Here is a 72,089-nt window from a genome sequence, read left to right as displayed (position 1 = left end):
CCTGTTTGTGCCAAATAGTTTGCTTTGGAGTAGTCATGTTTATTTTAGAAGAAAATATTTACTACCATGCCAGCTGTATTCTTGGTAAAGACAGGACGTTGTTTCCTAAGAATTGCACCTGAGGTACACTCTTTTAAAGACAAATATCTTGGGAACACATGATAATACTAGCAAAGGTACTGGAGGATTCAGGACAGCCCTCTCCCACTTTGACCAAGGGAGCAAATCTTTTGAGTTGAAACTGATCAAATAGGTAAGGAATGTGGAGCATCTTCCAAATAGCTTATTGGGGGAGAGCAGTATGTTCCACCATAACCCTGGAATGCACAATTTCAACCAAACTTGTTACACAGATGACTTACTCTCTGTAGTCAATACTGTGGGGGTAAAATACACCTAACACCCCTCAGTGTGTGTGTTCTGTTAAGATGCAGCCTGTTGTGCCTTTAAATGGCTTCTACTGTACTGCCGTAAAATGGCTTCTACTGTACAACGCAGTGCAGTTGCCATGGTAATGATTTCACAGTACTCCACAAGGAGGCTCCCTCTGGTAAGGATAAAATCCAACATTAGAAATAACGTTTAGTCCGGACATATTTCCCCTATAAATAAATACCCAGGGAACACTGGGTTATCAGCTAGTCAATGATAAATGTAATTTATGACATAGAATTCTGCATAGATATCACTTTGAACTAGTGTTGATGTCTGGCAACTGCCGGAACATTTGAAGTTTTAGCAATAGCAATAGCAATAGCAGTTAGACTTATATACCGCTTCATAGGGCTTTCAGCCCTCTCTAAGCGGTTTACAGAGTCAGCATATTGCCCCCACAGTCTGGGTCCTCATTTCACCCATTCGGAAGGATGGAAGACTGAGTCAACCTTGAGCCGGTGAGATTTGAACCGCTGAACTGCAGATAGCAGTCAGCTGAAGTGGCCTGCAGTACTGCACCCTAACCACTGCGCCACCTCGGCTCAGTTTTCTTGTGAATCTTTTCAGAAGTGGTTTGCCACTGCCTCCTTCCTAGGTCTGAGAGAAAGTGGCTGACTGAAAGTCACCCAGCTGGCTTTGTACCTAAGGCGGGGCTACAAATCATGGTCTCCTGATTTCTACTGTGGCACCTTAGCCACTACATTAAAATCCTCTAAACATACCCTTGGATGACCCCCCCTCTCTCTGTGTTTGTCTCTCTGATCCATAAATTATCGTATGTCTCGAACCATTAGAACCATGAATTGTTGTATAACATGCTTGCATGGTGCTTTTTTAAAATCTTATCTGTGATCCTGCCAATACATATACAAACATAATGTGGAGTATTATGTGCCTAAAACTGCAGTGCATGCCTTCTTTTAAAACAAACAAACCAAAGTAGAAAGACAGTCAGCATCCATGTGATGTTCAGCTAGAGATATGGGCTTAAACTACATGTCACAGCTCTGTTGTACATAATGGAAGGAATGGGTGCGTAGAACCCATCAATCCCTATAGAGAAAGGATTGTGGTCCACAAGTATTTGCTTTTCCAAAGTACTGGGACCAAAACTCGCCAAATATCCAATTATCACCATACTATGGCATATGGAAATGATAGTCTCAGCACAGTTGGAGAGCCTCCTTGGAAATGACAAGAGAAACAAACAGATCCCTAAGACCATCAGATCCTCCAAGTAGTCCTTGTTTGAAAAGTTCTAAAATATTCCATGTGAGCCATAATATAACCTGCAGTAACACTCAGTCTTTTATTTACTTTATTTATTTGAATTTATTAGCCTCCCAACTCTAATAAACTCTTTTTCTCTTATCTGGTGGCCTCCAGCTGTAATAAAGCTACAACTTTCATCATTCCCAGGATGGAAATAGCTCAATATTTGGACAATTGTAGTCTCAATACATTGGGAAAGCATTAGGTCAGAGAAGCTATTTTAAGTCAACAATTCATTAAAAATGTATAGAAGAACATTAAACACACACACACACACACACACACACATTTTTGCTCCTTATTAAGTGATTGTGATGTCAGATAGTGAAATGACTTCAGGTAATACCTCTGCATGTTTTCTTAATAAATAATATTCTTCCATAAATAAATATTACTGAATTGAATAAGCAATGTATGATAGAACAAAGTTGTTTTGCTATCTTGGAACTTATAAATGCATCTTTTTAGGCATGCCAGAGTTACAATTTCTAATTTAGTCTGTTCTTTTCATGAAATTATGTATCCCAATTCATTAATTGGGATCTTTCATAATGATAGACATTATAGCTTTTTCTAGCTTAGCATTCTCCAGATGTGTATTGTAACTCTCTGAAAGTCTAGGCAATTATTAGAGTTGTGGTACAATATATTTTGAAGATATTGGATTAGGAATACCTAGGTTTGAGGCTCTCTTCCTAAGACTGAAAAAGGAGAGCTTACCCCCAGTTGGTTCTCTTATAAACCTAACCATGAAATGACTATTTGACACAAGAAGATTTATTATCTCTCTAGAGAATTAAGACATTCTTTATGGATCTCCTGCAACTGGGAAGCCCTGCAAAGCCTTTCTTTGATGGAGGTCTCTGTGGTATTGATGTTAATGAGCAACAAGTAACAGAGAAGCTCTGGATCCCCAGGTAGGAACTACCAAAGCGATAATCTAATTACTCTCCAAAACAAATTACTTCCAACCAAAACAAATTACTTTCAATCACTCTGCAGCAGATAAGATCAGCCCAATGAGCTGAAAGCTAATGACAGCTGGAGACTTGGAAGGCTTCAAGAGTTCATGTGCTGATATTTTTTTTTCTCTTTAGTGCCACTGGGTGAATGACAAAGGAATGACAGATGAGTAGAATCATGAAGTGTGCTTCCCTTTCATTTCATTTTAGTAAATGCAAGAGATCTCTCCCACCCAGTGCTGTTGGCAACACATGGCATCATTGATAAAAGACAATACGGAGGCTGTATCGAAGTGCTTCATATAGGCAACACATTACAGAAGAAAAGGGTAATCTGAGTTATTTAAATTCTTTAAGATGCATCTCCAGCATGGACTGAGAAAGACAGCAACTGTCCCATTACTGAAAATTTGGCTTAAAAAGGAAGACATCCTCCTTCAATATTTATGGCCCCCATTTGTTCCATAACATCACTTCTTTGAATTTTATTAGGGTTCTCTTACAAAAGCAAAGTGCAATTATTATTTGGTGGTGCTCTCTGAAAATATGCAGCCTGTTTTCACAGATCTATTTAAACAACATCAATTAAGTGTCTGGATTCATTCCTATAGTATGAGTGACAAAGGAATATAAGCAGAAATGCATGGAGGTTTGTCTCGGTAATACCAAACCTCTTCTTTCTTAATTCAATTTATTTATAAACTTTTTTTTCTAAAAACCATGGTGAGAATCTTAATGTAAAGAAATGACAAGTGTCTAAAAATGAAAGAACAGAAACATATGGGCGAAATCATTAAGCTTGCACACCATGTAATGCGAAAACATATTAGCTCAGCAGAATGTTTAGTTCTTGATTCCAAATACACTACTGCCTGTTTATTTAACCTGGTCTATTGAACAAAATCTGAATGTGCCTGGTTCATTTTCTTTCAAGTGTGCAATCCGAGCAAACAGATTAACCTTTGAAGCACTTGATTCATGAGTTTCCACGTCTTTTTTGTTATTACTTCTGCTCATCTTATTTTCAAATAGTTTTCTAATTAACCATTTTTGGTTAGAAAATTAAGGCTGATTAGGATCAATCCAAATGCAATGCTTAGATGCAGGGTTCAGATGGCTATTTGAATACTATTCTTTCAGATCCCTGGTTAGTTCTGCTTTGTCAAATAAAGGTCAATTCTAGCTGCCATTGGCAGGATGCTTCAGATGACCTTTGGCCTTCAATTCTTGACCTCGACTGTCCCTAAGCCATGACTCATGGTGACAAATACTGCAACAAGATTAGTTAAGAAACTGTTACGGGGATGAGTGGGGACTGAAGTCATCATAGCCAATTCCTTATCAAATCTATGGAAAAATATTTCATTATTCATCAATAAAGTTGAAGTACACCCTTTTGGATAACAACAATTTCAAAAGTTTTGTAATAAGATTTTTTGGACCTTTAGTCCACTTTGGCCTAAGCCAAGTGTTATAAATGTTAGTAGTAAGAGTTAATATACAGGGTTCAATACTTCTGTGGAATTAAAAGATTCTCATCTGTTAGCTTTGGTTTCTGGTTAGTACGGGGATTTACAAAATGGCACAAAACATAACATTTGAAATACCCCAGGAGATTTTCAAAGAAAGGGATTAGAGATTAGTAGTTACAATGTTAGCAATATCAACAATGATGTCTGCTTCTATGGACAGATTATGTCCAAAAATATTAGTGAAGTAAAACAAAAGTAAGACAGATGTAAACCAAATTTTGTCTGGATGCGGAAATATTAGAACAAAAAATTCTGGATAATAAAAAAAACTGTGGATTAGAAGAGAAGGGAACTAAAATGGAAAACAAATGACAAGCCAAGAGAATGACTCGAATAAGGAGTTTCTACTGAAAATTGGTTGCTGATTAACAATTTTGGAAATTAACGTGGAAGTACAAATGATAAACCAAGAGAATAACCTGCATAATACCTTTTACTGGATTCCCAGTAAACAGTCTTGTTAAAGCGGTCAAAGAACCCTTGGCAATGGAAAAAAGAAAAACAGAAGAGAGATCAAATCCTACCACATCATGTGAATGAAACATACTGGTATACAGGTAGTCCTTGACTTATGACCACAATTGGGCCCAAAGTTCCTGTTGCTAAGTGAAACTTTTGTTAAGTGAGTTTTGCCCCATTTTGTGACATTTCTTGCCACAGTTGTGAAGCGAATTACTGCAGTTGATAAGTTAGTGACCTAGCTGTTAAGAGAATCTGGCTTCCCCATTGATTTTGCCTGTCGAAAGGTCACAAAAAGTAAATTACAGGACCCTGGGACACAGCAATGGTCCTAAATATGAACCAGTTGCCAAGCATCTGGATTTTGATCACATGATCCCGGGGATGCTGCAAATGTCGTAACTGTGAAAAATGACAATAAGTCACATTTTTCAGTGCCGTTGAACTGTGCCAAATGAACTGTTGTAAGTCAAAAGCTACCTGTACAATGAACCCTAACTCTGCTGATCTCTGCTTTTCCACCAGGCATTTTCCAAATATTGAGCAGAGTCCTATATTTATTGTATTAAATTATCCTGTTCACGTCCTCATATTATATGTATATTGAACTACTTTTGAAAGATGTATGTTTGATTCCTCCTAGTGTTTATTTTTATTGTACAAGGTTCAGAATCACATTTGGGGCAGTAATAAATGCTCAAAACAAATAGGTAAATATAGCAAGAGTGGATCTTTTACCACTGTTTCCAAATATTCCGTTGTACCTGAATTCATGCCTTTTGTTCCATCACACAGTGTGAATGCCTTTGACCTAGAAAGTAATAACCGAGATTAACCTTTCAGGAAAGCTAAAATAAGTCACTTGCTCTTTTTTTCTTCTTCCCCTGACCAGAATCAAGTTATGTAAACTCAATCTGGGGTCACTAATCTCTAGTTCAACATAAAACAGCACATATAAGCCAAAGCTTACAGCCAAGTAAACTTACAAACAGAAATCAATTTTCAGACTTTTAGAACAAACAATCTGGCAATGAATAGAACACAGAAGAGAACAGAACAGCTATTTCTCTTAGAACAAGAGGTCAAGTTCCATATGACACGGAGTCATTCTTAATGATCAAGATTTACCTGCAGAATTCATAGGATAAATCCTAGAAAAAGTTGTAAGATCTGATAAAGAAGACATTTAAGATATAATGCACACTTGATATGTGAACACTGGGATTTCGAACATGGTTAGAATAAGTTGAGAACTTCAAAACCAACTAATAAGAATCAGAGCTATCATTAGCAATTAATCATTATTATAGGTAATGGTTAGGAAGTACTAGTAGCATCTTGGTTCATTCAAGTTTTGTATTTGCAAGTCCTTGCCAAACAAGTTCACAATGTAATCCCTCTAGAGCAGAACACACACAATCACACACATATGCATCAGATTAATGAATACCAATAGCAAAAAAGAAAAAGAAAAAAAAAGAACTCAAGAAATTCAAGGAATTGTTTAGATTCATTCAAAGGATTGTTTTAATTCATTGAACAGCAGAATTTATGCAGGATTTTTTTTAAAGAAAAAAATGTTTCATTTCAAATATAATAATGAAAAGGCAGGGCTATTTGTGCAAGTGAAAGAAGTATAACTGCTAAATGGATTCTTTAGGATCATGGAAATATATGCATTGAAGTTTAATTATGAGTGTTTTTGTATTGTTGCAAACTAGCACTATAGAATGAATTCATGGTCATTTTTAAAAGCACAAAGATACGGTACAGAATGCAACTATACCTTCTGTTGTATTTTTACTTCAACAAGTGGATTTTCACATTAAAATGGTGTGGATTTTCACATTAAAATGGTGTGCTTAAAATATATGCATTGTATGAATTTATATCTTATTTAAGTGGAAGTGAAACTCAAAATAATTAGAAAAAATGTAAAAACTCTTTAAATTATTTTCAATTGTATTTCTTGCAAATTTTATTATTTTGCACAGTTTTTCAATGTTATATTTGTCTATCTAGCTGCATAACCCTTTCTTCAATATGTATTATATTGATAGTAGTAATGAAATATCTTCACCATAAAACCATGCAAAAGAACATGCCAGATAAAACAGAAATTATTAAAGTCAATGACTTGAGAAGAAAAGTTGTTACTAACCCACAGGAACTTCTATCTGATCCAAGAATGATAAGTTATTTGGAAATCTTTGCACTGCTTGAAGTAATTAAGAATCCATTATTTAAATGATCTGTCAGTGTGGTTTTATCACATTGGTGGTTTAAATTTATTTTCTATCTTATTTACAAAGAAATTTGCAATTAGGCACAGAAATTCAAACCCAGTCTAGGGTTACATTGCTTTTAACATTACTAGGATCTAAAAGAATCTTCATTTAGAAAAGAGCTAGCATAATAAAATGTTGGAGAAGGAACGAGGGGATTCGTATTTTAGCTCATCCTCAGCCATCACCCCTTCTCAACCTAACCCAACCCAACCCAACCCAATCCACAATTATAGCTATAGGAAAAACAGAAGAAGAGAGGAAATGCTATGTGCAATTCCTTGTGTTCTTGAAGAAAAGGTGGGAGAGAAACCCTATTAGCTTCACTAAGTAAATAAATAAGCAAAGAAATAAATGTAACAGGTTCATATTATAAGTAAGGAATCAAGATTGATCAGTGGAAAAGGATTGGCAGTCTAATGAGTAATGAGAGTAAAAAAGCCAACACTATGAAATAACAAAAGTTCTTGAATATGAGCTTCATAGACTGTTAAAACTGCTGTTGAAGAAGCTTTTGTTGTTCGCATAGCTTCACATCATTCAGCTAAATCTGCCTTATTAGAGCATATGCAGAACTTCTCTTTAATGTCCCTTTCTCTCAATGGGACTCTAACTGAAACTCTCATTAATCACTGAGAAACTATATGAGCAGGCTATTCAACCAAGCAATCCTTTGTTCAGTGGCTGCATTTTCTATCAGGGGGTCAATTCCCACTATTGGGTTTTTGTTTGTTCGGGGGGGGGGGTGTTTCTTCTTTCCTATTCAGTTTTAAAATATTTCTCTTTCCGATATGCTCTTTGCTAAGATGAAAGAATGACTATAATTCCCAGCTGGCATTGGGATAAAGCACGTATACAGTGATAGACTCATAAATGAAACTAATTTAATACTATGTGTTTTAAGTTAGGCACTCTTAATATCAGGGAGGAAAAAAAATATAAATTTTGCACTAGCTTTGTCTCCAGATAAGGTTAGTTGAACTACCTGAAGAGATGAAGAATTGAGTATAGGTACTACAAAATCTGGGACAAATGGTACTGATGGTTAGAATCGAAGGAAAAAGGTCAGGACAAAAAAACATGGATAAATTAAGAATTGGAAAATATGGTATTAATATTGTGCAATAGGAAGGAATTGAATGTGTATATGTACTGATAGTAACTATATAATGAAAGGGATTAATGGGTAGGTAATTTGACTAACTACACATGCCTATGTAACAGATATAAACTGTTACTGTTGTAGGATCAAAAAACTTTATGGAAATGACTATGCCAGAAATGTCGCACTATGTCCAACATTTTTAATGTTTATCTAATAAAAACCTTTTTAAAAAGAATTGAATATAGGTAGGGTTTTCTGCATCCAAATCATCGGCTTTCCAATCTATAGTTCTTTCTAGGCATCAGCAGGGCAGGAAAATATTTTCATTTGCATGTTAATGACATAGCTCATTACTGAAACTGCCTTAAGAATGCCTTAAAATAATATTTTTAATTAAAAGGAACTTCTCTGTAAAATGATGTTGAGCTATAGAGTAGAATAAGATGAATCTTTAAAAAACACTCTAGACATATCTAGTCTGTAGCAAATGACCTGAATAGTACTTTCCAGAAATTTACATGGATGCATCTCAGAAAGCAAGAAGAATAAAGCTTGACTTAAGGAACTTGACTTAATGATGATGACAACAACAACAACAGCATGATCCATTCAAAAACATTTATTCCATTAGGATGTTTATTGGTCATATACTTAACTTTCTCACTATACACATATAAAAGTATTTATGATGGATGTCCTCAATCCTATAAAAACATTTCTCTGAATTTCATTGATCACAGATGTGCTTATTTCAATCTGTTGTGTGCCTTTGCCTGCCTATCTGTCTGCCTACCCATCTTTTTCTATCCTTCTATTCTTCATTCTATGAAGGAAGAGTGATTTTGGTGTCCCCTTCTGTTATGGGTAGTTTGCATTGATGTCCTGTTTTCCCAGTCATTTGTAGATTTTTTCCCCATTACTTTTTTATGGATAAGATATCAAAGAGTTGAGTGGTCTCAAAATGTTATTAAACAAACAAATAAATAATGTCTACTTATTCATCCATCCCTCCTAGCATGCTGTGTCTTCCTCCTGTAGTTTCCCTTAAGCAAATACAGTTCACTTTGTCATCCTGTTTCTGTGGATTCACCACATTTGTTTCTCCTTCTTGCTTTCTTTTAATTGAACATTTATTGATTATAGTTCAGTGGTTCGAATCCCTAGCGCTGCGTAATAGAGTGAGCTCCTGTTACTTGTCCCAGCTTCTGCCAACTTAGCAGTTTGAAAGCATGTAAAAATGCAAATAGACAAAATAGGAGCCACCTTTGGTGGGAAGATAACAGCGTTCCATGTGCCTTTGGCGTTTAGTCATGCCAGCCACATGATCACAGAGACATCTTCAGACAGAACTGGCTCTTTGGCTTTGAAATGGAGATGAGCAGTGCCCCCTAGAGGCGGGAATGACTAGCACATACTGGTATGTGTGAGGGGGAACCTTTACCTTATTGATTACATTTTGGAGTGAAATAAATCCCTACGGCAGAACACTGTGAACAAATTAGCTATATCATGATTAGCAAATAGAATTGATCAGTTGTGCATTCAATGAGATATATCTGGAACTTTGAGGAATCCAGAACAGGTTCATTTAAAGACAATTGAAACAACCCAGCAGCACTTTTGAACTGTCACAGCAGAATTAGAGATTGTGGGAGAGATTTAAGGTTTAAAGCTCTATCTAGTGGTCAAACAAAGAATTAGCAAGCTGAAAAATTTGAGTATTATTCTGGATAAATTCTTGAATATTATTCTTCATCTTGATACAAAATGAACTTTCTTTCATAGATGTGTTGAAAGTATTTATCACAAATAATCAATGCATTGTTTTATTTGACCAATATAAGGAAATAATCAGCGTATCTATGTAAAACAGGGGACGCACTCAGTTTTAAAGTTCAGTTTTTAACTTGCAACAAATTTGCTAATTTTGCCATTTCAATATTTATAACTGGAAATAAGCATTCTGTATATTGCATATGAAGATTCACAGGCAAATTATTATTTTTTCCATATACTAAAATTATTCAATCTATTACTTGGATATCTTTAATTTTAATGATATGATATAGATAAACAGATAGATAAAAATTACCTTCAAGTAAATATGCAGTTTTGAGAATATATTGCTAATTTTCAGATTTTACTAACCATTTTCTAAAATTACATTTTTAAATTTAATAAAAGATGAACAAAACTGAATCAAAATGATGTATTCCAATTTCAAGATGCAGTATTACCATATTATGTGAGGTTTGCTAACATACTAATCCAGGAACAAGTAACGTTAACATTGGTAGAATTTTAGTTAATCAACTGATTTAACATTGACTTTCTTCGACTCTATTAAGTAGCAGGATTATTTTTAAATCAAAGTTTGCTCACCAAACCTTAATGATCATGTTTTCATCTATAGTTACATTAAATCACACTGAGGATTTTTACACGGCACTGCAAGTCAAACGAAGCATTCACTTTATGTTTTAACATGATGTCCAGTAATTGAGCAACAGAAAAGCATGGGAAATTTTCTTTTTTTAATCACACAGTTCAAAGAAGTCCTCCTCTGTCTCCTAAGGGAGTAACAGCTTTCCTGAACCTGGCCCTCTCCCACTCTGATAGAACAACTTCTGGCATTCTGAGTCAACCCTAGGCATTCTTCCTTCTGAACCATTTAGAATTTTAGGCTGGAATTCACTTCATCATAATACTTTGCTTTGCTAATTAAAGCAATCTTCATCTTCCCAAGTTGTTTTGCAAGCTAAATTTGGCTACTCTGAAAAGTTAAGAAGGATAGGCAGTCCTATTTGCCCTGGAGTGCCACCCAGAGGTTCAGGATGTAATTTCTGTCCTCAGATGTTTACAGTGATGGGCAAGCTTGTATTAGGTTGTAGGTACCTCTGTGTGTGTGTGTGTGTGTGTGTGTATAGATAGATAGATAGATAGATAGATAGATAGATAGATAGATAGATAGATAGATAGATAGATACGGACGGACAGACAGACAGACAGACAAACAGACAGACAGACAGACAGACAGACAGACACCATAGGTGGGATTCACTTATCTTCCCTACAGCTTCACAAATGTGAGCGTGCTCCTGCATGCACTTGCTTCACTCGCACATGCCTCGTCTACACATGTGTACCGCCTTCTGCACATGTGCAGTGCTTGTGTACTAATGTCAGGGCAGGTGGGCTAAGCCTGCGCTACCGGTTTGCCCGAACTGGAGAGAACCGACTGAATACCACCTCTGATATATACGTATACATATACATATACATATACATATACATATACATATACATATACATATACATATACATATACATATACATATACATATACATATACATATACATATACATATACATATACATATACATATACATATACATAAACATATACATATACATATACATACACATACACATACACATACATATACATATACATACACAAGCTCTTATTTTTGGAGAAGGGAAATCATTAGGGCCTTTATTTTCATTACATTTGTGGTATTTCTGTAAATGTTGGGATGCTGTCCTTTCAGCCACACAAGAGCGAATGTAGCCTGAAAACTCTCCATAGAAAGAATGATTGTGATGGAATGTAGTGAGGAGGTAGATCCCCAGGAGGGAGGGGGTGCTTTCACGAGTAGGTAAGAGGCACCTCAGCACAGGTAGCATGTGTGAGAGAAAGACAGACCCTCCCTAATTGTTCACAGAGTACATACATATAAAAGCTATGAGAGATGCAAAGACCCATGGAAAGATACATGCTCGGCATTACAAGACAAGATAGAAAGACCTGCACATGGATTAGAGAACAAACAAAAATATACAATTTCATCAGGAGAGCAAAAGAATTGAAATGGAAATGGGCTGGTCACATAGCAAAAGGAACTGATGGCAGATGGATCAAGGCAGTCATAAAATGGACCCCACTTGATAAAAAGCGTTCACAAAAGTGTTGCAGACCCAGTTGGCAAAAGAAAGCTCAGGACTGTATTGGTTGAAAACATGCGGAAGACGCCTTCATCCTGCAGTGGATAGACAATGTCTAGAATGATGATGATATGTACATATTTATACATATTGGGTTTATCAGCTCCAAAATGTTATACATGATTATATACAGAGAATATATACAGATTCTCATATATTCATTCTGTCTGTCTGTCTGTCTGTCTGCCTGCCTGCCTGCCTGCCTGCCTGCCTGCCTATCTATCTATCTATCTATCTATCTATCTATCTATCTATCTATCTATCTATCTATCTCCCACACATCATCATCATCACCATAATATTAGCCATTGTTCATCGACTATTGTCCATTTCAGCCACTGTTTATCCGCTTCAGGATTGTCCATCCTCTTCCACATGTTTTCAACCAATTATGGTCCTGAGCTTTCTTTTGCAAATATATATATAAGATTTGATCTTCAAGAACAATACAGCTAAGAACAGAGATAGCTAATTTACAGTTGGTATGTATGGATTTTTTTTAAAGCACCTTTATATCGACTGTAAAACTCAAAAAGTAGCCTAAAAGCAGCCCCTTCCCCTCTCCCGGGCTGCCTGCAGATGTTGCTCTTCGTTTTCCAGCTTTCCTCAATTCAAAGCGCTGTTGCATCAGCCGACGCGCTTGGGCACCTTGGGGAACAAAGACGGCTGGAGGTGGGTTGTGGGGGAGGCGATTTTCCGGGTCATTTGGCAATTGCATTCAGATTTAAACTTCCTTTAATCGCCCCGCAGTTCTTCTCTCCCTCCTCCTCCTCCTCCCCCGAAATGTGTGGTCTCTAAACGTGCAACCCGTCCTTGCCTCGCTCCTATATTCTTTCTACAGATGCCCACGCGGAAAGAAAGCTCTAGTTTTGTGCGGGTTGAACGCAACAGTGTATAGGTGTGAAAAAAAACAAAACAAAACACGAATACAATCCCTTCCCGGACAAACAGGCTTTTTGAGGAGGGAAGGATGAGTGAGATCTTGTAGGGAGGGGTCCGATTTCGTAAAAAGCCCCCTTTTCTCTCTCTCTCTCTCTCTCTCTCTCTCTCCTCTCTTTCTCTCAGCTCCCTTTCTCTCTCCCCCCTCTCTTTTCTCTCTCTCTCTCTCTCTCTCTCTCTCCCTCTCTCTCTCTCACTCGTCTCTCTCTTCTCTCTTTCTCTCTCTTCTCTCTTTCTCTTTCTCTCTCTCTCTCTCTCTCTCCAGAGGTTCCCGCACTTTTGCTTTGCACGCCGATCTCGCGGCTGTGGCTATTCTTTACCCCTCGGGACGTCAACGGATCGGGTAGGGGAAGGAAGAGAGGCCTGGGAAAGAGAATCCCACCGGCGACCGATCCAAGGCAGGAAGGCGAGGCGAGTTAGGGAAGAGTGCTGGCGATCTGGAAAGCCATCCCGGCTCCCTTGTAATGCGAGCTCCTCGTCCCAGAGCAGGTCAGAAGCTGAAACCTGAAGGGTGTCCCCCAGGGCAGTGATGTCATCCAGATCAATACGACGGGGCGGGAATTGGCCGGAGCACTTGCTCGGGAGCGGGGGTCTGTATTGGAATCGGTATTCGCCTTATCGATTGGGCTGATCAGCGAGAGCTATAAAAGGAAGGGGCTCGCCCGCGGCTTCCGACACTCGCTCCCGAAGCCCCTCCATTCCCCCGGCTGGCATCTCTTCGTCCACCCTAGCGTAGGAACCTCGCGGCGCGGTGCTTACGGTCTTTCGGCTTGGAGGGAAGCGCCCCCCCCTCATCCCCGTTCCCCACACCACCCCCAGCCGCACGTTCTGCTAGGATGGGGATGGAGGTCTGCAAAACCCGCGCCGCGCCCCTGGTTCTGCTGGGCCTTTGCTTGGCTACGGCCGTCAAGTCGGTGCCTCTGGCAGATGCTGGACCGCACGTCTACTACGGCTGGGGGGACCCTATCCGGTTCAGGCATCTCTACACGCCCAGCCGGAACGGACTCTTCAGCTATTTCCTGAGGATCCACGAGGACGGCCGAGTGGACGGCGCCGCTACTCAGAGCCGATACAGTAAGTAGCATCAACGCTCCGACGTGGCTCCTTCCTCCCGCTTTCAAGCAGGTCATCCCGTCCCTCCCCCACTTTTGGAAGCGGGGAGGCTTCCCTCAACTAGCTGCGTCTTAACCCAAGCCATTTCCCCTTCTTCCTTTTTCGTGGCCCCTTTGAATCTGCGCTCTAGGAGACGCCAGGACAACCCAGATCCTGAAATAACCCTGGGCATTGGGACTTTGGAAGGGGCACCCTCCACCCAATTGCTTCCTTCTCTTTACAAAGATCCCTGCTTTTGTCCATGGGCTCGCTCCAGGGATGATGCTTAGGGCACCAAGCCCAAAGTGGGCACCACAAAGATGAGAAAGAAAGAAAAAAACCAATGAAAATTTGTACAGTATGTACAAAGGGGCACCAAGATTTATAAGTGCTTAAGGCACCAGTGAGTCTTAATCCGCCACTGGCTCGCTCTGTCCCATCTGGGGTGGGGAGAGAGAGGGGGGGGGGAGAGATCCTTTCCTTTCCCCGAAGGCAATTTTCCCTCCCACGGAGTACATTAATCGTACAACGGTTTGTTTGTCCCGCCCGGGCAGGTTTGCTGGAGATCCGAGCAGTAGCGCTTCGCACTGTGGCCATCAAGGGCGTGCACAGCTCTCGCTACCTGTGTATGGACGAGGAAGGCAAGCTGCACGGGCGGGTGAGTGACTAAGCTGGTAAAAGAAAAGAAAAAAAAAACACGACGGGGCCAGGCTAAGCCTTTTCTTACGTCTCCTTTCCTCCCGGTCGGGAAGGGCTTTGTCTCCGCTCCCAACCAGGCGAGACCCACGCGGGGACTTGGGTCAAGTTGCGCCAAGAAGGGCGCGCTTTTAAGCAAAGGGGCTCTTTAAAGCAAAAGTTGCAGCGCGAAAGGAGGAGTTTATTTGGGCTCGCCAGAAGAAGAGGGGGAGAGGGGGGCTTCACACAGGACCGCCAAGTGTTGCAGGATACTGATAACTTACATGGGGTTTTTAGAAGGAATAGTGGAGATGAAAGAGAAGCAACGGTCTTGAGCGCTACTTCTGCAGCCACTGCCGGCAGCCTAGAGGCGGGCTCAACCACATTCCACAACTTACACGGCTACAGAGTTACTATTTGTTTACGTTTCTTTGGGGACCTGTTTTCGGGGCTCCAGGCAAGAAGATAGATCCTTATCGCGCCCTGTCCTCACGGCAACCTTTGAGGGAGGGGAGGCGGAGAAATAAGCGCGTAAATCTCTGGAGAGGCCACCCACTAAGCTTGCTGGCTGGATAGCGATTTCTGTGTGGGTTCCCCCCCGCATCCAGATACAGCTCTCCATCCCTGGCATGGAGAAAAGAATCCGGACCTCGCGTTCTTTATTGAATCGTGTCATCTCCCTCTGCTCGTGGTTTCCTTCTATTTCAGAAGGAAATACTGTTACCTTCCCACCAAAGGGGGTTCCTAATTTTTCTACTTGCATTTTTTATATATTACATTACTCGTGCTCAAAGGTTGAGGTAGTCAGAGGCAAAAAGCATTCTGGAAAATTCGCAAACACCCTGCCAGCTTCTGTTCCTTATTTATCCTGCTTGCTAGACTGCAATGCTCCCCTTTCTCCAAGCTTTTTTAAAAATCGGATTTCCTAGTGCCACACCTTGCTGCAAAGTTCCAGATGACCAGCAGATGGTAGTCAATAGTTAGCTTTCCGCCCTTTGGATTCTGCTGTAATACCAACTCTTATCTAGCTCCTATACAACTCTGCTTGCTACTAACACAATGCAAAGGGAACACAGTGTAAAGGGACTCATTAATTGATCAGAAATAGCACCTAACTTTTATTATTTTCTACCTGGCCCCCTCTTCAAGGACATAATCCACCCCTTCCATAATATTAAAGGAGGATAACCAACAGAAAAGCTTTGTGAACCTATTCTGTGTGCCTTTGGTGTTTAGTCATGCCGGCCACATGACCATGGAGACGTCTTCATACAGCCCTGGCTCTTTGGCTTTGAAACGGAGATGAGCTTCTCCCACTAGAGTCAGGAACAACTAGCACATATGTGCAAGGGGAACCTTTACCTTTAATGTGCTATATAGTGGCTTGAGCAGCAGAACAGTAGACTAGATGTAGCTGTGGAACTCCTTTTATTTAGATTTTTAAAAGTCCAAATGGCCAGTGTTGTAGATTTAAATTCTTTTTTATAACTGCTAATGAATGAAGCACTTAAACATTAACTTAAATAGTTTGGGTCCTTTCCCCTGTTTTCTCCACACCAGGTATAGATATTAGGTATAAGATTTAATAATAAATAAGTATAAATAAAGATATAAATACCCTAGGAAATACTGATAGGTAGCAATGGTCATCAGTGTTACATAGCTCCCTCAATCACCCAAATGTAGCTTCTCAATAGAACCCAAACATAGCATTATTCTGTCCTATTGAAATCAATATTCCTAATGCAATTTCAAATTGGAAAATAAAAATACAGTAACTTGCAGTACATTAAACTGGAGCCTTCATTCAACTAACCTGAACAGGGCAAGAAAAATTCCTATTTTCAGTTATTTTTTAATCCTGTTGCTTTTCCAAGGACTGAATGCTTATGACACAGCAATATTTTTTCTTATTTTTGGCTGGGAAGGGCATTCTTACATTATACATATAACGCTTCTTACGTGCTTTTAAAGGTATAACTTTAGATAATTACTATCACTGCTTCCATTCATAATGCACTGCCTGTTACATTAAAATTCACTTCCTTTCAAAAATGAAAATACGTAGTGTACTAAAAGTTAACTTTTCAATAGTAACTCGAGATTTAAACAGTGGGCTTCAAATCTGACATACTTTCTGCTTGTAAAATAACAATAATATTGTTCAAAGCTGTCTCATTAAAATAAGGATTAGCATGTATCCTCCCAAAGTATTGCTTATCTATGTAATTTTGTGCAATTATATCTATTTAGAACTCAATCTTGCTAAGCATACCACTAAATACACTCAATCAAACTCTGAATTGTGAGCTTGTTTTTATTTTAATGAATCAATGAATCAATACAATAAAACAGGCTATAGCCCTATACACCAAAACAATAATTGGGACAATTTATTTATTGCTTATATTTCTCCTTTCTTTCAAGTGCTTAAAAGCAGTGTATGCAGCACCCACTTGTCCAGTTTTCTTTACAAGCCTGCAATGTAGTTTTGCCTGAAAGATAATGAACGGCCCCAAATATTCAGTGATCTTCCATAACTGAAGGATTTTAAATCAGATTTTCCCTTGTCTTCATCTAACATTTTGGAGCATGGTTTTCTTTCTTCCCCTGCGTTTATGGTGTGTTGGTGGGAGGAATTTTGGGTGTACTTCTTTTTTTAAACTGTTCAGCTTATTGTAGGGCATGCACTAGTATTTATGCATACTTCCTCCTCAATTCCTACCATAATCACAATGGTGGCAAAGCACGGTACTGATTTTCAAAGTTGTGCTATTAAGTGAATTGTCATGACGGCAACTTCACATTTCAAGCCGTTGCTAATCTTGACAAAAGAGTAAAAACATGTTTTCCAAATGACTGACCACCCAATCTATTGGTGAAGAAGCAAGAACCTATATTTGAAGCCTATGTGACTCTCTGAAGGAATTCTACTATAAAATACTCAGCAATAAGTGATGGGATTTTCAGTCTGTTTTGTATGCCAGATAAACGTATGGCATAGATGCTTGACTGAGAAAGCTTGTGCAAGAACACCCTTTCTCTTATCATTGAAGCAGTCTGCGTAATCAGCAATACTTTTTTTAATTGACCAAGAGTTCAGTTACCTCTAAAGACTGAACCAGAGTAACACCAGAGTTTTAGGAAAAACAACAGTGGCACAAAGAGACTAAAACTTTCTGAAATGATAGTCACATTCTTCATAGTGTTAACATTTCTGAATTAAGAATGGACACCTTTGTTTCTGTTGCTCTGAATATAAAATATATTTGTTCCATTTACATCACCAAAGGATTTTTATTGCAGCTTTCCCCAGTTTGGTGTTCTACAGATGTCCAGGGTCTTAGTTTCTAGCAGAATGTCCAGTAATTTGGAGGACTGAAGTTCAGTTAGGGCTATCAGATATGGGTTGGAAAAGCAAGAATGAGCATGCAAGGGCAGGAAAAAGAGTTTTCTAAAGATCTTTCCGACTTTCCAGTGATTGTCCAGATTTTTGAAGTTTGTTACGTGACAAAGTCTGTGGGAATTTCCTCATGGGAAGGCATTGTGGTTCCCACCAAATGAAAATACGTACATAAAACGTATATTTCTTAAAAGGCAAACCCTCTCGCCCAACAACTTACACAGGTAGCCCTTGACTTCCCATCATAACTGAACCTAAAATTTCTGTTGTGAGATGGTTAATTAAGTTTTGCCTCATTTTATGGCCACAGGTGTTAACTGAATCTCTGCAGGTGTTAAGACCTGGTTGCTAAGTGAATCTGGCTTCCCGTTTAGCTTTTGCCTGTCAGAAGGTCACAAAGCATGATCACATGATCCTGGGACACTGCAACCGTCATAAATATGAGTCAGTTCCCAAGCATTTGAATTTTGATCATCAGCAGTCATAAGTGTGGAAAACGGGCATGTCACTTTTTCTATGCCATTATAACTTTGAACTGTCACTAAACAAACTGTTGTAAATTGAGGACTATTGTATTTCTGTTAGGTTGTCCAGGAGTATGTATTGAGAAATAGACCCATTACAACTGTAAAAATGGCTGGATGGCACTGTCCTTAAGCAACTATTGTGCAAAGGTTACTTTGGCATCATTGAATACAATTGGCAATTTTAGTGGCCAAAGTTTGCAGCTAATCTGAATACGCCAAAAGTATTTATATTATTTTATTTATAGCTAATACAAATAAAATGTAATTGATACAACTAATTCCAATCATTGTATTTAACAGTTTTCTATTTCTGTTACATTACAAAATAATTTTGGTAATGGCTTTTGTTGACTTTGAAGGCTGCAGCTAAGATTTCCAGGTTTAATTCCACACTAGAGTGTTATGCTAATAAGCCCGGAATAGCCTTTATAACAATCTTCATTCCATTATTCGCATAATTCAAATATTTGCGTCTGTGTTTTTATCAAATATAGAAATCCTCCTTATAATCTAGGGCAAGGGTTGACAAACTAGTATGCACCAGATTGTTTTGGCTACAATTCTAACAATTGTTTACCATTAGCCATGCTGCTAAAACTATTGAGAACTGAAGCTCAAAATATCTCAAAGTTACCTGATCTAAGCAGATGCCAAACTGAGATACTGAAGGGACACAAGTAAGTCAGATTGACACTGCTTATTTGTCCCATTAGGTGGTTAAAAAAAGAAACTCATTCAGTTCTTTAACCCATAATTAAGTCTTGCATGACAACATTTTTATCATGCCCCAGCCTCATTTACTATGAAACTTTCTTTGTTGTTTTCCACAGCAGATATTAGTACCCACAAAAGCATTCAGTTTGAACTATGATAATTCCTTTATTTTTTATGCATAGTGAAAACAACACGTGAGCAATAAATTGCTTGATGAGCAATCAGGAATTAAAAATATTTCTTTCCTTCCAATCAAATAAGTTGGAGAAATCAAAATGAACCTTGTTGTAAAATTGATCACCATTCCTTAGTAACTTGTTACAGACTATAAGGAAAGGTAAAGGTAAAGGTTCCCCTCGCACATATGTGCTAGTTGTTCCCAACTCTAAGGGACGGTGCTCATCTCTGTTTCAAAGCCGAACACCCAATGCTGACTGAAGATGTCTCCATAGTCATGTGGCCAGCATGACCAAATGCTGAAGGTGCACGGAACGCTGTTATTTTCCCACCAAAGGTGGTCCCTATTTTTCTCCTTGCATGTTTACATGCTTTCGAACTGCTAGGTTGACAGACGTTGGGACAAGTAATGGGAGCTCATTCCATTACGTGGCACTAGGGATTTGAACCGCCGAACTGCTGTCCTTTCTGATTGACAAGCTCAGCGTCTTAGCCACTGAACCACCCTACGTTACAAACTATAATTAGTTATAAATGTTTCTTATTACCTAATTTATAAATACTTCCTCTGTTTCTTCTTGAGATTCCTTGAAGATCATTTTAGTCCTGTAAAATAAGGACTTCAATTTAATCTTTCTAAGGAATATCATATTTAATTATCATGTAGCGAAATAGATAATTCCATTGATTATTTGGACAATGTTGCTTCATCTGCCATTTAAGAGACTTATAAACGCATGCAATATGTAGTAATGTTTACTTTTTCTTTTCTTTTCAGCTTATATATACCACAGAGAATTGCTCATTTGAAGAGGAGATACGTCCAGATGGCTACAACATCTACAAGTCAAAGAAATATGGAATCTTGGTGTCTTTAAGTAACGCCAGGCAAAGACAACAATACAAAGGAAAAGACTTTCTTCCCTTGTCTCATTTCTTGCCTATGATGAACAATATGCCAGTGGAAACTACAGATTTTGGAGAATATAGTGATACCAGGCAAAATTTGGAATCTGGTATTTTTCACAAACCAGTTGAAACTGACAGCATGGATCCCTTTGGTATCACTTCTGAAGTATCCTTAGTACAAAGTCCTAGTTTTGGTTAGTAATTTCTGTTTTGTTAATTACCGGTAGATTTTATAGAGATGTTATCAAGAAGTTAGGATTTGTTGAAGTGATAACTTAAAACATGACAAACATATACATATGATTACCACCTTCATAAAGTAATACTAATTCCAAAAAAGCTATACTCATTCACCCTCTTTTTCTCTCATCTATAAAATAGTTAGAAAAGTTCTCTCTAAATGTTTTATTTAGGAATGGGAAACATTCAAAGCCTGCAGATTTTATTTTGCTTTGGAAGATCTTTGGAAAGATAAACCCATAAAAACTTTACTGCTTCATTACTTCCAATTACCTCTGAGTCCCCGCTGTTCACTCAAAGAATGGGTAATTCCTGTTCAATGTATTTAAACAGAATAGTGTTAGAAATAAATTAGCCACAACTAAGTAAACAAAAGGGATTTGTACATTTTTTACACATGCTAGATCACACTATGTTTTGCAGACACTGTGTTTTTTAGGAAATTGGCTATTAGAAGGTAATTATCATAATTAAGGTAATATAAACCACAACTAATAGGAGAAATTAAATAATATCGCTGTCATGTTTTATTAGCAAGACAATGTTTGTTGCTAAATGGTATAAAGACTTTCCAGGGATGTGAGTTTGTTCATGAACAATTGCAACTGTGTGAAGAGCTAAATTTTTGAAAAAACAAAATTGGTTAGGCTGCTATCTGGGAAATCAAGGAAAAAATGATGCAGCTAAATCATTCTGATTTCTCTATAGATTGACAACAAATGCCTATTTTGCTTACTGAATAATGTTCTAAAACTAAAATGAAATACCAAAAAGTAAAATTCTATATTCAGTTTTAATCATTCACTTACAGATTGGATAACTTTGTCCAGACTTTCTACTACATAATTGTTCTTTTTTCAATGAAAGTAACATTAATTGTCAACAAATATACATGAGTACATTTTTCCCCAACAAGTTACTTTCTTGATGTGCTGTGACTGAAATTCCCAGAGTTGTCAGACATTGCCTGATTCACCTCAATAGCTCCAGGTTGATGAAGGCAGGCCGAATGGATAAAAGCTGCCATTTCATATAGGAGATGCTTTGGATGTAATCCAGGCTCTTTTAAATTCTTAATGAAAGTGATGCAATATAATCCACATTAAAGTTAGAAGTAGTTCCCAAAATGTTTGTTGTAGAAATTGGCTTTCTTGAGTCCCCCCGCCTTGAAAATGTTTTGCTTCTCATCCAAAAGTTTATTCAGAACTTTTCAAGAAGCTTCAATGAGAAGCAAAATGTTTTCAAGGAAAAAACCAAGAAAAGTAGAATTGCCTTTCAGTGCCTTTTAAACAACAACTTTGGGACAACCATGGTCCTGTAAGACTGGGAACCTCCATAGCAGGAGTGAAATCCAGCAGGTTCTGACAGATTCTGGAGAACCAGTAGCAGAAATTTTGAGTAGTTTGGAGAACCAGCAAATGTCACCTCTGGCTGGCCCTAGAGTAGGATATTTTGCAGTATCCTTCCCCTGCCACGCCCACCAAGCCACACACCCCAAGCCATACCATGCCCAACAAGCCACACCCACAGAACCGGTAGTAAAAAAATTGAATTTCACCACTGCTCCATAGACATTTAGCAGGACTTTATATATATATATTTCTGTATGACATTTTACAAGTTAAGATTTCAATAATTATATTTTGGAAATTTGAAATAAAGTTTGGGACATTATTCTTTTTAAAAAGTTCTTGTATATAATAAGGTTGTACAGAAATCAGAAGAAAACATTTTCTTCAACTAGCACTTCATTGTCAATGCTCTATTTATGATTAATTTATTAAACACTACATCCGTTTATTTTCTTACTGTATTTATACTTAAATGTATATTTATGTATTCCAATTTTGCCTTTTAAAACACTGGATAAATATGTAGTAGATTTTTGTAATCCTAAAATGGTAAAAACAAAACAAACTTTTAAGAATTACATGGTAAAATTTTAGCTGTAGTGTACAACATTTTAATAGAAATAAAATATAAAATGAGTCACCTGGCTTCCTTCGACCGATAATACATGATTTAACTCTTTAAAAACATTTCACCAGTAAAAGTTAGATTTTGTGATGGGAACATATTTTGCAAATCAATCAAACATGCTTATAATTTTGTATTTATTTTGATTTATGCATTTGTAGGTCAGGTTTTGGAGAACTATCCAGCACATTGAGATCTTTTCTGCAAATGATGTACCTGTAATATAATGATTGTACCTTGCCTCTCCTGTCTCTGGGGTCTCAGATGTTTTATCTTTTATGGATAATTTCAAGCACAATTGTTGCAACCTTCAATACTCTTATATTTGCCTCTTTACAATAACTTTTTGTTTTTGAAAGACGACGATTCCATTAAGAGTTCTTTCTAGGGCAGGTTTGTGTGGAAGATTGCCGCCACAGATTAACATGGCGTTTATTTATTTATCCAATTTATATAGTTGTCCATCCACCAAACCAATTACTCTTCTAGTCTTTTAACCTACCTTTCCTGTGCAGGGGTTAAAGTGTGGTATTACAGGCAAACTCTGCCCACAGTCTGGATTTTGATCCTGGCAGGGCTCAAGATAGACTCCGCCTTCCATCCTTCTGAGGTCGGTAAAATGAGGGCCCAGATTGTTGGGGGCAGAGAATGCTGTAAAGCACTATGAGATGGTATCTAAGTCTAAATGCTATTGCTGCTGCTTGACCTCACAATTCAAAGGGAGCCTGGAATATCCACAATGGATTACACAGTCAATGATGGAGTTGAGTAACATGTAGAAAATGTCTTAAAAATTCTGTTCTAGAAGGAAGGTTTTCCGGTCCTGCAGCAATGCCGATGAGGTAACATTCAATTTCCTTTGATGTATTCAGTAAAGTCTACAAGATAAGATAAAGCTGAAGGGAATTTTCTGCATTGCAAGATCCATTCCTACCTTCATAAAGACAAATGTGTTCCGAGTCCTAGGTTATTTCTTTCCTTTAAGCAAGGAATGTATTGCCTTGAACTATAGATTATTTATTTTAAATGCTAGTTTTTAAATGTCACTCATGTGACAACACTGAAGAAATGACACTTGGCTACAATGTAAAGTAGGGAGTGTACAGCTTATACAACAGTGTAAATGTGTTGTCCCCTCAAAATAATGCAACACACAGCCATTAATGTCTAAACTGCTGGCAGCAAAAATGTGAAGGGGGTGCATTCACTTCTGTGATATACTGTATATTAAGAGAAAACTGAATGAAATTCAATTTCCAATTTGCTTTGTCCTCCCAAAAAGCATTTCCTCATCCCCCTTTTCATTACACATGATTACCGGACCGAGAAATACCTAAATTTATTTTTGTAAGCCACCCAAAGTCACTGAGAGTGTGTGGGGCAGCCATATAAGTTTTCTTAAAGAAATACATAGCAAAATAAATATTACACTTCCTTGGCTTATAGAAATGAATCAGATTTACAATTTTAGTAGATAGTTTAAAAAAATGAAACCTGCAATATACAGATAGTCCTCCACTTACAATTGTTCAATTAACGACCATTCAAAGTTATGTCACTGAGAAAAATGATATGATCATTTCTCACACTTACAACCATTGCATCATCCTCATGGTCCTATGATCAAAAACCGGATGCTTGGCAACTGATTCATATTTATAACAACTGCAATGTCTCAGAGTCACGTGGTCCCCTTTGCAACCTTCCGGCAAGCAAAGTCAATGGGAAAACCAAATTCACTTAACAACCATATTACTAACTTAATAACTGCAGTGATTTACCTAACAACTGTGGCAAGAAAGGTCTTCAAACAGGGCAAAACTCACTTAACAAATGTCTCGCTTAGCCACAAAAACGTTGGGGTCAATTGTGGTTGTAAGTCGAGGACTACCACTAATGCTGAATATATTCTCCTAGCAAGTTAAGCTAAGGATGCTAGAATTCTATGCTCTTACCTAGCATTTTAGTTTTTTAATCACTTTTTCCTAACTTTCTGTGAAGTTCCCAAGCAATGAAATATATTGTCTCTCCCTTTTTGCTTACCTTGATGTTCTCTGAGCTTGATTGTTGGCTTGCAGACATTTCATTACCCAACTAAGTAACATCATCAATGCAATGTCTGTAAGCAAAGGCACTGATAATGTTACCTAATTGGGTAATGAACTGTCTGCTGGCAAACAACCAAGCTTAGAGAACACCAAGGACTCCACAGTTCAACTAAGGTACATTCAGACTCTTTCTGCTTAGTCTTAATTTTTTCACCATTATCAGAGGAGTTAAATCTTCCTCCTTCAGTTCAGCCATTAAAGTCTACTAATGTTTATTTTAATTATTATTGCCTATTAGAAGTAGCTTAGTGATTCATATTACTTTTTCTATCTGGTGGTCGCAATGGATAGAAGAGTACTAATTGAAACTATTAAACATAAGACAATAACTGAGCATAGAGCCGAGGTGGCGCAGTGGTTAAATGCAGCACTGCAGGCTACTTCAGCTGACTGCAGTTCTGCAGTTCGGCTGTTCAAATCTCACCGGCTCAGGGTTGACTCAGCCTTCCATCCTTTCGAGGTGGGTAAAATGAGGACCCAGATTGTTGTTGGGGGCAATATGCTGACTCTGTAAAACTGCTTAGAGAGGGCTGAAAGCCCTATGAAGCGGTATATAAGTCTAACTGCTAATGCTATTGCTATTCTTCTCTCTCTCTCTCTCTCTTCTCTCTCTTTTCTCTCTTCTCTCTCTTTTCTCTCTCATCTCTTTTTTCTCTCTCATTTCTCTTTTCTCTCTCTTATTTCTCATCTCTCTTTTTCTCCCCCCCCCTCATACTTCTGGTTTATTTATCACATTTATGAAGCCTCCAATCTCTAAACTACTCAAATGAGTTTTCAAGAAGACAGCAGCATAACTGATACAAAATAAAATACAAAACTGTCAAATACATAATAACTTTATAATAATCTTGTATGTGGCTCTAGTAGGTGCAAAACAAGCTGGTTTCCGAGCCACATTTTTACAACTTTCAGGAAGGCTGCAAAAATGGGGTGCATTCTTGCTTCAGAGCACAAGCCATTCCAGAACAACTCCCACCAAATATGGCTCCCCCTTCTCCCATCATGCCTCTCAGTAGGTGGGGGAACTTCCACAGACATTCTGTTTACTCAGAATGGGTGGGTTAAGCAGCCTTATAGATACAAAATCCCTGAGCCATAAAGGGCTTTATAGGTGATAGCCAGCATTTTGAATTGCATTCAGAAGGCTATCGCTACCCAATGCAATTCCCACAGGAGTGGTGTTAAATGGCAATAATGAAGTTGTCCAGGAAGACCAGGGCCATGCTATTTTACCCCAGCTGGAGTTTCTGGGTGGTTATCAAGAGCATCTTTATGTAAAGCAAATTACAGTAATCCAGGCAAATGGGTGATCATTGTCAGTGCAGGACATCTTCTATGGAAAGAATGCCATAAATTGTGCACTGGATGGAGCTGGGCAAGACCTTCCAGGCCATGGACTCCAGATCCAGATCCTATTTTTCTGAGAGCAGCTGCGAGAGCTCAGGACTCCAAAAATTAAGGGCCTGTTATCCATAGGGAAGTGCAACCCCCTGAAAAACCAACATTGGTACAACCCCAGAATCCATCAGCTTTCCAATAAATAGCTGCTTTGTTTTGCTTGGGTTGAGTCTTGCTTGGGTATCCAGACTCTAAAAGATATGGATCAAGACCTCAGATCCTGACTACGAATACTGCAGGTAGTCCTTGACTTACGACTGCAATTAAGGCCAAAGGTTTGTTGCTAAGGTGATCACATGACCCAATTAAGGGCAAAGGTTTGTTGCTAAGGTGATCACATGACCCAATTAAGGCCAAAGGTTTGTTGCTAAGGTGGATCACATGACCCTGGGAAACGGCAACTTTCATAAATATGAGTCTGTTGCCAAGCATCAGAATTTTGGTCACGTGACACTACTGTGACAGTCGTAACTGGAAAAATGATCGTAAATCACTTTTTTCAGTGCTGTTGTAACTTTGAGCAGTCACTAAATGAACTGTTGTATGTCGAGGATGACCTGTATTGGAACCACCTAGAATTTGGCATAAGATAGGTAGCGGCATAAATGTTTTAAATCAGGGGTGTCAAACTAAATTTCTTCGAGGACTGGATCAGCATTGTAGCTCTCTTCCACAGGTGTGGGGTGGAGTATTTGCATGCGGCCCCTTCCGTGCCTTATTTTTGCCCTCCAGGACCCCCTGCAGCACTCTGCTGGCCGAAAATGGGCCATGCGGAGACGCCCATGTGGCCCATTTTTGGCCAGCAGAGTGCTACTGGAAACTGGGGAGGCCAAAATCAGGCTGCGCGGGGGCCCTGCACAGTCTGTTTGCAGAGTGTTTTCAGCCAGCAGAATGCTGTAGGAGACCATGGTGGGTGAAAATGAGGCAGGGGCGGGGGGAGGCTGCATGTGGGCTGTTTTAGCTGGCAGAGGCACCACGGGCCAGTCCTTTGATCTTTCCAGGCAGGCTCCACGGGCCAGATTTAAGCATCCCATGGGCCGGATCTGGCACATTAACTTTCCTTACTGGCAGATTACTTTCCTTAGTGGCACATAAATGTTAACATGTAAATGTTAAGTAGGATTCTATATTGCAAATGCAGTTCCTTGCTATTTATTTATTTATCCAATTTGTTTCTAAGTGATCACAATTTATATATTTTACTTATTTATTAAACAGATTTGTATGGCTGCCTAACTCACACATGGTGTTTCTAGAAGGCATACAACATTAAAAATCAACAGTATAAAACCGACCCACCCACCTTGACAGTAGCAAACCTAATCATACAAGCCACAGGATTACTTCTGTACCAACCTGGGGTTCCCAGGTCTGTTGGGCTTTCCAGAAAAGCAGCAAAAATGTGGCCCAACCTTATTTCCAAGAGAATGATATTCTAAACAGAGGAAGGCACTACAGAGAATTTGGGTTCAATTCTGTTGACAGTCACCATCTGACTTTACTACTAGAATGAATGTTAAGTGCTTAAGGCACAATTCTTAAGCATGTTTGTTCAACAGACAGTTCACTGTGTCGTGATTAACTTCAGGCAAGTAAACATAAAGTTCAAGCTAAGCATACAAACTGTAAAAGAAGAGGCAGGTCATGTTTCTGCAGCTAAAATTCAGCCTCCAAGAGCATGGTTATAATCATATGAAATCCACAATGCAAGTAAGAATAAACATTCAGTTCATTATCTCAAATTTTGCAGGTAGCATTGAGCTGCTTGGGCTTTTAAAATGTGAATTTGACACCAAGTCTTTTTTGTCTGTGTGTGTTCAGTTTTTTTGAGGGGATATCCACTGATGCTCCTCTCCCCCAAAGTTCCAGGACACTGCATATAAACTATAGACTAGAGTTGCTCAACTTTATTTTAAACTTAAATGGTACAGGACACTCTTTCAATTATTTAAAATTGCTCTTTGTTTTTAAAAATAAATGGCCTAAGCAGATCCTATAACAGCAACAACAGAAACAACAAAAAAAAACCTCCTCAAAGCTATTACAACATACATTAGTGTTTTAAAGTTTTGAACCCTTTTGAATGTTCAATATTTCTACATAATTTGACCTAACACATGATCTGTTCTCCACACAAATGTTAAAACATCAGAACTGTGCAGCACAAATACTCATAGATCACAAAAGATCAAGCATACATTTTGCTTTTGCTGATAAGCATGGTTTCTTTCCCCTCCCAACAAAAAAAAAAATCAGTAGAACAACTTTCAGAGGCAAACTTTAATGTTGTTTCTAAATCCAGATATGAAAATATTAACTAACATTTTCCCCAATTTGAACTCCAAACAGTGCATATTGCACATTTTAATATATATTAAGCTTTCAGGAGCTGCAGTAAGTTTCACATATTGGATCAAGTTAACTGTAGCTCACAAAAGTTTATGCCTTTTAATATTATTTTGTAGTCTGAAAATATGCTGCCAGATTGTTTTTTTTTTAATTTAACACTAGTGTGATTAGTATATTGAACATTAGTGTTTGTATTCAAGGAGCAAAAGCAATACAGTAGCACACACCTTATTTAGCTTTTCAGATGAAAGTTATACATTCTTTCAGTTTTCCTATAAACAATTACAAGTAGCTGGGTGTTTATAGAAGGAAGGCCTGACTGATTGTGTTAGAAAGATTACTCTTTCTTGTCTCAAGAGATGAGATTATCTGTGTATCTGACCAAGGCACTTTAATGGTTATGTCTTGGGTGTTTAGAGCAACTTTGAGAAGAAAGAAAAAGAAAGAAACAAAGAAAGAAAGAAAGAAAGAAAGAAGGAAAGAAAGAAGAGAGAGGGAAGGAAGGAAGCCAGGATGATGTAATAATAAGGGACTGGATTTAGATGCAGAGACTCAGATTTAAGTTCCAGTTTAGACATGGAATTCATTAGATAATCCAAAGATAATCATATTTCTTTCCTTAATATAACACAAGTTTTATCTGTCATTCAACCATGGATATATTAATATTTATTTGTATTTGTAAACCAATGTAAGTCTGTAATGACTGTTGCTATATCCCAGAGTCATGTGATTCCCTTTTGCAACCTTCTGACAAGCAAAGTCAATGGGGAAGCCAGGTTCATTTAACAACTGGGCTCCTAACTTATCAACTGCAGTGATTCACTTAACAACGGTGGCAAGAAAGGTTGTAAAATGGGCCCAAATTCACTTAACAAATGTCTCACTTAAGACAAATTTTGGGCGCCATTCTGGTCATAAGTTGAAGACTGCCTGAGGACTTTGTTCAAGAGCTCTTGATGATATACATAGCTTTGTGTTCTGCTATTTCCCAAAGATAAGATTGCAGAGGGAGAAATTGACATGAGGTACTAGATCATGAATTTAGGGCCTGGGACCCACTTGTGTTTAGAAATAGTTACTCTTTTCTGATCGTGGCCTGTAATAGCAATTTGTTTCCCTCTGAAGCAAACCTGAGAGCACCAAAAATAAAATTGTTGGGGAATAGGAAAATTCCCCCTCATTCGGAAAAAATAAAACTAAGATAATTTGAGGTGCTGATGCTAGCTCCATTTTAATTCAGATAGAGAAAAGCTATGAGCAGCTTCAAGAAATCACAGTGATGCTTTGTGGTGGGGATAGCAGTAAAAACAATCCCGCCAAGGTACAAGGATAACATTTTCTGGAGAAGGTGGAAGGAAAAAGAAGAGGATGACCAGCTGTAAGATCTCAGTAAGGACTCAGTTGCTGCATGAGCCAGTTGCAACTGGCTAAAATGATCAGTGGCCAGACCACTAAGGAGAAACCAACATGATTTAATGGTGCATACCGGTAATTGGGCCATTGCTTTCAGGTTTATTGTATTATTTCAATTTTTGTAAATTGCAATGTAATCCTGTTGAAATAAAAGATTTTAGAAAACCCCAATGGCCTATTTAATTATCGGAACTGCTTTACAACAATACAAACAGTAAAGAAGGAAAGGAAAGAAAGCCACGGAAGGCATCCCCCCTCCCCCCCCCGTTATTAAACCAATGTAGTTACCGATCCTCTAATTTGGCCCTAGTAAGAATAATTTAAGGACAAAGGCATTCAAAACGGAGTCAGCTATGCTCATGGCAATACTCTATCATCTTTGTCAAGCAGAATTCAGGGGGAAAATGCACCCGGCAACCAAATCCATGCCGCAATAAGCGCCACCTGGGAAAGAGCCCGAGGAAGTCTGCACTTTCCAAAACAAACAGATGCACTTTCCAAAACAAACTCCCGTCTCTTTTCCGAGGGAGACTTGCTCCCTCTAGCGGCTAACGTGGGAAGAACGGAGGCGCGCCGACAGACCTGCCCAACTTGCTCCTCGAAAGAGTCTTCGGCTTGTGACGTGTGAGTCAGCGCATGCGTAATGCGGCCGCATTCATTTGGTCCTTGCGGCTTGCCGTCGATGGAAGAGGCGAGTGAAGCGGCGGTTGGGGAGTCGTCGAAAGCCATGGCGGCCGCTGAGGAGGAGAGCGACGCCTTCGATGCTATCGTCATGGCAGAGACGAGGTAGGGCCTGTTAGTCACGTTGGCGCCGCCGCTTCCCGACGAAGAACTCCCCCCCCTTTCGTTTTGGCACTGAACGGGACGGGGAAGGCCAAACGGGGCCGAGTAGCGGCATCCTCCTTTCAGCACCTTCCTCTGCTTTACTGTCTCTTCCGCAGAAAGCGGGAGAAATTCGTGGCTGAGGTGACGCTGAGGTTTCCCTGCCAAGTGGCTCCTCCGGTACGATTCGGTTTGATGAAGGGTCGCTCTAGAAAGAGTGCAGAGAAGAGCAGCGAAGATGATTAGGGGACTGGAGACTAAAACATATGAATGGTTGCTGAAATTGGGTATGTCTAGTTCAATGAAAAGGACTGGGGGGAGGGACAGGATAGCAGTGCTTCAATATCTCAGGGACTGCTACAAAGAAGAGGGAGTCAAGCTATTCTCCAAAGCACCTGAGGGTAGTACAAGAAGCAATGGGTGGAAACTAATCAAGAAGAGAAGCAAGCTAGAACTAAGAAGAAATTTCCTGACAGTTAGAACAATTGATCACTGGAACAATTTGCCTCCAGAAGTTGTGAATGATCCAACACTGGAAGTTTTTAAGAAGAGATTAGACAACCATTTGTCTGAAATTGTATAGGGTTTCCTGCCTGATCAGAGGATTAGACTAGAAGATCTCCAAGGTCCTATCCAACTCTGTTATTCTGTTAACTTTCTCCTGGACCTCTTGCTTTAAATTGTCCTCTACTCCTCAAAGGTTGCTAAATTCCAGTTTTTGGCAGTAATTAATGAGCAAGGCGATAGACTCTTCTTTCTTGTTAGACAGCACCACAAACCTGATATTCTGTAGACATTTTGTACCAACTCTCAGAGTCCCCAGCTCCCATGACTTGCGTAGCTCAATGTCTTAAGGCAATCTCTAAGCAGAATGTTCCCTTTCTGCCCTCAAAGAAATCTGCAGTTAGACTGTCTTAAACTGCTCTTCTACCAAAAGCGATTTCTAAAACCAGGGCCTGTGACTCAACAACTGCAGACAGCCAATCACACAACCCGAAATCAGACCAGGACTCAGAAAGGTATTTAAAGGCTAGTGCTCCCCCAGCCAAGCACAATACAAAGCACACTGAAGAAGACTCCTCGAGTGAGGACCAAACGTTTGCAACCAAATTGCCAAGCTCCGAGCTCAAACCTAACTACCAACCCGAACTACTAATATACAAAGACATTTCAAAGGTTTTTATGACTGGATTTACCTCTGCATGATAGAATTTCTGATTTCTTTCTCTTCACCTGATCTTGGCAGAGATGTGAAGACAGGGGAAAGTTTTATATGCCAAATATGAAGTAAAAAAACCCTCTCGGGCGAGAAGCCCTTATTCAGAAAGGAAAGAATGCTTAGGTCATCTAAGAAATTGGTTACTCTTCCTGCTTTCCTCAAACTGCAAAATGAGTTGGCTCGTAAGGATAAGTACAGTGTAATGAAACTGATAATTGTCCTAGGTTTTTTTCAAGGTGGTTGCCTTCAGCTGTATTTAATTGCCCATTTCCATCATTCTTTTTAGCCATTCTGATCAGAAGTTGAAGGCTTGATATCAGTAGGCTTGGCGTTATATAACCTATAAAGTAATCTCTCTATTCCCCAGGGCTCATAATAACAGCTTGTTTTGGTGCATCCTTATAGTTATGTGTTTTAAAGGATATAGAAATGTGTTTTGTGCTGTATTTATTTTTCAGTTTTCACATTTTTTGTTTTTCAAGGCAAACAGTTTGCCTAGTTTTTTTTAAGTAAGCATAAAATAGTCGGCAGTGAAAAAATTATTTCAAGATATAATAGGATACATTACAGGTTCAGTAACATTGTGAGTGTGATGCGAATTGATTCAGTTCTGTTGAATGGCAAAAGCCATAAGTTACATGCTTAGAAAAAGGGAAATAAATACTCCTCAAGATGACACTGCTGGCCCACATCAATCTTACAATTTGTTAGCCCTGTAGCTTAACAAATTTAGATTGAATCTGACTACATTTAATTCTATTAGAGAGACCAATCCTATTGGTGAGGTTTTCATACAACTGCTTTAGAAGTATAGTGTCATAGAACTTCAATGTTGTTGTAAATTTTTTAGAGTATTGAAAATTACTAAAGCAATTCTTTTTTTACTGTAGACTACAAATGAAATGAGATCAATATTTTACATTAATGGAATTCCTTCTTGTACAATTTATTGAAAGAAGTACCTCAAGAGAAGAGAACATAATTTGCTACTGTAAATTATGAAAGTCAATTTTAAATTCTTATGAATGTACAAATGTAATTACATTTTAATAAAACACAATAAAATCAAGATTGCAATTCTAAGTATGTTTAAGACACCAAACTAGAAGCTGGGAGATCATGAGTTCTAGTCCCACCTTAGCTATGAAAGATAGCAGGGTAACCTTGAGTCAGTCACCACTCTGAACATGACTCAATTCAGAGAGGAGTTGTGGGGAAAATAAGAGGATATGTTTGCTGCCTTGGCTTTTTTGTAAGAATAATAATAGACAGAATACAAATAAGACTTGCAGAATCAGAATTACAGAATTCAGTAAGACTTTCATCCAAGCAAGTATGTATGCCATACTTTATAGGGGATTACAAGCTAAATGAATTTACGTTCAAACAGCATATTATATAAGAATTGCTTAAATCCGTTTGAAATTAATTGGAATGTAGTGGATTATGTTGAATAAACATGCATGACAGTTAAATGAAAGGATACATTTATATGAATTTATATGGCTTGCTCTTTCAAAATCTTTTAACAGATTTCATGGTGAAGGTTATCAAGATGGTTATGCTGAAGGAGTCCATGCTGGTGCTGTTGAAGGAAGGCAACATGGACTACAGCAGGGTGCCAGAATTGGCTCAGAAGTATGTTTTGAAAACTAAAATTAGTTTTTTGATTTAAAAAAGCCGTATCCTCTTCAGTGTATACGCTGAAATGTATATTAAATTCTAAGTGAATTTTGTAGTTTTTATAGCTCTCTAACTATAAACATGAGAAATGTTAGTGATTTTAAAACAAAATAAAATAATCACTTCTCAAATTTACAGATAGGGTCATACCTTGGTTTTGCACTGACGTGGCAACAGTTGCTTCAGAAAACATCAGATGAAAAATGCAGGTAAATTTTTGGGGGGGAGGGGTAATTGTTGTTACCCACTGGGTTGGATCAAATTTTGCATCCTGAATATGGAACAGCTTCTTATTGTCAAGGAATTTATTTGATCCAGTGAGGAATTCTCATGGGAGGAATGCTGATTTGGGAGAAAGATTTTTGTTATTTCTCCTGCTCTGCTGGAAATTTGTTCTGGAATATTGTACAGTTCCTGTCATTGGAAAATATGTAGAAATTGGTAGCAACAGAGAAAGGAGAAAATCAGTAATATACTCTCCCGCCTTTTTTCTATCAGTGGCAGCATTCTCAACAGTATACTGTTCAGTATATTATTGTTGCTAAAAGGACATTTAAATTGAAATGCTTTTCTTGTGGATTTAACTAATTTCCAGAAAAAGAACTGGTTTTTTTTCTGCTTTCTGCATTAAAAAAAAGCCTAGTATGGTAAGGAAGGGAATATTGCAAGTGCAAATGAAGAGGAAATTGATGACAACCTAAAATATACATCAGAGTACGTGGTGAAATTAGATTGTGTGTGTGTGTGTGTGTGTGTGTGTGTGTGATGGAATTCCATTAATTGAAAGTGTATCAGCAATTGTAAAAGGATGAAATTAATTGGATATTACTTCAGCAGTGTATCGGCAAACTTAAGCAGAAACATAATAGTTTTTAGTTTTCAGGTGTTTTCAAGTGCAACAACCTATGGTGTTTGCTGGAACTGATATTGTCAGTATTACTAGATGTAGCTGTTTAAAGTTACTACACTTTTCATTTTGATTTAGCTGTGTAATAATAATATATAAATTTATTAAATGTATATGCCCAATTCTAGTCACTGGGTGGTTTACAATTGTTAAAAAATGGAACAGTGCAAAAAATGCAAGCATAGCAAAGACAAAATATAAGCATACCAAAGTCCTGATAAGTAGCACTATTTAATTGATTGAAGCTGGAGCATGCAACCCTGCCAGGTTGAACCAGTTAATTAAATACTGAGGGACAGGAGATCCCGCAAGTAACCTGATCCTATTCTATGTAGTATTTATATTTTATCTGTACCTTGAATTGCACCTGAAAGCAAACTGGCAACTAGTGCAGCTTGTGAAGATGTGTTACATAGATATACTGAGGCATGCCTACCACTGTCTGTGCTTCTGCATTGTGGACCACGTGGTCTTTCAGGTAGCCCTACTTAGAACATGTTGCAGTAATCAAGCTGTGAGGTAACAGTGCCTGACCATCTGTCGGAAGGGCCCCATGTGCTAGGAAAGGGTGTAATTGGTACAGTAGATGAGCCTGGGTAAAAGCCTTTTTGGTCACAGCTTCCACATCTCACTGAGTAGAACTGTGAGTCCAGGTGACCCTCCCAAATTGTGCATAATCCTTGAATGGGGAAAAACAACCCCATCCAAGATCAAAATGAATATCCCCAGATCTGAGAAGTAAAAACACTTACTGCTTCCAGACACTGGAAAAGAACCTCAACTTGGCTGCCTCAGAATCGAAATATATAAAAGATATCATCAAAGTATTGATGATATTGAACCCAAGCTGGCTGGTGACCTCAACCAGAGGTCTCATGTAAATGTTGAAAAAGAGGGAGAGAAAATAGCACCTGAGGTCCTCCACAAATGGGAAGCCTAGGGAATAATCTTTCACCACCAAGTAACACCAGTTGGACTACCCCTGGAGAAAGGAAGAGATTCACTGTAAAATGTTGCCCGCAGTGCCCCCATCCCCCACCCATGGAGCTGGCTCAGAAGGATACTGTGGTTGATAATATCAAAAGACACCAAGAGATCAAGGACCATAAGGGTGACCAAAGCTGTCTCAGTACTAAATCCCAGCTTGAAATTTGACTGGAATGTGTTTAGATAATCCATTTCCTCCAGATAATCCATTGCTTTGCTGCAGACCGTCTACCTCTTGAGCAATCTTCCCCAAGGAGGGAAAGTTGGAGACTGGTGAATAGTTATTGGAAACCATTGGTCCATAGATAGCCTCTTGAGAAGGGGGCACACTGTTGCCTCTTTCAGGGCTGGGGACAAACACCTTCCCCTTCATCAAGAAGATTGACGCTACTGCCTGGACCCAAATGTGAATCCCTTTCCTTGCTGCTTTCATAACCTAGGAGGAACCTGGATGCAGAAAATAAGTGGCTGAGTTGATCATAGAGAGAGGCCTGTTTATTTTCTCAGGATTCACCATCTCAAAATCATCTTAGGTCATACCACTAGATTGCAGCCAAGTCAGTGCAGCCTGCGCTGTATTATTGTAGCACATTGGAAGTGCCTTGGCACTGGTAAATTGTTTAGATCGTGCGAATGCAGTTTCCATTTCCTTTTTCTGTTAAAGAGGTGATTTTTAATTGGCAATAATCTACTAAAGATCTGAGAGAGGAGATCAAATGTAAAAGAATATCTATGCTTTATTATTTGGAATTTGTCATTTTCAATTTTGTGTATGGGGAGGGTGGTTTAAGTTTTAACTCATTTTTCTCATAATCTTATTGATTTATAATTATCTTAAAAGAAGAGAATGAAACTCCATTTATAGGCAGATTGTTCCAAAATCGTTCATTCATATATGATGAAATGCTACAAAACAAATATAGTGACATTTTCTACAGTGACTTCCATTATTTGGTGATAATGCTGCCTATAAGATGTGGATTTGGAATGATAGATTTGATACACTGTTGACAGGGAGCAAATGTTCTGAATGATAAACACATACCACCTGCTGCTCTATTAATGGAGATAAAGAAGGAAACAGTTGGAATTGATCCATAATTCTAAATAGTATTGAGTGTTTTTATACTCAACTATATAATTTGTCTTCAGAGACACCATTGATTCTAAATGTACTGTCTGCATTATTTGAGCCTCTATTATAATAATTATTTTATTAATGATAGTGAACAATAGGCTTGGTTTTCTGAGTTACCCATCTTCTGAGTGTAATGTTATGTCTGACAGAAGTAGTAAAATATTTTAAAACAGAGTGGTGTGTAGATGAACTTTGAAAATAACTGTGTGTGACATTATTAAATTAATTTTATTTCAGTAAAAAGTTAAAAGTCCTGGAGCAGTTAATAGAGATGATTCAAAATTTTCCTTTGGAAGATCCAGTTTATGACAAACTTCAAGATGACTTGGAGAAAATTAGGGGACGGTTTAAACAAGTATGTGCCCGATTTCATTATTGGAATAAAAACTGTAATTGTGTTCAAAACAAATAATATTGGAATAAAACATTACAGGAACAGAGGAGGGTGATATTTAATATTTAATCAAAATATTAACTTGTCTAAATTTCTTTTCTTTTTAGATTTGCTCATTATTGCACATTCCATCTGATTTAAGACTTGGTTCTGAGAGTATGTCATTTTCATTTTGAAAGCAACATAAAAAGAAAATTGCTGTTGGATATAAAAAATGGTTACATCTCACATTGAGTGATCACCTTTTCTGTCCACTGAGCAGAAAACTACAAAGATAAAGCTAATAACTTGATTTTATTGTACTTGAATTGTATCACTGTGTCATTGTTTCAGTTTTCACATTCAAGCTCAACAGTGGCTTCAGCCTGTTGGTTAACATACTGTTCCAGAAATTAATATTACACATGAGTAGAGAAGAAAATTGGTCTATGGAACATCATATAAATAGTGTTAATTTTTTTTCTTCAATTGTGTCCGATTCTTGGAGACAGGCTGGAAAAATCCCTGCAGTTTTCCTGGCAAGAATTTTTCAGAAATGATTTCCCCTTGCCTACTTCCTAAGGCTGAGAAAAGTGGCTAGCTCAAGGTCATCCAGCTGGTTTTGTGCCCAAGATGGGACTAGATCTCATGGTCTTCTGATTTTTAACCTGAAGCCTTAACCATTATACCAGTCTGACACATTAATAACCTATTGCCACCATTTATATTGAAAAGATGACAGCAAGTAGTCCTTGACTTACAATCACAATTGCCTGGAACTTCTGTCACTAAGATATATTTTTAAAATGATGAACACCTTATTTTATGATATTTTTTTGCTACAGTCAATAAGTAAATCAGTGGTTAAATGAATCCATATTTCCCCATTGACTTTGCTTATGGGAAGTAGATTGGAAAGATTGCAAATATTTCCATATTTCCCCATTGACTTTGCTTATGGGAAGTAGATTGGAAAGATTGCAAATAGTAGTCGTGACCTGCTAAGTACATGCTGGTTGCCAAACACCCTACTTTAGATCATATGACTGGGGATGCTGCAGTGGTTGTATATAACCTTTTTCAGTGCTGTTGTAACATCAGACAGTCATCAAATGAATGGTTGAAAGATGAGGATTACCCATAAAGCATCTTAAGGATTTTAAGTAGATTTTGTAAACACGGAAGAGTGCCTTCCTAAAATTGACATTCTGTAAGAAGTGAGTACAATACATATTTAACTATATTAGTGCAAAACCACAAATTTGAAACATGTCAATGTATCTGTAGTTTTACAAGTGTATCTCAGATGGGATGTGTGCTTTGTAAATTAATTTTGGAGGCTCCCAGATAAACTTTCTGTCAGTAGCTTTCAGTAGTAATCACCATTACTATTATGAAAGTGCTAAGGTATATTCTGAAAATAAACTTTATTTGGAAGAAACACCAATGAAGACCAGTAGAGATTTTTGTAGCTTGCAGAAAGTGTCTTTGGAGGCCAATCTGGCACTCTCTTGCTGCACATTTTATAAATAATTTTAATAGACAATTAAGGTAAAATTCATTTGGCTTGTGGGCATGTTCTATTATGTCCTGTTTATCTCTTATTATTTTCCTATCTTTTGGCAGTTTAGAGGAAATATGTGGCAAACTTGACTCTGCCAGTCCAAATATAGACTGTTGTATGAGTTTGTTTCTTTTATGCCATCATTTGAAATTGCACAAAGTATTCATGTTTAAAGTATGCATGCCACATCTCAGGCCCAGGTCTTCCTGGGATGGTTTTCAGTGCGTAAAGACACCATATGAGAATAATAATCAAAATACAATAATACAATCAGTGCATTAGTCAAGTAGTATGAATTCCATGCAGCATATATTTACCAAGTCCTAAACCTAAAAGCTCTTTTGCCTGGCACTGAAAATAAAGGCAGCTGAAGGGGAGCAGGGTTACAATTTTGTTTTGAAGTGGCAGCATTTTTCTTCTTGGTTTAAAGTCCAAAGATCTAAGCCCCTATCTTAAATATGCTGTACTTGCTTTTTTAAATAAAAAGTTTAGTATATTTATCTTTGCTTGTGAACAACACTATAGTAACTAAATCATGGGGGATACAAGATTTTCCATTCCTTGCACTGCATCGCTATGCTGGTTGTATTTGCTGCTTTGGGCTGAGAATGATCAGGAGAAAACTCTGTTAAAATCCTACTAGATTGCTTCATGCTATACCTGTATGAATAAGATTAACTCTAAATTAGATGTTAGAAATCACTGATTAGGGCCACCTAGTGGGAAAAATAATTATATCAGCTTTCAAATTTCAAATTCCAATGTTTTAGTTAGAAATGGTAAACAGTTTTAATTAAATTAAATTAAGAAAGTTTTTGTTTTAAAAAATGGAAGTGCAATAGCAGACAGCATTTACCAAAACAGCTGAATGTTCTTCATTTATATCTTCAATGGATACTTTACCCATAACTGAAGTTATATTCATAATTGTACTGTTAGTATTATCTGTTGTATTGATCGTAAGGTTGGCCAAATTCACTGTCTGTTATGTTTTATATTTGATATTTGTACTAAAATATTATTTTCTTCAAAGTGATTCTTATTGTAATTCAGTCTGTTACTTAAAGAGGCCATCTGTGAAAGTGCTCTAACCCATTTATTGATAACGTTTTTACTTCAGGGAAAAAGAAAATTAATTAAAATGCTAATATGGAAGCATAAAAAATAATGAATCCTGTGAAAACCCTTAATCATATATCTGTATAAGTGGAGTCTGGAAAAGCAGTTGATAATATGGTTGATTAGCAATCAAAATAGTTTTTTTTAATTTTCCAGAAACACTTTTGGATAATACAAGGAGGAAGGAAAAGATAGAGTATTCTGTGCAAATAATTCTTTGTTCAATGGTGTGCAAATGGAGCTTTGTTTAAATACTAGGGTAAGAAAAATTTGTGACACTAGAACAAATGTAATTTTGAAGATGTCAGTTTTTAGAATAAGACTTTTTATAACATCAACACTGTTAAAGTCAAATCGATGTGGGTTTCCAAAGTTAGTGATTTAGGTTTTTACATCAAATTACCCACTATTAAATATCAAAACCTAATTATAATTTTTTTAAAAGCTAAAACTTAAAAAGTTTCTAAAAACTGTTACATTCAATGTAAGTACCTCATTTTGATGGAAAGAAGAAAAATTAGTAACAATTCCACCTGCAAAATTTGCTTAGAAAAGGCATTGTTGGTTGCCTTATATGAACTTGATTTATACAACAGAGATTAATTTCAGTTTGAAAGGTTTTTGAAACCTAAGATCCATAAATGCTTTTATATCTATTGTTCTTCGTGCTACCAAATTAAATATACACTACGCCAATGCAATGTCTTTTTCCAGGCGGCACTTTTAAGGTAAAGATTTAATTATATCAAAGACTGTACAGGGAGTAACACAACCCAGATCATTAACATGTATAAGAAATTATTCCCTTGTTTAAGAATTTGCAGTAATGTTTGACACAGACAAAAATGATCCTTCTGCTTTGATCCTAAGTATTGTATTATTGCCTTTTGTTTTCCTATCTACCATGCAGTACATTCAGCCAGATAGCTGTTTGAATGTATCTGGGGGAAATGTTTGAGTATTTATTGAGATTTAGAATAAAATATTTTTTTAAAACCTAAATGTGATGCTTTGCTTGACTTGTGCTACACCACCACATCTTGTTTTTGCATTTAATTTATTGTGTTCCTTCTCTGCCCAACACCTGAAGCCTTTGAAAAAGATTATCAAAATATTTACAAAAGGCAGTGAAAATAGTCAAATGCAGTGAATATATAGATAGTATGTGAAAAATATAAAACATTTCATTGAATAGTAGGCATTCAGACTTTTTTCAAAATGCCTTTGTAGAAAGTAATGTTTTCATTTAGCCTATATTGTCCTGAAGAAAGCATACCATAAAGAGGTCTCATCAGGAAAGGGGTAAAGAGAGAAGGGAGGAGGCTTTGCTTAATATTTTCTAGCTTGCTACCAAAGGCTTTAATATCAGGACCACAATACCAACGTGGACCTGTAAGTTGACTGACTGCTGGCAAAGGACTGACAGAGTAGTCATATCACTTAATTCTAGTTCATAAATACGCAGTTTTATTTGAATTAAGTTTCCAAATTATCTTATATACCAAGGCTGCAAAGGACAAGTTACTGATAGAAGTGATGGCAGGATGTTAGGCCTCAAAAGAGGGACTGTTGAAATCAATCTGTTGATACAGTTAGTTTTTTCTGTTAAACTGCAGTTCCCATTCGTATTGGAGCAGAAGTCCCATTATCAGTATGGCTATCAACATGAAAGAAATATAAGATACCCAGGGAACATTGTGGTGGGATTCATGCAAGTTAATACTGTACAAAGTTCTTTCAGGTATTTTCAATCTTTTCTTTCTGTACATAGTGTTACATCTTTTCTGCCCCAATCCATCTAACAAGATGGAAGAGGGAAGAACTAATTTTATTTATGCAATTTTTATGGCGGGGGGGTGGGGGGACTTAACTATATATGACATTCCAGCAGGAGTCAGGAGTGGCCAGATTCAGACCCTGCATCTATATAAGCATGATGCTTCTGGCAATGTTCTTTTTTTATTATTTTCCTCCTGAATTTGCCTTTTTCACAGCAATTACAATCTGGATAGTTTTCCTGGCATTATCAATTATAATCCCAAACTCCCTTTCTTGATCAATCCTTTTTTGGGACATAATTGAATTCAAACAGCTCTCTCATCCTGATGGCATACCAGAAGGTCTTTAAAGAATGTCCTCCCAGGCTTTGTAATAGGTTGGATGGAATGCCTTCTTTGGATGCATTTGTTGCACATTAGAGTTCCAGATTTGCCCTTTTGTTCATTTCTCTTTGTGTCTTTTGCATTTATTTTGATGTATTTGCTTTTTTATATTGTGAACTACTCAGAGTTGGTCCATATTTGGCCAGTGTCAAAGTTGAATTATTTCATTAAATAGCGATCTTCAGCAAACCCAGTCACCTTATTGTTTATCTCAATTGCAGATAATTTATGAATAATCATTAATTCCAGCAATGCCCTGATACTTCAGTTTGCAAAAATTGAGTACTGCCCCACCTAGTCTTTCTAATTATATTAGCTTAATAACTAATTTTCTTCTCAAACCCCATGATTTCTAGATCTACTCATGAGTCTCATGAGTATCTTCAGGAAAAGCCCTTTGTAAATCCAATACAATTAATCTTGTAGATAATCATCTGTATCCATGTTTGATGACATTCTCATGAAGAATTTATGAGAGTGAACATATATCTGTAAAATATAATTTCCTATTGATTTAAAAAAAAATGGGGGGGGGGATGTAACTTTTTTTAAATTAAGGCAATAGTAGAATCCAGGAAACTGAGTTCTAGTTCTGTATTAGGCATGAGAGTGGCTGTGTGACTTTGGGCCAATCTCTCTTTCTCAGGCCAACTCAGAGTTACTGTGGGGAAAATAGGAGGAGGAAAGAGTTTTAGGTATGTTTGCTGTCTTGAATTATTCAAAATAATACAGGCAGGATAAAAAAATTGTTTCACCATGTTCCATGTGCCTTAAATATAAGCCTGTTTTAATGTCTCTGGGAAACAATAGCTAGAACCTGTCCTGAGAAGGCCAAATATTTCTCTCTCCTCCAGTGAAACAGAATTTTGTTTTATAATGATTCTCAATCAAGTAACACCAAATAAAACAATGATAGTTGCATTGGATCTTCCTGTTTTAAAGAATATGAATGCAATGTATGATGCTTAGGAATGTACTCTTTTAATAATTCTACAAAATGGGAAAATTAACTGTGGCTTTTCCTTGCATTTGAAACCCGGATGCTTTTTAGAAATATGTGGAAGATAAATGAAGTTTATAATTCAGGAGCTGGGGACTAATCAATATTGCACGGAATCTTTTTTGAATGTGAATCAGCAGGTCTTTAATTTTTTTAGTTGGTGCTATTGTTCCAACAGCAAGCTTTACTCCTATTGTCCAGTGTTTGTCCAGCTCACGTTTACCGGACTGTGGGAACGGATTAGGGTTTCATGGTTTCTTCCCCCTTCTTGCATAAATGCTTGATCAAAGACATTCCTTGGATGACAAAACACTGTATACTGTGTCACACAGTCCTGACCAGACTGCATGAACAGTAGCTTAAAAACACATGCCCACATTGTTCTCTAACAAGCTATTTCTTTTTTTCTTTTTTAAAAAAGGACAACAAATTTAGATTTAGGCACACTTAAAAAAATAAAGATTTAATGTGCTATTTTAAATGCATTCATCTATATTTCTCTTATGTCTTCCTCTCAATCTGATTGTTTCTACAAATGCAACTCCACACAGTAAAATCAAAATAGAAATAGTGAATGATTATTAATCTATACAACCATGTAATAAATTTGATAATGCCATTTTTTAAAACCCTGATTTCATTTCAATGATTCTGAAGCAGCTTGCAACAGAATGTAGCATTTAAATGCAAAACATTTACATGTGCCTCATTGGAAAAGGAGTGAAGAAAAATGCTGGATTGGGAAATGGGAATAATGTTAAAATCCCTCTCTGGTATTTTGGTGTTTTCTGATGACCTTCATTGAATGTAATTGTTACTAAAGCACTTTTCTCCCAGTTTTTGGCCCTGTGATTGTTAAGACTTGTTCAGTCATTCAGTTGTTTCCAAAACTTGAGTAGCGTCATTTCACCAGGATTATCAGTCAGTAACTCTTTGAATTATAAGCACATTTGTGTCATTGGTTATAGTACCTATCCATCTTGTTTTCTGTTGGGCACTTTAATCCCCCCCCCCCGGACATTAGTGTCTTCTTTAATGACTATAGTCTTTGCATTAGATGTCCAACATAGATAAAACTTTCTTACTAATAACTGTTGAATTATAACTCATAATTCTTAGACTGACCATTGTTGTGCTGGATGGAAACTTTGAAACTGTAATCCAACCCATTAGGATGGACCTATAAAAATAAAGGCTTGATCTAGAAAGATAGCTTTTTCCTTGGGTGGGCTAGTTGGAATTCCTTGGACAGTTCCTGTGACATGGAATAAATAAGTCTTGTTTGCAGTTTCAAAATATTTTCCTAGTTATAAAAACTGCTAAGGAAAAAAACATAGAAAATGACCCATTCCTAATGATAATTATATGTTAATAGTGCTGTTTTTCTGATAGTATGTGTAATAGCTGATAGTAAATTTGAAATGGCAGTTTCAAGCCTGAATGTGTTCTGACTTTACTAAAAATGTTTTGATGCTGTTCCAATCATTCTCCGTGTTTCAATTCAACTTCCAAATGGGTACCGTATATACTCGAGTATAGGCCGACCCGAATATAAGCCGAGGCACCTAATTTTACCACAAAAAACTGGAAAAGTTATTGACTCGAGTATAAGCCTAGGGTGGGAAATGCAGCAGCTACCGGTAAATTTCAAAAATAAAAATAGATACCAATAATGTTTTTGAATATTTATTTCAAAGAAAAACAGTAAACTAGCGGTGTATTCAATGAAATACTTCACTCACCTCATGATGCTGATGTCCCGCTGTGATGATGATGTCCCGTGCAGCTGCGGGAGCGATGTCCCGCCTCCTATGACACACGGCACAGTGATTCCTATCATTGGATCACTGTACCAGAGGAGGTGGGACATCGCTATGTGGCTGCTTGCCATAACAAGGAGGAGGTGGGACATCGTTGCAGAGCGGCAGGAGGGGGAGGAAGGGGAATCGTAAGACAGCCCTGCATTACATTAGAACGTGAGGAGGGGGGATGGTGCGGTGCGCGCTGCACGGCAAACTGACACAGAGGGAGGGGAAACTCACAGGGGCACTGGGCCATTCACGAGTGTCACCCAGCGGCATGGCCCCGCCCCTTTTTCTCCTCCATTTCGGGCAAATTTTTCACTGACTCGAGTATAAGCCGAGGCGGCTTTTTTCAGCCCAAAAAGTGGGCTGAAAAACTAGGCTTATACTCGAGTATATACAGTATTTTGAAGTTGAAGCTGAGCTACCCAAGCCTGGGATAGATTGTACTCTGCCATTCATGTGTCTTAGGCAGGAAAACCTATACCATTTCAGACAAATGGTGATCCAATCTCTTCTTTAAAAATTCCAGTGTTGGAGCACTTCTGGAGGCAGGTTGTTCCACTATTTTGTCAAGAAATTTCTTAGTTCTAGGTTGCTTTTCTTCTGGATTACTTTCCACCCATTGCTTTTATCTACCCTCATGTGCTTTGGAGAATAACTTGTTTCCATCTTCTTTGTGGCAACCAGAGATATTGCAACACTATGACACCTCAATCCTTATTTTCATTAAACTAGGAATACCCAATTCCAGCAAGTTTTGTGTTTTAGCATCCAGTCCCCTAACCATCTTTGTTGTTCTTCTCTGCACTTTCTACAGCCTCAACATCTTTTTTACATCTTGGCAGCCAAAACTGGATGCAGTATTCCAAGTGTGGCCTTACCAAGGCATTATAGTGATATTAACACTTCACATGATCTTGATTTTATCCGTTTATGTAGCCTAGAACTCTGTAAGCTTTTTTGGTAGCTGCAGTACACTGCTGGCTCATATTCTAAAGCTGTTTATACATCAGACTGACTGAAGATTTGTTTTAAACCAGTTTGTTTATTCACTTGATTGCAGTTGAGTGATAATATGGTTAAAAGCAAAATGGTTTGATTTGCAGATCCAAAAGCTAATGAAGTTTTTGTTGAAGTTGTTTAGTAATATAAATTAGCATGACCATTTATTTCAATGTTCCTGCTTTTATTTGAAACTCTGATTTAAAGATCAAGTTAACTTCTATAACTAATGTCTTCCATTGGTTTAGAACTCCTATCAACCTCTAAACATGTGGACTACATAATTATGAACAAAGTGCACCCTAAATGTTAAAAGGCCCCTGTAGAGAAAACAAAATATACTATTCTTTAAACATGATTTCTAGTGACTCATCATATAAACATATCTTACTAATATGCATCCTAATCTGCTGTCTATTCATAAAAATCCTAATTTACAGTCAACAATTAATTCATTTGAATTTGTTTTATGCTTTGGTCCTTTTGGAATCATAAGTTTTAAAGGAATTTTATGGCTTCTTCATTAAGATGGAAAAAGGACATTCTGCTGTATTCATATTGGATGGCTTCAAAACTATGTTGGCTGTTAGATTTGTCTGCAACTCTTATGTAATAAAATGTTAATTACTGGATCAGAAAGTAGACCAATTATAATCTGTATGGACAGGTAGATCTAGACTTGGATCTCTCAATAGCCTTTCTCCTGGCTGCTCTGCTGTTAAGATCATCTGTCCTTTTTGACCATGGGGCAACAGTACATTTATGGAGATACAGAACCTCATGTGGTTTGTCTCTTCCTCCATTGGGAAGCTGTATAGATTGAATCCAAAAGCACAAATAAAAAGAAAATATGGGTCTGTTCAGAAAGGAATTTTGTTGGAGCACAGGAGAAGAAATAGCATTTTAAGTTCCGTTCCATTACATAGAATCCTATTTTAGTATATTTTTTGCTGTTAGGCATTCTAAGTGACATAGGGAATAGTAACATTATCCAGTAACAACATTGGCTACTATATGAAATTAAAGTTAATTAGTAGGAGCTTTGTACTGGTTGGGAAGCATTGTGCTCCAGTATTCTCAATAGATCTGTATTTAAGTCAACTGTAAATTCTAACTTTTATTCAATATCCCAAATGTCATCCCAAAAGAACACCAGATTGTGCACATTGAATGCTGAACACTAAATATAAATAATAATCTAAGGAACACGGCAAATCATTGACGATTAATACTGAACAACAAAACAGAAAACCAGCAGTGGGTTTTATGAATTTATTTCTAGTCTTTTAGGGGAGGTCTTTCTCATTTGCTGGAAACTTACGTTACAGGTCTGTTGGTGACTGTGCATTTCAGACCAATGGTGACAATAAGTACAATATACATATATAGATATATATATATAAAAAGTACAATTCTGAATTGCTTGGCTTTCTATAGATTGTTATATCAATGTGACAAATAAAGCATCTCTGTTGGCACGTGAACCTGCTTGTCAGCATTTGGCCTTTTAGTACGTACAATACTTTAAAAATCTGCAGTACACGCTGCCACTTCTCAGTGAAACACGTCATAAAACTTAACAACCATTAACTCATCAATTTTCTTGGTTGGTTCAGAGACACAGAGATGCCACAAACAGAAGTGTCTATGAGGTAAGCAGTAAGAAATGTTCCTGAAATGTGGACCGAATCTATCCAGTCCTCCTGGGTCCTGCGACTGCTAGTAGCATTACACGGCTGTTGTCTTTAGGTAGGATCTTAACTGCAATTGCCCTCAAAATGAAGTTCTAATTCTGTTTTGGTTTAGCAGCATACAGGCAACTAGATTATTCTTCACCGTACAACTTGGTTAGCTGGCTTACTTGAGATTTAGAGGTGTCGCTTTCTGTTTTTGTTTTAAATTAGCATTATGCTATAATTAACATCAACAAAAAAACCCTAATATATCATAACAGATTAAACACACAAAATACTTAATTCCAGAAGATAACCTATCATACCGCATGATGAATTCTCTCTGGTGGAAAACATCAAAAGGCATATACGAGTTATATTATAATGCACCTTTCATATAGCAAATGTGGCTAATAACACAGCTTAAAACTACTATGATAATAAACCCCAGATCAGAAAAAGAATCCACTTTATAAAAACGCATTAACAAAAGAACCTGACATTACTCAATCTTCTGAAATGTTTTCTGTTTTAAAATAAGCACAAATTAGTTGCAAATCGCCGAGACCCATTCAGAATAATGTCCAATGCATTTCTGTTTGCAGTAAAACTATGAGGCATTGTGAACAAACATTAAAACCTGATCTGAACACGGTTAACTGAAGTATGAGGTATTGTGAAACAGGAACCTTTTTTGGAATAGAGCAGTAATCACATTAAGTAAAATTGATCACATAAAAAAAATCTACCAAAAAAATGATGTCAATAATATAATTTTCTATGAGAAAATTTAAAACCTATAACATGGCAGTATAATGACATTGTATAAACAAAAAATGACCACAAAATAGCAGCAAAACACAATGACAAAGATACAGAAAAGCAATGTTAATTTTTTTTCAGAAATTCATGCTGGGAATTTATCCATAGCAGCTCAACAGAATATGTGGGAGCGTCTGCTCCTTTTTTTCTCCTTTTAAAAACTTTTCTTTTTTTTTCCTTTTTTCTTTTTTTTACAATCAACACCTTAGCGGCAGTTTCTCACATACATTTTGCCATCACATTCTCCTCAAGCATCAACTTCAACAGCTATGTCCACGTCCCTTCAGCTACCTTCTACAATAATAGATACATAGCCAAGATGTGCAAATTTTCTATTTGTAGCTAAATTTAAAAAAAGGAAGGGGAAATACACTGGATTAAGATCTTTTTTTTTCAAGTACACCAATTGTACAGTTTTAACTATGGTCCTTTTTCGTGGTTAATGCTATTTTGAAAGTATCTAGGCCAAATGTGTAACTATCTCAAAATGTCTTAAATCCTCAGGAATATGAACTTAACTATAATATTGAGGGTAAAAAGAATTTTTTTTTATTTTGTTAGAATCAAGGGGGCGATTTATTTTACAAATTATACTGGCCTTTCTGAACATCCTCTGCAATAAATATTCTTTTTAGCCTCAACTATAAATTATACATTTTAGTGTTTAAAAGCCTTCAGTTGTACAACATCTAGAGACCACTCTCAAAATATGCGTTCTATAGGTAAACCTTTTAGGCCCCTAAATTTATATTAACAAAATGAATTGGCACAAAAAAATCATCTAAATATCTTTTCTATCAAAAAGGTTAGGAAGATATCCTGGCAATTTTGTGAATGCAATTTCTCTGACTGGAATACAACTTTCAGGTGAAAAAAAAAAGACCAAAAAACACACCTTTCCTCAACACCATAGTTAAATGCACTTGCTTTGCAATTCCAAGTTTGCACACAAGCACTTTATATATATATATATATTTATATATATATTTATATATATAATTTCCAAACCATTCCATTTGAAGAAAAAATTCCCACACACAAAAAATGGAAGTATTTCCTATACCTAATGAACTGAAAGTGCTTTGAAATGGAATGGTTTTACAACTTTTTTTTAAAGAGATAAGCTGTGGATTCAACCTGGACATAAGTAGGCTGTGTATCTTTTGGGTTAAAACTAGTATGTTTTATGTATACACAGGTAACTATAAAAAATAGGAAGGTTACAAAAATATATTATGTCACTATTGCAATTTCTCTTTATTGTTGGAACATATGTTAATGCCTTTCTCTGGCCATGCTAAGGTGGAACTCTAGAAGGCTTATGCACAGGCAATCCACAGGCAGAGAAGATTAACATATAATAATGATGTATGCTAACATATACTAATGTAAAGATTACATTAACCATTTATAAGGTGAAGAGGCTAAACCTAAGAGAATAAAATAAACATTTGCAGATGACTTATAAAGTGACTAAATGCATAAGCAAGCAAGATAGAGAAAAGCCTAGAACTGCATTAAAGCTATGCTTTTTAAAAGGGAAAACGCACATACAAACCCAAAACACATAAAATCTATCTAAAAACACCCTCTTCTACTTTAAAAATGGTTGGCTTTTTAATATGCAAGAAAGAAATCTAATACTCCCCTGGAGACGTGTGTTGCTTGTAATGCCTAGTCTGTAACATATATGCATGCATACATACACATATGTATGCAGCACAAGTTCCTAGAGAGATCATGCAGATACTACTTTATTTTTCTTTTTTTAAGACAGTTGGGGAATTAGGGAGGGTGGGTTGCCTGCTAAACTGATAAAGGGAAGGAAGGAATAGCAAAGAAAAAAGAATGAATGACATTTTCCCTTCTGGTATAAAAAGTTCTGGAGAAAAGGTTTTCTGGGGAGATCTTGATACCAATTCCTTCTCAGATGCCCTTTTGTCATTTGCTAAAACAGCCAAGTAAATCCAATCACTGAAGTCCTCCTTAAATATTCACATCTCTAACATCAGTGGGTGTGCAGGAAAGATCAGCTTCCTCTTCAACAGTCTTTGTTTCTGAAGATACGTTGTGTTGTTGTGCCTGGCGAAGACTAGATTCAAGGAGAGATTCAATCTGTTCTTGGCAGGCTCGTAAACAATCCTGTAGATGTTTAAAAGAAAGGGGCAGGGGAAGACAATAAAATTTTCTTTAGAAATACGGGTAATTATCATATTCTTCCAAACAAAGGATTAAATATCTACACGAGATTTTTCTTTGATCTCTTCTGTTAATGAGGAAAGTGGAATTCATTCCATTGGCAAATCTCATTCTGGCATGATCAAATGACCCCCATTCTCCTAACAAAAAAGGTGAATTTCACTGGAGACAGTTTTCAATAGTTTTTGATACTACCTTTCTTCAAAAATTTTGGACCTATTGGTTGAAGATGGCATGTAAAAATACATGCAAAGTATCCTGTATGTCAGTCAGTCCATCCATCCATGATATTTGATCATAGGAAGAGTTTGGCCATATATATGATTTGGAGACATGGATTCAAGACCAAAGAAATTAAGAAGTTAAGAAATCTATTTAATCAGCAGACCTTGCAAGCAACTCTAGCAGTTGCTTGCCACCATTCTAAAGAAAGGAACAATGCTTGCCTTCATTGCAAAATGGTTACTTCCTATCTTTGAAAAAGAGCTATATCAGTAGTGTTTTTTTTCTAGTATAAATAAAAAATAATAGAGAGCAGCATGGACTGGTGTCATGCTTCTAGAAGATTGTTCTTAAAAAACAAAAAAGGTGGAGGTTGGGATGGGCGCAGGAGGAACCAATGTAAAATACCGAGATAATTACCTTTATGGATCTAAGCCATTCTATCTCACATAAAAATATAAAAAGTATTTTAAATCAAACATATCAATAACATAATTTCAAAAGAAGAAAAAGGATTTTTCCTGCAATTGATAAGAGTCAGAAGCTTTCAGAAATTTATTCCTAATCATACTCTAGCCTCCTGCAGATCCAAATTGATTCTGCTGCTTGTTTAATAGAGCAAAACTATAAGCAATAAGAAAATTATTCCAAGTGTGAGTGAATAAAAAATTGGAATCAAAATTAACAGGACAATAGCTATTGTGAAGATACCAGCAGGTAGAGGTAGTCCTTGACTTACAACCAATCACTTGGTGACTGTTCAATCAGTTACAATCAACTTCCACAAAGCTGCCTACAACTTGTTTTTGAAGTTATGACAGCTACACCACCTTTTGTTCACATGAATGGATTTTGGTACTTGGCAACCAGCTTATCTTTGCAGCCATTTGCAGCATCCTGCATTCATGTGACTGTGATTTGCGACCTTCTTTTGGCATTTTCTGCATTTAGTTCCAGTTTCCAACCAAAAATAAAGTTCATTTGGACAACAGCGGCTAGGTATGTTTCTGTATGTTAGAAATTAAATGGCACATTTACTTTTTTAATGATTGTTGCTCCACAATTAATTTTCAACTGTAGGAAAACGATAAAGAGTCCAAGAACCTGAAAGTTCAAAACTATCAGATCAAGCTATTACGCAAATATAGGCATTAATAACAGAGTGCCAAGTTGTAATTTTATTCTAAAAATAAGTTTTTCAATTCTGAAGATACTGTCTGGTGCCCTACTGCATTTTATACATGTACTATAGGCAGTCCTCATTTAGTGACTGCTTTTTAGTGACCACAATTACATCAGTGATATAAAGTAATTTTGCAACCAATCTTCACATCTACAACATTCACATGTGTGTAAAGCAAAGGAAAATTGAAGTAAGATTATAAGCAGCCGTAGTTTCACTTAGCAAACATTTTGCTTAACAATCAAGTTGCCATGTGACTATAGTTGCTGAATAACGACTACTTGCATTATGACTTCAAAGCTATCTCTTGATCTAATATATTTTAGATAGATTACAATGTCTGATATCCCCCCCAATGGGGAAGAATTATGACTATTGAAGATCATGGATGCTAAAGACCTGGGGAACCAAACCGAGATTCAGTAACACCAATGGGCCTATAGAAAATCTCCACTGAGATCTGATACTCAACATTTTTAAAAAATCATTAAAAACAGCCTCTAGGCTTCAAATGCCTGAATGTCTAGAAAACAGATGAAACATAAAAATAAATAATAGAGAAGCAGTAGCAAGTTATTCTGTCACCTTGGGCAGTAAACCCACTCCGGCAGCCATTTGGTGAGGTTGCCTACAACCTACCCTCAAGATTTCAAATGGATTTATATAACAAGATGACCAGGGATACCCATTACAGAAAAATGAAATTGGAGGTAATCAGGCGGGTTTCTCTAAGGTTTATTAAGGTTCCTGAAAATCTTGAAAGGACAAAACAAACAAGACCACCAAGTGTCTTCCTCAAAGAACCATCTATGTATTTCACGGTATACCTATGACTATCATTAAGTGCTGTACCTTATAATTAGTAATGAATGTATCTTTTCTTTTATGTACACTAAGAGCATATGCACCAAAGAAAATTCCTTGTGTGTCCAATCACACTTGGTCAATAAAGAATTCTATTCTATAAATGATGGCATAAGTTGATTCCTTGTTTCTATAGCAGTTCTGAAATTTCTCTGATAAGAAATATGCATTATCAATTAGAAATTAAACATAGCCACCAACAGGTATACTCATGTGCTGGTGTAACACCTTTCTCAGTTACAACCACTGATAATAGTTACCTTAAAATGCACAAAATAAACAATCTCACAATAGTTTGCTCAACTTCCCTAGCTCCCTGTTTACTCCTGTCTCTAACAAACATTGTCTCAACATGTTTAACACTGTGCATTAAGAACTTTGAAGTTTTCTTTTGGGATTGCCTTTTCTGATTTAACCTATGACATGCACTAGCCCTTGTGGCGAACCCAGTCTTCCATGATAAATTGCCGTCAAAAGTGTTAGGATGTGCATGACTGAAAATGAATGTTGCTTTCCTGAGATGGTGACCTGCCTGCTGTTTTCTTTCTTTTCTGTTTCAGTTCTGCCTTCCGAGGCTTCTTGGGTGATCTACCAGCTTTTCACTGATTCTACTGCCACAAGAACTTTCTCTACCACATAGCATTGGGATAAAATAAGATTAAAAATCCAAGCTTACAATTCCCTGCAAGGCTCTTCTGAGAGAGAGGGAGGTTAATCCTACCTCTAAGCAGATCAGACCATCAGTTACAGCTCACTGAAAACAAATAACCCTTGACCTTTACTGATTTAAACTCTAGTGTAATATTTCCTCTTGACGGAGACTATTTTAACCAGGAAAAAGAAACATCCCATATCTTTAAGTCATTATGTAATACATTATTTCTCTGCTCTTGGCTTTTCCCAATAAAGACATGAAGATGGGATGTCCATTATATGAAATAACACTTTTGATCATACATATCCTCCTTTAAATACCCATAGATTTCATCTCCAAAGAAAGTGTAAAGGGAAGACTTCCACCATATTTTTCTTCTCCCTTCCCACATTTTTTTTCGCTTTCACAAAGTCTGGGAAAGTTCCGAAGTTGTCTCAACCGTAACTATACGCCATATTCAGCAATTCAATTGGGGGGAAAACAGGATACATATTTTTCTCATGGTTCTATTCCTGACTAATCAAGTGTGAAATGTTATCTTCCTAAGTTCTCTGCTGGAATTCAGTAGACTGTCTAAGATGAATATATATCCATATGATTGACAATGAAGAAAAACTTCCCAAACCTAAAGACCAGCTGCCAACTATAAGTAAAATACTAGGGTGTCCAAGGCCTATTGTGTTTAACAGTTCAATACATTATCAAGAAGTAAACTGTCTCTTTTTGGTTCTGCTCTTAGTAGTCAAACTGAAATTCATTTCTATCCCATTGCACTTCAGGAAGCACTCCTACCTGTCCTTTAGCTAGGAAAGAAAAAAAATAGCAGTCTATAGAGGTGGCCCTCATTTAATAACCCCTGTCAGGACCATCTGAACCTGCAAAGGAGTGGGGGAGATGAACAAGGAATTTTCTGGCTGTTGCAATGCCATGATTACAACCTAGGTGCTCAGCATCCATCTCATGATTATGATGTCACAGCTTCCTACAGTGATATGATTGCCATTTGTGAGGTTCCATGCCAACTTCCCACAAGCAGTCTATGGGAAGCTGGGAAGAAGTTGAAAATTGCAACTACGTGAGGTATAACTAAGTGTGGGTCTCACTTAAAACAGTAACTGGGGACAGCTGTTGCTAAGCGATTCAGTGACCACAGTTTATAACCATTTTGTTTAGCTACAGAAATTCTGGTCCCAATCACCATTTTAAAACAAGGACTACCTGTGATGTAGATAAATTCCAATCTTTATTTGGAGTTTAAGATGGGGATGAGAGAAAGATCATTGATTTAAACTCTGTTCCTTTTACTTATGGCTTAAATCTGGATTTAGCCCAATAAGGAATCTTGGAAGTAGCAAGTTAACACTGCAACTTATTTTCTCCCAAGCCATCATAAAGTAAAACATAAGATGCCCTCTGATTTTTTCTACATATCAGAAAACATGGAGGACAAGGGTGGTAGAGGGCCATATCTGGCATATAGTACTCTAAATGTTTTGTGTAATGCACACATCTGGAAAAGATATTTGGTATCTGGGAAAATAAAAGCAGGTGACAGAATACAAATTATTGGGTGGCAGTGGCAACTTCAAAAGCCATGTTTATGGAATCCTCTTTATATATTATGGTATATTAGGTTGAACCAGAGCTATATTAAGGCAATAATAGAATAACCAATATAATAACCACTGCGCCACCACAAACACCATGGTGACACAGTGGCTAGAATGCAGTATTGCAGGCTAATTCTGCTGACTGCCAGTTACCAGCAATTCAGCAGTTCAGTTCTCACCAACTGAAAGTTGATTTAGCCTTCCATCCTTCTGAGGTCAGTAAAATGAGGACCCAGATTGTTGGGAAAAATGCTGACTCTGTAAACCACTTAGAGGAGGCTGTAAAGCACTACGGAGCAGTATATAAGTGCAAAATTGTTAATTTCTGCTTCTGCTAATGAAAAAAGCAATATATGAGAGTATACTATTCTAACTGAAAACAGTTTTTTGAAAGATCATATTTTAATGAATTTCTAACTATTAAATATTTTACCTGTTAAATTGTATAAATGCTGTAGTGCAACAATAATTCACTAGGCTTTGGGAACGTAATTTATTAGAGGGCTCTTCTATTGCTGTACTGCGTTATCAGTTCTGTGTACTGATTATTTTTACATTATTTTATTATATGTCTGTGTTATCAATTAGTTTTGTTTTTAATTTGTCTTAAGCTGCCCAAAGTCTCAAGAAATCCAGTAAAATAACTATAAAATAGACTTCAACTTTACTCTCCACTCTCCTTCATGACCATGATATCTCATAAAGAACGAGGATGGGGCAGAGAAAGAGTGGCTGTACTTTCATGCTTCTTCCTCCATACTTGGCATGAAAGGAGAGATTTCAAGCAGCAATATCATACAGTAACTTAAAACATTTGTTGGTTTAAAGCTTTTTTAAGCCAGTCCTGAGTTGGCATCAAATTAGTTTGCTACTAATTTCATCTTTTTAAAAGATGAACATGCAGCTTTAACATTTATTGTCTATTTGGAATACAAACAAATTGTTCTATGGTTTGAGGAGGGTTGACAAACTCCAATTTATTAATAAACAACACAGAAACCTGATCAAACTGACTTTTACCTGACATTTATTTGAAGGTGTGAAAATGGTCGAATGATGAGGTGAGAAGCCAAATTGATGGGAGACAGTTCAAGAGATCTTACTATGGTTATCAGACTTCTAATTACCTCAGATAAAAGCAAAATGGAGGAATTGGAGTCCTAACAATATAAATATGAACCATAAAGGAATTCCAATCAGATGTTATTACATAGTGCATTTTTTTGTAATTAAAAGGAAATGTTTAATTACAAAACCCTCAAATCCTTAGCCATTTATCCTAGATAATAGCTGGAAATACATTTCAAATTGTTCAAATGGAATTACTTGAGGAATGCAGCATATTATACATTCTGAAGTTCTTACTCACATTTTTATGGCAAAGCTATATGATAATTGTATTATACTGGTTAAAGACCAAAATAAAGATTGCCTGAAGGTTATGCCAGAAATGAATACCCCTCCCCCACACACATACATATATGTTTTAGAGACTATATTTACTCATATTCTACCATTCCTAATTCATCCTATAGGAATCACAACAAAATCACCAAGAAACAAATGAGACCATCCTGTCATTGTTTTTTGTAAAAAGGAAAAAAAAAATAGAGAATTACAGTGAATACAAGAAGTGATGTGGATCACAGATCCTTTAAAGTCCTGCCACATAACTTCTAAATTATCATGAGCTGGATCCAAAAATGTCTGAACGTTGAGAAAACTACTGTTGCTTTTTATAAATGCTTGGGGTCTAGATTAGCAGATTTGCAAGGCATTGTGATAACTGAAGAGATTGTGGGACTGGAAATCTAACACATCTGGGTACACCAGGCTGTTTGAAGGCAGTTCTCATGTGCCTGCGCAAGAGTTTAGTTAAGTAAAACAGAACTGTATTTAGTTTTTCTCTTTTTATAAGAATCATATGGCATCCTAGCCTAAAATCAAAACAGCTCTTCTGTGAGTAGTACACCTTTCCAGGTGAAGTGGAAAAACCTTCCTCAGGACGAATGAAATCCAGAGACTGAGGCCCTTTGTTCTCAGCGATAAAGCTCCTCTTTGACAAGGTAGCTTTGCCCTTCATCATGCCATATGGAAAGGCAATGTTACACCTGGTCAGAAACATAGCATGCGACAGGGTCTAACCCAAACTTAGGAATCAAGCATGCTTAAATATGATTTTCTTTTGAATTCAAGATAAGAGGCTGAAAGCACAGATGGAATTTGGAGAACATGCATCAGGGCAAAATGGCTTCTACTGAAGACATGGCTGTTCACAAAATGGCTGCCACATGGTAGGCACGGCCAAGCCCAAAACAGTAACCGTTCAGAAAGTGAATAAGACCCCTGCAAGATGCTCTCTACCATCCCACTGACACTTTGTAACATCATCATCATTAACTCCACAGCACTTCACAATAAGCTAGCTTCTCATTATATTTTACTAGAAAAACATTTTTAAAAAGTCACCTTGGCAAAGGATTTTAGCAGGCATTATTTCAGACTCCAGGAGTAACATTGGTCCCCCACAGGTACCATGTTGCCTACCGTGCTATTACCAATATATTAAAGCCATTTCTGCTAATTTTCCAGGAAAGGAAAGAACTAAACTAAACTGCTTATGAGTTGCTAGAACAATTCTTCTCTCTTATCTCAACATTTCAGGCAACCTAAGATTTCCACAGCAAATTCACAGTTGAAAATGAATATTTTTTAAGATATGTCTTTCTTAAAAAAAAACAAAAAAAACCCACAATTCCGTTAAAATATATGAAATTTGAAAATAGCTGATGAAGTTGCAGATGAAGATCTCTATACACTAAGCCAGTGTTTCTCAACCTTGGCAACTTGAAGATGTCTGGACTTCAAGTCCCAGAATTCCTCAGCCAGCATTCGCTGGCTGGGGAATTCTGGGACTTGAAGTCCAGACATCTTCAAGTTGCCAAGGTTGAGAAACACTGCACTAAGCACTATCTCTGCACATCATCAAAAATAACTACTTAATTCACTAGTCCTGCAAAGACTTTGATAAAAGGAACTGAATTCATCAATTTTGGCAAAATTGCATCCTAACATTTTGAAGCCATGTAGGCTTTTAGACAGAACGTTCTTAGCAGGGCTGCCATAATCCAGTGTGGAAACTGTGCAATGCATAAGAGTGCCACTTGCAAAAGGGGAGAGGGCAGGAGAGAGAAGCATTATCAATAACAGGCTTACTAATCCTGAACATGTACAATTGACCACCAAGGCAGAACCTATACCGTGGCATAAATACATTTAATACTTTTTAAATATTTAAAAAATCAATTAGAGTGGTCCTAAGTGGAATTCTGCATAATGTGCCTTGTATGTTAGCATTTAACCTGATTCTTAGAACTATTATCTATACGTGTACTATAGTAGCACTAAAACATATTTTTTCCATGCTTGATTATTTTTCATTCTTGTAATGGAGACTATGAAGGACAGCCTTCAAATTATGAATATATCAAAACAAGGCGACTATTAAAGCTTGGTCGCTCTGAAGGATCATAAACATATGACCCCAAAATATATTGCCTAGCTCTCAGTGGAATGAAATTTCTATTAAACTAAACACATCTTTATGAAACCTATTTGGTCCCAATTGGAAAGCATGTTGAAGGCCTACATGGTAGCAGAAGCTTGTCCCAAAAATGGCATTTTGAATTGTCCACGCTGCTTGCCCCAGGCAAACTCTATTTACCACTCTGTTGCTGCACAATGAATTCAGGAGAGTTGCAGTTCCTGTTTTTTTACACTAAAATGCTCATAATCCTGATAAAAATTTGCCCCCAATCCATGTCAAAAAATTAAGGGTATGTGTGCGTGAAAGAGAATTGTTTGAGAAATACTGTAATAAACAAAACTGGCCATTAAAATGCCTCAATATATTATTCCTTGTGAGCCCTTAATATGTTTAGAAGGGTCTGTGATTGTTCTCTAGCCACAATTCTCAGGGAAAGACCCCGAGAGGAGGTTGGGGGAAATACAATGGGCACCTCAGAACCTGCTCAGAGTAGGAAGATCCTTGAAAAGAGAGAGGTAAAGGTTTCTTAGTTGGCCTCCTCTCCACACAACGCCATTACTAGCTGTCCTATGAGAAGGATCTTCAAATTTTGGTCTTCAATAATATATATTGCATTTTTATTTAAAATGCTCTTATTGACACTTTGGGGCAACCACTATCCAAACTAGCTGTATAGTAGCAATATTTTAAGGATTTAGGATGGTTTTAGCTTTGTGCTCAAGATTTGAATGCAAAACCATAAGGCTGGTTTTATTTGACACGTTGTTGGCATTTGGAGACCTCACAAGAACTTATTTCAAGCATCTATTTACTGGGTTTTCACATTATTCCAAAACAAAGCTAAACTCTGTCATAAGTTCACACACCATTATAGCATGGATCATTGACTTTAGGTCTCCCCTTGTAGGCGCCTTTCCTGCCCATTCATTCATGAAAGGTTTATTGCTCACCAGTTACTGATGAGCATCTCCAGGAAGCTTTGGGGTGGGGGAAGCAGGAAAAGAACCATCCAGGTTTTCACAAAATTATGGGACATATAGTTTTGGGCATTTTTATGGAGGAAGGATGAGGAAGAACTAATTCAGCATTATTTTCTGTAGTTTTAAGTAGTAAACCAATTAGATAATTAGAATGCTCTTAGGATGGCGGTCTTCTCCCTTTTAACCATTTAGCAGTAGACAATCTTCACCGTAATTACATAGAATTAAAAATACTATTAAATTTGCTCATTGCAATAACTACGTTCCTCCTATTTTAAGTGCTACTTTCTTCTGCAGTGCAATTACCTTTAAACCAAACCAATGTAGCCTTGAGTTAAGAGTTCCTTTTCCTCTTTCTTGGTTTAGTTTAGACTAATGGTGTTTTTCTCGCTTAAGTTTAGACTAGTGGTGATTTTTAGACCACACCATACGGTAATACATCTGGTTATTAATGTATTTGGAAAACACAGAAGATAAGGCGACTTGCTGTGAATCATTCTCCTTGACTGCTTTTTTTTTCATTTCTGTATTTACAATGGAATTTTAAAAAAAAATCATTTTAAAACTGTTTGTCTCCTGGAGTCAACTGCTAAGATGAGCAGCCATACAAACTGAATGAATGAATAAATAGATGAGTGAATGATAAAAGAAATAAAGCAGCCTTTCAGCCTTTTAGGGACTGGAATTCACAAATAGAACCAACACCATGTGGAGGTACACAGTTATCAATTTAAATACAAATCAGAATTCAGTGACAGCAAAATAGATTCACTTGAGGATTAAGAATCACTTACCGGATCACATTTGATAACTTTTGATAGGAAAGGTGTGAGGCATTGATAAGAGAGAAAAGAATTAGTGTTTCCAAGGTGAAGACCTTGCACAGCTGCTACCACACTACCGGCTGCAATCATGGAAGGTGGGTTTGAAATAAATTTAACATCTGTTGGAAAAACAAAAAGAAAGACATTACCATATAAACCATTGTGTATAAGGTAATACTGAAACGGTAGGCATTTTAAAGGTGTAGCCTGTGATAAAACACAGAAGAACAAATTCCAATATTCACAGGCATTTATGCATATTGTCATTCCTAGAACACTTTCCTGGATTATTTCTGGTCTCCTATAAACATTCCCAAGTAAATCAACCAACAGTTAAGGGAAACTTACATTAATTGTGTCTACCAATGACAAAGCACTTGGTACCTATGTTAGGACTAACAGATTTTTTAACAAAAAATAGTACACTGGATGGCAGTAAATAAACTGTTGCTGCCACCCAGTGGTTGTGTGGAATTCTGCAGCCTGTATTTGAGAGTCTCCAACAAGATAGAATGGGGATTGTGGTTAGGCCTTATTGCACCAAACCTGAATGGTGGGTTGAAACTTGAATTAAAATGTTTTTTATTGAAAACCCGCCCTCCTCTGACAATTGAGTATCATTTATCTTTTGATGATAGGTTTTTGCTGGTGAAACCAGGAGTGTGCAGATCGTAATGTTGTCCCACACTATTTCTAAATGTTCTCCCATTTTCTAATTAAGCATACTATTCTTTCTGAGTCCTATGCAACATATCATCTTCCAGACCAATTATATATTTACTCAGAATAAAAGAACTTGATAAAATTTATTCTTGCAGTCCAACATATCCTGTTGTACGTGATGAGGTATCCTCATCACATAATCTTAGTCACCTCTTAGAAAAAGGCAGACGCACCCCATCAAATTACAATACCCTCCAATCTGTAAGTAAATATATGTTTAAACATTCCCTTTTGCAAAGGCTTTGTTTCATGCTTTTCTCTTATCAGCCACTGCCTGCTAGCATTGGCAATAGGAATGGTGTAGCTAAGTGAAGGGGGTCCCACAAATTGGCAGATAATCAGTTACATTCTGATGTGACACCCTGCTGACAAGAACCTGGGCCAATTTCCAAGCTGCATTGCTGTAGGTCTTGGTATAAAACCACTCCTCTGATTGATTGGCCTGTAACTGCCATCAAAAATGTTATTCCTTCTTACAACAACAAAAGTAATCATTTGCACTTTTAGGCTAAAATTCCTTCCAAGGAGGAGGATTCGATTCACACATCTGACCAGGGCTAAGAAGTGGAACAAGCTTTAATATCTAATTAATATATGCTATCCTATCAGCATCAGCTTAAGAAATATTCTTAGCAGCCTGCATCTGGACAGTTCCTTAATTATTTCAATGCAATTCTATGCTGCTGAGAATCCTCCAAATGATATGAAGAGCTGTGTTTGGAAGTTTTGATATATACCCTTTTTATGACTTTTGAAATAGCAAGTCACTTAAAAGAGTCATGAAGCATTTTATCACATTGCGTCACAATAATTATTTTTCTTTTCAATAGACGGATCCAAAATGGCAAATCTACAATGAGACTTCTTCCAACATTCCCCCTCCAATTTACCTATTAATTAGGTAAACTGAAGATTTTCCATTTCATTCATTCACATATATGTTTGTGTGTGAGAGAGAGAGGGAGGGAGAGAGTGGGAGGGAGGAAGGACCAAAGTCACCCAGCCTGGCTTTCAGATCTATTCCATTAATGGTAGGAATTAATTTTATGCCACTCAACAAAAGCAACAATTCCAAGTTAACATTTTGACAGGGACAATCTGTAATTAATATTGGTCCTTTACCTGAAGAGCGAAGGGAATTCATAATGCAGTAATATTTACAAGCGTAACATGTAATTGCACATCCTGAAGGTGTCAAATTACATGCTAAATTTATTTATTTAATCAATTTGTTTGCCTGCCCAATTTACAACTCTTACTCTGGGTAATTAATATCAGTTCAAATTCAAGCAAACAAAAAATGACCAAAACAAAATAGACAAAATACATTGGAGGCCAACAATATTTTCTGAACCTTTGCAAAACAAGGTTCATTTAAGATCCTGGTCCTAGGAAAAGAGCCATTTATTCCCCAGGGGTGGGACCATTCAAATTGTGTATGGGGAGGAGAAGTTGATGCTGTCCCACAGGATAGGTCCACCACCAGAGGTGGCCCATCCAGTAGGTCCCATCAGATGACACTGTTTCATAGGGGGATCAAAAGGACACCTATTCATCCTGATAGATCTGCATAGGACACGCAGACATAATCAGATGGGTGGCTCCAAAAATAACATGGCTCTATGCCTTGATGGGTGATTTTTGTAGTAACCAACATCTTGAATCGAATCTGGAAGCCTGTTGGAGGCCAATGCAGCTCACAAGGTAGTGATAGTGACATGGCATCACGTCTAAGAACGTTAAATGTGGCCTTCTGAACCAGTTGTGGCTTCCAACACAGCAGCTATAAGGTATGAAAAGATTCCTTCAGGCAATTTTTCCACTCTGATGTTTTACAAGTCCCAGAACTCACATACAGGCAATATACATAGCCAATATATAATATCTGTTAAACACTGTTTAATGTTCGAGGTTCTTATTTTGGAGAGATCTGAACTGTTGCTAGTGTGCATTGTGTAGACTTTTCAAGAGTTTAAGTTCCAATTTTATTTATTACAAGCATTTGAACAATGGCTGCTTATTGAAGGGGTTCCACCACAAAAGCGCGTAGGACAAAATCGCGCTCGACAAAAGCGCGCTGTGACGTCATCACAGCGCGACGAAAAAGATCGAAAAAATGTAAAAATAAAGCTAAAACCTTCCCCTAACCCCCCCAAACCTAACCCTAAACCTAACCCTAAACCTAACTCTTAACCTAACCCTAAACCTAACCCTAAACCTAACCGTTAAAGTAACGAAAAACGGAACGGTAACCCTTATCCTAACCCTAACGCTAACGCTAACGCTCTAAAGCTAACCCTAACCCTTACCCTTACCCTAACCCTAACCCTAACCCTTACCTTTATGTGAATCGGCTTGCTTTAATTTAATTTTTATTAATTTTTATTTGAATTTTTCGATCTTTTTCGTCGCGCTGTGATGACGTCAAAGGCGCGATTTTGTCGATCGCGCTTTTGTCGTCCGCGCTTTTGACGGGTCACGATTGAAGGAATTACCAAAGGCATTTTAGTCATCAAACATCATTTCCCCATTTATGAAGGATTGTTAATAGTATTTTTTTCCTTTTGAATAAAAAAAAAGTCAAATCTATCATAGATCATATTAAGATGATCCACAGGGACATTTGGGAATCCATAAAAAAAAACCACCTCCCTTTCAAGATGGCAATAACCGAGAACATGAATTCCTGGTCCCACTCTTTCTTTCTGAGATGGGAAAAGTGTTAATGAAGTTTAAATGACCAGTTTGTGTCTGTCCCCATAACCACCCCATGTTCCCATAACAAGCCGCATGGACAGACTTTTTTTGTTGCGACCCAACAAGGAATTATTTGTGGCAGAGACCACTAATTTCAGCATATTAATCAGGGGGCCCCTCTTGGCTGTAATTGGATGCCCGCAAGTGAAGAGCGTGGCATCATTGTCAGCCTTCATCGCCTCATCTTGCACTATTGAACGCTCCAGAACAAGGGGGCTTCGGTGAGATGAATTAGACCTGACATAGCTACAATAGGGAAGAGGCCCCCTCAATTGAAGCACACATCCCCAGCAGCCTATCTGAGACTTCATCCAAAAAGAATAAACAACTTCAGTGTGGTTAAAAAAAAAAAAAAGGAGGGGTGGCGGAGGGAGAAGAATGCCAGCCACCCTGAAGGGAAGACAAAGCAGGCATCTAGGCACTGTGGCGCTTTAAAAAAAAATTCCTAACAAGGCAAGTCACCCTCTTTTCCTTTTTCAATGGAGCAGCAATTCCATCTGTCTGGAGAGCCGGGGGCTATGAATGAAAATCTTTTCATTGAGCCAAATCAAAACTCTGAACATAAATCACCGGCTGCAAGATTCAACAAGTTCCAACTGGTCGCATACCTTGAGACTTCAAATTTTTAAAAGCCTTGAGAATGGAGCAACTAGGGCAAGCAAGGTTTCAAAAGAGAATGACTTTTAAGGAGGGGGGGGATCAATAATAGCAATAGTAATAATTAAAAGTAATGATCTTGATTATGCCTAGGCAACCAGATGAACACAATGAAAAACACCCATGCCTGATATTTATTCCTATTAATCATTTGGCTTTCATGGGCAAGAGCTTCTCCTTAGCAGTGGCCTCAGCATCACTTTTACTCTATTATATTCCTGTTCTGATTTGCAAGTCTTCATTCGTTTTAAGTGAAACAACTCACGACTCCCCCGTCCCTCCTTGCTTTTTGCAACCCAGTCCTCCTATGAGCAGAAAATATTATCTTTGGTAAAAACATATAACTAAACAAAACACTGCAAAACAATCCATTTGGGCCAGGGACACAACGGAAAGAGACTAAATTCTTTTCATCATTTTTTACTGTTAGAAAAATCTTCTCTGTATCTGACACAAAGGCACACTCGCCCTAATCTTCCATCTCTTTTTCTCTTCCTCCTACATCCATTTCGTGTAAGCCATTTTCTTCCAATATTAAACTTGAGAGATATTGCGTTGATCTTTCTCCGGGGAGGGGGGGGGCTCTCTACCTTACATATCTTTGCTTTAAAGAATCACTAGTCGGGCAAATAGGTAATTCCTACAATAAACTTTGAGTGAAACTTCCATTAGTTGCAGATGAAAAAGAGTTTGTAATTCATCCAGATAAAAACTCGGCAAAAGAGCAACAGGGACATAGAAAGTCCTCAGTGTGCAACAGAAAGACAAACATCCACATCTCAGTCTAGGCATCCCCAATTAATCTAATGACTGCTAAGGATAAATTTGCTAAGATAAAACCCTATTAACTAATGTTGACTTAGGCAAAATTCACAGCGACTTCCTTGGGGTTGGGGGCTCCCTTGTTGACCTCCACACTTCCTTTAAGCTTGTGTAAAACGTTTCTAGACAAGGTTTGCATTCATCAATTCATTTTCCGGTTCTATGTATGGCCATTTAGAACAATGTTTAAGATAGGCCTCAAGACCTGCCTTCTAAAGAGAAACATAACAACGCTGACAGCAGATCAAAGTACTTGGCCCTTTGCAAGCCTCCAACCTTTGAACTATTCTTGTTTTCATCATTGTGGGACTCTTTCTGCCAGCGCCACAATCCAGGTTAAACATCCCCATACCCTAAAGAAAAGGCTGGGCAGGCATTTGAAAGAAAGAGTCTATTAAACGAACACCGTAGTGGCAAAGGAGGCTGATTGGGAAAAAACCAAAACCTTTTACTTTAAAAAAAAATGATTGTATTTGTTAGAACTATTCTAAAATGTTCTAAGGATTTGAGGAACTTGGCAAAGAACCTATTTTCCAGAAAATCCTAAACTGCCGTCTCTCTTTGGTAGCTAGGCTTAGAAGAAAGGTAAGCTTGAAAAATACCTAATATTTACATATTTTCTGTGGCCAGCTTTCCAAACCAGACTGCAGTGGAGAAACCATTTAAAACGGCAAACGTTTTTTTGATGATTTGCTATTTTTCTTGGATCTTTCCACCAATTCCATTTCAGGTGTGACATCATAAACACTTCTGAGTGTTACCTCTGGCACCAACTTGACCCTTGGAATTTATATGCCTTTCAGGGTTTTCAATCTTAAGATAAATCCTTGTTTTCTTGTGCCCATCTGGGATTAGATGAGTCATATACATACAAATCAATCTAAGCGATCCTGGTATGCGTGACTTAAAAACATTCAACTGGATCCTCTAGGTATGTTGTAACTGCAGCCCCCTGGGATCTAGAAGATCCCAATTCAGTTTGGCATAGGTTGTACGATACCCTTGCTAATCAACCTTGCAAACCTTTGAAAGAACATGTGTCCATATTGTCTTGCTCTTCCTAATTACTCTGCTTTGGCATTTTCTCCTCTCTGGCCTATCCCTCCTTTTATTTTTATTATTTATTTAAAAAAAGCAACAGCTAGTCCACCTGGACAACGGGAATGCAGGGCTGCATTTCTGATCCCATGCTCCTGCTTGTTTGAATGGGTGTGGCAGCAGCAATCAAGGAAATGAAACAACAGCAGGCAAAGTTTGGAGGAGTTTGAGAATGCAAGCATGCGCAGACACACAGATTGCCCTTGAAACCCAACACCAGGCCTCTCTGTGAAATCCTGGAGCTTAGTCAGTGTCTCTAGCTCCTCCTGAGGCTTTAAGTGCACATGGCTGCAGCCAAGCACGTGGTCACAGACTCAACCCTTAGCCAGGACCCTTTTACAGTACCCTCTTCTTGTTTCTCCTGGAAAGGAGAAACAGAGTTATAAAGAATTGTTGGAAAAGACACAGTCTGGCAAAAAACAAGAATGAAATCAGAGGTTCCAGGGAAAACCTGACATATGTTTGTAACTCTGAATTCATATTAAACAGCTTTCAAGTCCTAAGAGCCTAATGGCCTTGCAGCCATTTACCCATTCCTGCTAGCTGGGCTGGCAATGTCCTACTCTGACACTACAGATCTCAAAAGCACCAATTTCAGCCTTGAAGCCATCCAGAAATGCCACTTGCAGAGGCCAACTCACCTTTAGCAAAGTAATCCAGGTTCTGGGAGCAAGCTCATGTTCTTTGCAAGCATTAGCTTTGCTGAGCTACTGCCACCCATTTTAATAGTGTGCCCCTGTAAGAATTCTGGACAGTGGAAAAGGGAAGCGGGTGCATTTGCTGGGGCACATAGAAACATAACACGCCTTCGGAGAGTGCAAGGCTCATACCTGTTGCACAGAGAGCCACAAAAGTCTGGGCGTGTTTACGGATGATCTGCTTGCTGTCCTCAGCCACAGGCATTTTATTTAGAAAATGTTCAATAAAATCATGAGGAGTTGTGGCAGCCAGATTCCATTTCAGCTTATTCACCAGAAGCAGTTCCATTTGCTGGATTGGGATGAACAGAGGAGAAGAAGGGACAAGAAAAAAAAAATGTGGTTATGAAGTTCTCTGTTTATAAATAGTTAGGCACATAAGTTGTTTTGTGGTCTTCTCACCCTGTTCTACATCACTTGTTTAGGCCTTCTGCTTTGTCTAATAGAAATTGAATCCTTGCCAAATTTAGCAGCAACCATTGTGCTACTGGAGAAGAACATAAATAGGCAAGGTGGGTGCCTTTCCAGATGAAAATTACATAATTCTGTTCCCTTCCCCCACCATTTCCAGGCACTATCATCACCCAGCTGTTTTGAACTAATGTGCATTAACTAGGCAAATTGTTCAAATTAACACAAGAGGGCGCTAGCCACTCATTTTATCCCCCTATCTGTTACTGTATTTTTCCTAGAGTGAATAAGGATTTAACATATTAGGACATTTTCATTCAATTAATCTACTGCACCATGTGGGCTGCAGCTGCCCAGGGGTTGACAAATATCCCAAGACTAAATGCATCTACTGGCTTCCACTTCCCCCCAAAAAATGCCTGGTTCAGTGGTTGATTCTGATTTTGATGCACATTTACTTGAGAATAAACATGGTTGAATTCAATGGGACATGTCTTTCTATAGTATGGTTAAAACATTGCAATTCTGCTTCCATTCAAAAATAGGGAAAAGACTGTTATATATTCTATTTTATCGGGAAGTCTAATAGCTTGCATATTTAAAATCTAAAATAATTTTATGGGAAAACCACATCATCTTAAACAAAAAGTATTATCTGGGAGAATGGAATTAGTTTTTTTAAAGAAATTAGTTCCTTCCTATAATTTGTTACTTCCCTAATGCAATAGAAAACAGGAAATTACCAGTAATTCATTAGGTCTAATGGAGTTATCAGTGTAAATACACAGTTTTTCTGCTGTTAGAGGAATAGTTTCCTTCATTTTTGAAGCCACGAACATACAAGTAGCTCCGAGTAGTTGCAAGCGGCTTTTCTTGATGGGTTCAAAAGAGAGGTATCGGTCCAAATAATTCATTGCCAATGGGAAAACTTCTTCTTCACATTTCTGTTCCTCACAAACCTGTAAGGAAGGGGGAAAATGGGGGAAAAAAGAGAGACATGCTAGAAAGCTTTTACTCCCTGAATTAAGCTAGTCTCTTCTCTTTCTGATAACAAATATATTTTGGGGAGCAGGAAGCAAAAGAAAAGAAAATAATCCACAAATAATTCAGCATTCTTTATTTAGTTATTTTTTTTAAAAAAACGATGAAATCTGTAATGTGTAGAAGTGAAAGAGAAAGTCGCAAGAGAAGAAAATGTGCTTTTCTGAAATGCGGTCGGGCATTTGGACGAAAAGACCAAAATAGGTGTGTGAAACCCCAAGATTTAACAACAGGGAACCTCAAGAAAGCAATCTGGGCTTCAAAATGTTGGGGGGCATATGCCTTGGTGCCCCCTATTGGTTCCATTTGGCTTGAGTGTGGCTGATTCCCCCCCCTTTCCTCGAGACACAAAGGTGGCGTCGAGAGGCAGCTGCAAGCTTTTTCCCCAGACGTCATCTTTTCAAAAAATATTTAAAAATATTTAAAAAATCAGCAGAGACCCGCAAATTGGCTGAAAACAACCACGGGGGGATCCTTTACTGATCCCCGTTGTGATAGAAAAGGGGGGGCTTCCAAAAAGGCCTCCCCGAAGTCAAACTCCAAGACCCCCCATTCCTCTTCCCTCCCTTCCTAGAGAAGCAACGTGCGACATTTGCTTGCAGCCAGGGTTTCAAAAATTAATTAAAAATAGATCGCAAGCACCCAGAGCTTCGGGAAAGGGCTGAAAATATAGCCCAGTCCGTCCTGATTCTGGTAGGACCCCTTTGAAAGATGTTTCAAGGGGAAACACGAAACCCACACTACTTTTTGCCGGGCGACCTTGCCGACAAGTTTCTGTAGCAAAAGCATGTCTTCCAAAGGGGGGGGGGGAGGGAAAGGAAGAGACTAAAACCACCCTGTGCTCTGAACAAAGGAAAGTTTCAACCAGCAACTCCCCGAGATTTGCAAGCCAAGATCTTGATCCCTCAGCCCGGTGGTCCCGCGGGGACCCCACTTTTCTACGACGAGCTTTTCCCCTTTCTAATTATTAATAAACACTTGGCCTTTGCAATAAAAGAACAAAGATGGCGCATAATACTGGCACCAGGAGCACTTGCATACGTGTCCACGGATATTAATTTAAAATAAAATCCCCATCAAATGCATGGCCAGCTTGAAGGGCCACCGGAGAAACCGGGGGCGACATTCTGGGTTCGCAGGCTCTAACTATACCGCCTTGGGAATCCATAGACCTACAAGAGGGGTGTGTGCGTTGGGGGAGGGCGACTTCGGAAACTTCCAAAACTTACTCGGGCACCCCTGCTTCTGCCCGGATTCCTGTTCCAGGGGTCCCCAAAGGTCTGGATCGGGCTGACAGGGCGCGCGATCGGCATTCCGCGATCTCTCGCCCGAATCCATGCAGCTCAAGAAGGACAAGCCCGAGCGCGCTGGGTGGGGGCGACGGAGACCTCTCGGCAAGATGTTTTAGGGTGCAGGAAACGGGACTCGGGGTTAAAAGAGAAGGAAGGAAGGACGCCTAAAGAAGCAAAGGATCGCTTTATTTCTAAAAAGCCCGAAAACTTTTGCGAAGCGCGTTTTACCTCCAACATCCAAGTGGCCACTATTTTCCTCATATATGGTAAGATCTCCTTTTGCACGCACTTGAAGTAGGAGACGGAGGGCGAACAAGTCTCCTCCGCTTTCAGCATAGTCTGCAAGACCCTGTCATTGAGGAGGTTGGCATCTTGGTAGGCTCTCCGGATGGTCTCGACTTCACAGCAGAGCAGCTGATGTTCCATGTCTTCTGCCGCCGCCGCTGCCGCAACGCCGCCGCCGCCGCCGTTCTTCTTCCTCTTCCTCTTCTTCTGCGGACTCCAAGGGCTGAGTCAGTATGTTCTGGCGCTCCCCCTGAGTCCCTCAGATGCTGCTCTCTGCTGTGGCTGCTGCTGCTGCCGTTGCTGCCGCTGCTGCTACTGCTACAGCCCTCTGGAGGCTGCAAAACTTTCTAACTTCCAACAAAACTCTCCTGTATGAGTCCCCGTGTGACGTTACTGTTGTTAAGCAGAGATCAAAGCGCCAAGAGAGAATGCGAAAGAGAGGGGGGAAAGGAGTGAAGCCAAAAGCAGGGGGCCGAGCCGTAAAGCCATCCCATAGGCTTCAAGTCCTTCCCCTTTGCTTAGCTGAACAGACGCAGGGCTAAATTTTAATGCAAATGCAAATGAGGACAAGGGCTCGCTTTCTTTTCTCCCCCTCCCTTCCTCTCTCTCTTTTTAAGGGGAAGGAGCGAAGTGGTGGGGGAAGCCCAAATGGTCTTTCCTCCCCCACTCCCCGATCAGGCAGAATTTCTTAAAAATGGAGAGGGCTCCGCGAGGCGAATGATGAATGAGGCTAGGCCACACACAGGCATGTTGGGGCAGAATATGGGCTGGAAGACGGGCTCCGGGTGCTTTTCTTTTTTCTTCAAGAAAAGGCACACCGCCGCCCCGCTTTCGCCAGAGCGCCGGGATCTAGATAGCCGTGTTGATTTTTCATTTCCCCCCATTTTTATTTAATGAGAACCCCGCCATTTTCAGAAGAGAGTTCGGAATGAAAGGGCGGTAGTTGTCAAAGCTTTCCCCCCCCCACCCCGTGGATTAAGGACTTCCTAGTGATCCAAAATATATGCCTAAAAATGTCTGTCCTTATCTCTCTGCTTGCTATCTTTTAATGTTGAAGGAGACCACCCTGTTCTTAAGGGCGACCCTCCGATGTGTTGGGAGAACGAGTTTGCACGAGGCTGGGCTCGAGCTACAGAATGTCAATACTGTAAAATACCACTTGCAGGAGGGCACCTCGTCCGCGGCGGCCAGAAAAGCAGCGTTATGGACCAAGGAAGGGCATTGGCTTGGTGAGAGAGTAGGAGGGGGCATTCAGCTTTTTCCCCCTCCCCAAGTACTACCCAGTGAAAGTCCAAGCGTATTTTAAGCAAGATGGTGGCTACAGTTTCTTCCAGGGCACCGGGTTGGACACGAGAGAGGAAAACGAAGTGCAGTCATTTTGCCCCTGGGTTTAAGTCCCATGCAAAAACCCAGGAAGAAGTTCTCATTCATTCATTTCAATAGGACGGTTTGGTTTTACTTCTACCATGAATTATACAGGCGGATGCATTCCGCAAACATTTTTTAGAAAGCACGTGGCAAGTGGGTTCGCAAGCGGGTGGTGGAACAAGCTTCTTCAGCTCCTTGCATTTAAAAATGTTCATGTCCCCAGGTTTCAAGCACGCCAATTAATAAAATTGTATCTTCTCTCACTTATTACCTTCAGGGAATAAAAGGTGTGCAATAACTCCTGGGAGTGGCAATTCTAAGCAATTAAAAGTCCCAAAGCACGCCATGCTTAATATTTTTGTTCAGGAAAACCGCTTTGAAGACCCCGGATACCCAGGTATTCATTTGAAATCGCAAATCTTCGACCTCCAAATGTAATTCATACTTCGAGGGCTGGGTTCGTGCTGCTCCTTTCTTTGTGTATATTATAACCTTTGCCCATGTGGTGCCTTACCCTCCTCGTGTTTACTTCTATGCCAAATCTCAATGCGGTTTAATCCAAAATAAAAGGGCACAAAGGCAGTTCTCTGGCAAGGCT

General features: G+C 38.1%; 3 protein-coding genes across 5 annotated transcripts; 2 read left to right on the top strand and 1 right to left on the bottom strand.

Moving 5' to 3' along the window:
• Nucleotides 1-13,529: 13,529 nt before the first annotated feature.
• Nucleotides 13,530-20,816, top strand: FGF19 (fibroblast growth factor 19). The gene is made up of 3 exons (XM_014063623.2): nucleotides 13,530-14,068; nucleotides 14,641-14,744; nucleotides 20,361-20,816. The coding sequence occupies exons 1-3, from the start codon at nucleotides 13,831-13,833 to the stop codon at nucleotides 20,688-20,690; spliced, it is 672 nt and encodes a 223-aa protein (XP_013919098.2). The 5' UTR covers nucleotides 13,530-13,830; the 3' UTR covers nucleotides 20,691-20,816.
• Nucleotides 20,817-30,643: 9,827 nt separating this feature from the next.
• Nucleotides 30,644-55,575, top strand: LTO1 (LTO1 maturation factor of ABCE1). Of its 3 annotated transcripts, XM_014063626.2 has the most exons (7): nucleotides 30,647-30,765; nucleotides 30,921-31,088; nucleotides 33,553-33,658; nucleotides 33,842-33,912; nucleotides 36,973-37,090; nucleotides 37,237-41,532; nucleotides 53,284-55,575. In XM_014063626.2, exons 2-6 carry the CDS (start codon nucleotides 31,072-31,074, stop codon nucleotides 37,303-37,305), a joined length of 381 nt encoding a protein of 126 aa, XP_013919101.1. In that variant the 5' UTR covers nucleotides 30,647-30,765; nucleotides 30,921-31,071; the 3' UTR covers nucleotides 37,306-41,532; nucleotides 53,284-55,575. The 3 variants fall into 3 exon arrangements, with proteins under 3 accessions (XP_013919100.2, XP_087575297.1, XP_013919101.1); XM_014063625.2 differs by lacking the exon at nucleotides 30,921-31,088 and having other exon boundaries at nucleotides 30,644-30,765; XM_087719171.1 differs by lacking the exons at nucleotides 30,921-31,088; nucleotides 37,237-41,532 and having other exon boundaries at nucleotides 30,644-30,765.
• On the bottom strand, nucleotides 47,019-70,460 carry CCND1 (cyclin D1). The gene is made up of 5 exons (XM_014063624.2): nucleotides 70,067-70,460; nucleotides 68,249-68,464; nucleotides 67,227-67,386; nucleotides 60,310-60,458; nucleotides 47,019-50,397 (listed from the first exon to the last, which is right to left on the bottom strand). The coding sequence occupies exons 1-5, from the start codon at nucleotides 70,262-70,264 to the stop codon at nucleotides 50,242-50,244; spliced, it is 879 nt and encodes a 292-aa protein (XP_013919099.1). The 5' UTR covers nucleotides 70,265-70,460; the 3' UTR covers nucleotides 47,019-50,241.
• Nucleotides 70,461-72,089: the final 1,629 nt, after the last annotated feature.

This window comes from Thamnophis sirtalis, unplaced genomic scaffold (genome assembly GCF_051295495.1).
Source record: "Thamnophis sirtalis isolate CommonGarterSnake01/CBP01778 unplaced genomic scaffold, rThaSir2_p1.2 scaffold_1, whole genome shotgun sequence".
In the NCBI taxonomy this organism is placed as follows: domain Eukaryota; kingdom Metazoa; phylum Chordata; class Lepidosauria; order Squamata; family Natricidae; genus Thamnophis; species Thamnophis sirtalis.
Note: the sequence above shows the minus strand (reverse complement) of the source record. Positions and strands in the feature narration are given on the sequence as shown.

Coding starts and splice junctions, on each gene's coding strand:
- FGF19 (XM_014063623.2), top strand. CDS start 13,831: ATGGGGATGGAGGTCTGCAAAACCCGCGCCGCGCCCCTGGTTCTGCTG. Junction 14,069..14,640: donor CGCTACTCAGAGCCGATACA/GTAAGTAGCATC, acceptor CCGCCCGGGCAG/GTTTGCTGGAGATCCGAGCA. Junction 14,745..20,360: donor AAGGCAAGCTGCACGGGCGG/GTGAGTGACTAA, acceptor TTTTCTTTTCAG/CTTATATATACCACAGAGAA.
- LTO1 (XM_014063625.2), top strand. CDS start 30,662: ATGGAAGAGGCGAGTGAAGCGGCGGTTGGGGAGTCGTCGAAAGCCATG. Junction 30,766..33,552: donor ATCGTCATGGCAGAGACGAG/GTAGGGCCTGTT, acceptor ATCTTTTAACAG/ATTTCATGGTGAAGGTTATC. Junction 33,913..36,972: donor ACATCAGATGAAAAATGCAG/GTAAATTTTTGG, acceptor ATTTTATTTCAG/TAAAAAGTTAAAAGTCCTGG.
- CCND1 (XM_014063624.2), bottom strand. CDS start 70,264: ATGGAACATCAGCTGCTCTGCTGTGAAGTCGAGACCATCCGGAGAGCC. Junction 60,459..67,226: donor TGTGGCTCTCTGTGCAACAG/GTATGAGCCTTG, acceptor TTTTTCCAACAG/ATGTTAAATTTATTTCAAAC. Junction 50,398..60,309: donor AAGTTATCAAATGTGATCCG/GTAAGTGATTCT, acceptor AAACATCTACAG/GATTGTTTACGAGCCTGCCA.